The sequence below is a fragment of the Hordeum vulgare genome, chromosome 6H (assembly GCF_904849725.1).
Source record: "Hordeum vulgare subsp. vulgare chromosome 6H, MorexV3_pseudomolecules_assembly, whole genome shotgun sequence".
Classification (NCBI taxonomy): Eukaryota; Viridiplantae; Streptophyta; class Magnoliopsida; order Poales; family Poaceae; genus Hordeum; species Hordeum vulgare.
The window spans coordinates 443,862,521-443,934,609 of NC_058523.1; positions in this window are offsets into that span (position 1 = coordinate 443,862,521).

A 72,089-nucleotide genomic window follows, 5' to 3' on the forward strand; every position below is an offset into this window, starting at 1 on the left:
ACATCATCTTCGTGCGCCCTCGCCACCGGAGTCCTCGCCGTCGACCGCAATCAACCCTACTATCATCACCGTAGGGGGTATTCAACAAGTTAGGATAAAGATCTCACCCCTCTTGCGCTTCTTAATTCAAATCATGCGCATTAGGAATTTTTCCCCATTGTGCAACAAATTGAAATATATTCACACATAAAAGCAAATCAAGTAGAATAGTGAACGAAATGTTTTAGGGTTAGGTCTCCGCTATGTGTTTCTCGGAGTCACCGAGTTGGTTTGGATGGGTGTCGCCGATTCTTAGTTAGGGTTTTTAAGAACTATCTCGGTGAGACCAAGTCTCTCTTTTTGGTGAAATTGGAAAAGTGGCCAAGTCTCTGTTAATGAGATAGTCAGTCCCGGAAGCTCCGAACTTTTCAACTTAGTGGAATCGAAACACACTTAGCTGAAACTTAAAACTAAGATTTTGAGTTCAAATTTTGGCAAATGTTTGTTTTTGTGTTGCTCATCTATTCCTACTCTTCTATATCTATTCACAGAGTCAGCTTGTCAGTATGTGAGAGATCGAGGACACCCAAAATGCATAGAAAGAGCAGAGTGTGGATGTGGACTCACACACTAGTCCTGAGAGGAGTGATTCATATCGAGGCAGTCCTAGTTCTCATGATCTGCCTAAGGCAGCTACCAGGAATAGGAATAGTCTCAACTTAGATGAATAAGATGTCGATTTCATACCTAAGGAAGGCACTTCTCACAAGAAGAAGGAGAGAGTCGCTGTCAAGAAGACTTTGAGGAAAAAATATGCCAATCCAGATGAAGGGAGAGCTCGTGAGAAAACTAGAGGAGCTAATACTCTAGTGGTTGCTACTACCTCCAAGCTAGCCAAGAAGCTAGGACAAAAGAGAGCTAGGAAGAGGATCGGGCATGTCACACCCTGTATTTTAACTCTCCTAGCTAAACTAACATAGCAAAAAGTTAGTTCCAATTAAATTTTTTCTGAATAATTGTGATGCTTTATGTGATTGTTGCTTGCTTGTTTGCTTGTGTTTGAATCACAATGTTCCTACTACCCTCGAGACTCACCTGCTTGACCCAAACCCTTGCCGAATGATCATGCAATGTGTATAGGACCAGAAACTATTTTTAGCAAATACTATTTTGACCAAAAATCTTTTATTTAAATTAAGCTTCCTAAAACCCATGAGTTGAGATTTGTATTACAAGTCCTCAAATTAGGGAAGTTATTTTTGCACCAAATATTTTACATGGACCCCCTATCAGAAACACTTCCCAAAACCACAAATTATTATTTTCAAAGAAAATTTCCTATTTTATTTAAAAACCCCTTTCTGATGCCAGAAATGGTCTTTTACAAAGAAAGATTATTTTTCGTTGTTGCAAATTAATTGAGAAAATGTAGGGAAAATCAATGGACATATGTATTCCATATATGAGAGTTTAAACACATGGCCATTTTCAAAATATAGGGCAAACCCTTCAAAACCCTTCTTGCCTATTTCAAGCTTTTGAAATATTTCTATAAGTAATATTCTCAGTAAATTCCAATAAAATTCTAGTATGTCACACATGTTATATGTGATGATCTTGCCAAGTTTCTTCTCAATACATGTTAATTTGATTCAGCTAAATATTCTAAAACTCTATGTGTCTAGATCCAAATTTGAGCAACTCTGCATTGCCAAGTGTCTCCAATTGTGCTCAAATTTGGTGGACGTGTTCTGATACTCCAATCATGCATCCACACCAAGTGGTGCATCAAGGAGAATAGATTAACTTGTTCCAAACCCCTCAAAACCTTCTCCACTGATTTCTAGACTTGGGAAACTTTACATTGTGAAGTTTCTCCAATTGGTCCCAAACTTTTTGGGCATTGTCTAACACTCAAATAATGCCACCACACTAAGTGGTGCATTTGTGGGAATTAAATTACATGGGTTTATCTTCAGAAAGTCACTTCTGCCTATTTCTTGGGGTTTTCAAGTCTACATTGGAAACTTTCTCCAAGAAATGCTCAATTTGGTACAAAAGCTCATTTTGACCTATCATGTGATCCTGTTAAGTTTCATAGCCATTGGAATGCATCTCGTAGCCCTAACATCCATCAAACAGCTTCTGTCCATTTAGCAAAGTTGTTTCTTTGGCCCCTTCTACTATTTCCCTTGAGCTCAAAGTTTTACCACAGCTCTCTCTAGACCCCTTTTACCTCGAGTAACCTTGCCATGGCCACTGGTCAATTATTGGAGGGTGACTCCGTCTCCTTACCTCTTCTTTTTACCATGGTGGTCCCTCTTTTATCACTTTTGCTATACTTCTGCTCATGCCAATGCCCCACATCTTTCCAGAGCATCGCTGGTATCCTATTGCACCATTCCAAACCAAAATATGGCATGCTCATGTGGAAACTAGGAGGAGCCCTTTTGAAACTAGTTTTTGAAAGAAAGTTAGCCTTGAACTACAACAACTAGCTAATCTCATTCACCTGAGCTGAAAATTGGCACTCTTGTAGTCCTTCCATGAATAAGACTGCTAGACAAGGTTTCATCTAAATTTGCTCTCAGTGCAAACACCTTATGCTATCCGACAGTTTGCTGTGGCAAACTTAAACAGAGAAGGAGACCCACCTCCATTACCCCATATGAGGCAAAACTCCTCAATCTCCTCCTGAATGCATGACTCACGCGCCAGACAAGGTTGGACGGCCAGAAGAGCAGCATGCACTACTGGAAAACAATTTTTTGCCACATGCCTAGTCTTTTCCGTCTGCTAGCTGATGGCAAAGAGTGACTTTGCCGTCAGCTTCAGAAAAACAGATGGCAAACCACAGGCTGATGGCATAAAGTCTTTTTGCCATCTGTCACATCTTTGTCATCTGCTAGCGGACGGCAAAGAGTCCAGAGGCAGACGGCAAAGATATAGATAGGCCCACCTGACCGCGGGGTGGCTAGGTCAAACTGGAGTCGGACCTTTGCTGTCTGCTAACGGACGGCAAAGAGTCTGGAGGCAGACGACAAAGAGTCTAGACTCTTTGCCGTCCGCCGGCAGACGACAATGCTCTAACACCGTTAAGGGTCCTCCCCCCCACCCCGCCCCTCTCTTTCTCTGTAACGGTCACCCCGCGCGCCCCTCTCTCTCTCCCCACCCTGCACGCCCCTCTCTCTGTAACGACCGCCGCCACCACCGTCGCGTCGCCGCCCCTATCGCCCCCGTTGCCCCCACTGCCGCCCCTGTCGCCCCCCCCCACTGCCCCTCTCTCTCTCTCCCCACCTCGCCCCCGCTTCCGCTGCCCCACCACCATCGCGCCGCCGCCCCTGGCGCCCCCGGCACCGCCCCGCCACCCCCAACACCCCGGCCCCTCCACAACCGCCCCTCCCGGTGAGCCCCCACACCCCCACCCCCGCCACCAGCATTATTTTTTAGTAGTTTTAGTAGTTGTAATTGTTAGTAGTTTTAGTGGTAGATTTAGTTAGGTTAGTAGTTTTAGTTAGGTTAGTTAGTTAGCTTGGTAAGTTGGGTGGAGGAGGAGAAGAGGAAAAGAGGAGGAGGAGGAGGACAAGAAGAGGAGAAGAAGAAGAGGAGTAGGAGGAGGAGGAGGAAGAGAAGAAAAAGAAGAAGAAGAAGAAGAAGAAGAGGAGAAGAAAAAAATAAGAAGGAGAAGAAGAAGAAGAAGAGAAGAAAAAAATAAGAAGGATAAGAAGTAAAGAAGAAGAGAAGAAGAGAATAATAAAAAAATAAAAAGGAGAAGAAGAGAAAAAAGAAGAAGAAGTTGATTTTTTATTGTTTGGTATTTAGTGGTAGCTAGATTCTTTTTTAGTTACTTAGTGATAGATTTTTTTTATAGTGGTAGATTCTGTTTTTGTTATTTTTTTACTGTTTAGTGCTATATAGGTTTAGCGATAGGTTTAGTTAGCTTGGTTAGTTAGGTTAGTTAGTTAGTTAGCTTAATAGAAAGAATAGGAAGAAGAAGAAGAGGAGGAGGAGGATAAGAGGAGACGAGGAGGAGGAGGAGGAGAAGAAGAAGAAGAAGAAGAATAGGAGGAGGAGAAGACAAAAATAAGAAGGAGAAGCAGAAAAGAAGAAGAAAAGAAGAGAAGAAGAAGAGAAGAAGAGAATAAGAATACCTTCTCCTCCTCCTTCTTCTGCTCCTTCTTCTCCTCCTCCTCCTTCTCCTTATTCTTGACTTCTTCTTCTTCTTCTCCTCCTCCTCTTTCTTCTCCTCTATCTTATTCTCCTGACCTTATTTTCCCCAACAGTGAGATAATTAGCCCATTTAGCTACAAAATGGCATAAAAACCTTGGTTAGATCATGAATATTATATTCTTAACTTGTTTTCCTCTAAAATGACATAATTAGAATATTTGTGTTGATTGGGTGGATTTACATGTGATAGTTGTCTCGTCGCTGTGAGGTCTGGTGTGCGAAGACCTGCCCGTGCGTTGTACGAGTTCCGCCCCTGCATTCGTGGGTCAGTACAAATTTCATCTGCTCCTCGCCCCTTCATTTACTGTGGCTCGGTTTCCGGATGAAACTTTCTAGATTTAGGTAATTCAATTAATTTATTAGTATGCGTGACAAGTATGTGTCTCCCATTCGAAAGGGCGACATCTATAAATATGCATGTCTTTGCATATTTATAACCTCCATCCTTTCGAATTGTACAACATTATCTATGGACAGCCCGAGTATGTGTAGATTGGGTTCATTTTCCCATATGCTGTGCTCTGGATCCGATGCGGAATTTCGTCAGTGCCTCCCTATTGTTCTCGGGATGCACATCCTCTCTGTTTATTGCGGAGACGTGTATCACGAGAACAGCGGGGAGGTGTTGCCGAAATTTTGCGTTGGATCCGGAGCAGAGCATTGGAAAACGAACCCAATCTACACATACTCGGGTGGGATTAGGACCTATCTTTACCTATTAGCGTGTAGGTTGCCTGGACGTAATAAAAATGGCGAACCTGATTAACCGATGAATATAAATGCTAAATTATATATAAATATATTTCTTCTGTCTTTAGTAGCTACGCAAGATGAGTGATCGTGCATGGATGTATACCGATCACCCTAGTCAGAAAGAGATGACGAAAGAATGGTTTGTAAAAACAAAGGAATTTGTGAAATCCGCATTCGCAAATGGCCAGGAAAGAAAATATTGCCCCTGTCCTGGATGCGACAACTATAAAAAGACGGCAGAGACTGTAATGATTAAACACCTGCAGAGGAGGGGTTTTAAGCCTAATTATACGGTGTGGACATTTCATGGTGAGTCTATACAACGCACAAGAGCTGAGGTGGTCCGTCGTCGCATGGACGAGCATGGTACCGGGATCGAAGACATGGTACAAGACTTTGATGATGCTCGGGATTCGGAAGATGAGATGGAGGAATCTGCAAAGGCCTTTGATGAAATGTTGGAGTCTTCAAAACATCCTCTCCATGAGCACACTGAGCTCTATCAGCTGGATGCAATTGCACAAGTAATGGCTCTGAAGGCTCAGTTCAACTTGGGAAGAGAATGCTACGACGCGATGATGACACTATTTGGACGTTTCCTACCCAAAGGCCATGTCATGCCTGCAAACCTGTACGAGTCGGACAAAATACTTCGTGTACTTAAGATGCCCTATGAGAAGATAGATGCATATGAGAAAGGATGTGTCTTATTTAGGAAGGAGTATGCACACTTGGACAATTGTCCCAATTGCGAGTCTTGCAGGTATCTTGTGGTAAACAACGGTATGGGTGAGAAGAGGCAGACCAAAATCGCAGTTAGTGTTCTTCAGTATACGCCAATCGTACCAAGACTTTAACGTCTTTTCATGGTCAAAGAGACAGCCAGACAGATGACATGGCACAAATTGGGCAAAAGAACCGAATTAGATGCGGATGGGAATAAGATGATGGTACACACATTGTATGGGGAAGCGTGGAAACATTTCGATGGATTGCATCAGGATAAAGCGGCAGCCCAAGGAATCCTCGAGTCTGCGCCGCCACGGATGGTTTTAATCCCTTCGGCATGACGACAACTATCGTGGGTATAAATCTGACAGTAGATGTGTAGGGTACGAGGTTGTATGAGTTCAGGCCCCTCTACGGTGGAGGTAAAAGCCCTACGTCTCAGTGCTCTTGGGAGCTTGATGCCGAGTGGAATATGGATTACAGTGAATTGCCAACCGTTGCACCAGTGGGGAAGGGCGACTTATATAGAGTGCACTGCCCTTCACAACGGTTCGGTGCACAGGGGTGGAGTAGTGGTGATTAAATGTCTACGTTACAGGTAACGTATGCCTTAAATGCTAATAAAGGTACATGAAAGTGTCTAACCGTTGCCCTCCAGGGGGGGTTACGATGTACAAAGTGGAATCCAGTCGGTAAGTTTGATACGCTTCGAATGCTCATTACCGACTGGATGATGGAGGAATCGTCACCGACTGGATGAAGGGAAGCCTTAATTCAGTCGGAACTGACTAAGGGCCTCGTCTTCTATGAAGGGTAGTCCTTGGGTAGGACCTATAGTGCAGGCCTATGACCCTACCCTGGGACTATAACCCCATCATTAGTCCCCGAATGGATCGGGGTTGGAACGATGAAGCGACGCTTGGAGTATGGATCCGACTGGTATGGATGCGACTTTGGCGATGTTTGCCTCGATCCATTTTATCCACTTGACCAGTGATCCGAGTGGATATATCTGTGAAACGAACCGTCGGAAACTGAGTGCTTCCGTGGAATCTTTTGACGTGATCGGTCAACTGACAGCGGCGGATTTTCTCGGATCATCAAATTTTGGTTGCCGCGCTCTCAGCGGGGATGACGACATCGTCATCGAGTAGTATCTGCCGCCTCGATTTCCGCGCCTTCATCTCCTCCACTAATATCGCAGCAACCGGTCGGGGGATAATATTTCGGGGCCACCTGCTAGTGACCCAGTCGGAACCTTATTTAAACCTCCCCAGCGAGGGTTTCTCGTTGCACTCGCCTGATAACTCGCACTCGCTCGTGGCTTCCTGCGCACCCCAAGCTCCCTCCTTCTCCTCCTCCTCCGCGGATCTACAGCCTCCACCATGACGAAGGGGCAGACGAGCAAGCTCGAGGCGCGGAAGAAGAAGAAGATGGCGTCTCCCGCTCAAAGGCGACAGCGGGCACTGCTGGCGGGGTGGATCCAGGGGGATTTCCTCCCGTCCATGGTGGCGAAGAGCGACATGCTGGAGATGGTGGAGCAAGGCCTGATCGAGAACGAGTCGTGGAGGCTGCCGGCGGAGGGCGAGACGGAGCCGACGCCTCGGGGGGATGAGCGCGTCTTGCTGCTCAGTCACGTGTACCGAGGCTTCTCTCTGCCTCGTCATCCCTTCTTCAGAGGTATAATGAACCACTTCGGGGCGTAGCTCCACCATTTTCCTCCCAACGCAATAGCTCATCTCTCTGCCTTCATCGTGCTTTGCGAGTGTTTTATCGGTTTCCCTCCTCATTGGGGGCTCTTTAAGCACATCTTCTCCGCTAGATCTCAAACCATCAAAAGACTTAGCGAATCGGACGACAAAACTCATCTCCTCCAACTCTGTAGAGGCTTAGGCTTCCAGAAGAAAAGCAAAAGTAGCTATCCCGCTCTTCAGTTGTCTGAATCCGTTAGGAACTTGCAGTCGACTTGGTTCTACTGCCAGGACGTCGCTTGTCCGAATGCCACAACTGGACGGCCACCTTTTAGCCTAGACCGACCGGCTCCGCCTAGGCAGCTTGCGCTTACGAAGATGGAAAAAATCCAGATTCAGCCTCTGGTCGACGCGCTGGTAGATGTCGTCTGCAAGGGAGTCACCGGCATAGATTTGCTGGAGGTTTTTCTGGGTCGGTGTATCCAGCCTTTGCAAGCTCGACATCACGCCATGTGGCACTACACGGGGCCTGAGGACTCCACTTGGACTCACCCCGAGTGCGTGACCGGGGAGGTTGTGACGGTGTTGGTCCGCGGCATCCCAGGCGCCTGCGATAACCCCACAGGAGCCCGGCGAGTGAAGCCCTTCCGCGCGGACAACCCTCCTCCGAATGAGGTGAGAATACCTTGCCGAGTGCTTACAATTCCCTTATATTTGCCGCTTTTTCTTGCATCACTGTCTGACGTCTGATGTTGTCGACTATATCTTGTGCAGGCGTGGACCAACTGGTATTCCCCCGTCTCAAATGGGAATCCGGCTGAGGAAGAGGAAGGCAGCCAGGAAGTCAGCGTGGAGAGCGTCGAGTATGTCTCAGACAGCGGGGAGACGGAGGAGGAGTCCGAAGAAGAGGAGGGGGAGGATGAGGAGCAGAGCTTGCCACCCCCACCACCAGAGCCTCGAACTAAGCGTCGTCACGAACCCGTGACTTCGTTGGCTCCTCCAGCGGCCCCGAGTGCCCCGTCAGCTCCCGTGACTCCGTCGGCTCCTCCAGCGGCCCCGAGTGCCCCGTCAGCTCCTCTCGTTGTTCCGAGCACCTTGCCAGCTACTCCCGTGGCTCCGAGTTCTCGGAGCACAAAGAGGACCAGGGACGCTGCTGCTGAGCCTGCGGGCCAACCTTCCAAGGTGGCCAAACCGAGTGGATCCAAACCTTGGAAGGCTTTGCCGCGGATGAGGATCGTCGTTCCCGTTGCCTCAACGTGAGTGTATTGTTCTCCTATCTTCTTCTAGTATTTGATTGAACTCATGCTTATTGGTCGAGTGAATTTTACTCGGCAGAGCTGCCACCTCCGCCACTTCTCTGCCACGCCAGGAAGACGATCCCATGGATACGGACAACGTTGCCACATCCCAGCAAGGTACGTCGTGGCGACTCCGAGAGCTTACATTATTGTTTCACGAATTTTGTCTTTGATCTTTCCCTTGTTCCTGTGGTCTCACATCGTTCGGTCGGGCTTCCTTCAGAGGTGATTCATCTGGAGGACGATGACCAGAAGAGGTCCGAGCAAGCTGCGGTGCCGGTCCTTGAGGCTGTTCCATCTGCTACTACTCCCGCCATGGACGCGCCGCCAGCCGAGACGATGCCATCGACTGAAACGGCACTCATCGCTGCTGAACCGACTAGAGCAGGACTTGGGATGCCCAAGGAGTCTCTTGTGGTGCCAGGTCCGTCAACCGTCCAGTATGACACCCAACGCCTCCCAGAAGATCAGGTGGGAGCTGCCAAGGGGGCCATGGTGCAGGCGGAGTTGATGCGGGTGATGCGTAGAGAGCGTACGACTCCATCGCGTCTGTGTACAAGCGAAGCTTGGAACTCCGGGACGATATCCGAGTAAGTGGGCTAGTAAGTATTTACTTTCCTCTTGTAACCCAGTGGGTGTTTCAGCAATATACTCCGATGAAGTATGATTATTTTGCAGTGGGTTCACTCTTAGTGAACCCAGTGGGTGTAGTCCCCGAGACTTCTGTCGAGTGCTTGCACCGGCAGTTGTCTTTATATACATTTTCTTTAACTTGATCAGATCAAAACTAATCTGTTCGAATGTTACCGGTGGGGGCACTCCGAGTGCACGTACTGGAAGTAGTCCCCGAGAGTAATTTTACTCAGGTCTGGTAGTAGTAGCCTCATAGGCTTGTTATTGTTATTTAGCTCAATAGGGCGGACCTGTTTGAGCTTCATGGCAGTGGGCTCACTCTTAGTGAACCCACTGGGTGTAGTCCCCGAGGCCGCTGTCGACTGCTTGCGTCGGCAGGGGTCTGAAGAACTTCGAGCTTTTATTGTTTTCCTTGTTGAATTTGTCTGATCTTCTCTTCGCGCTGATTTGCAGAAGACTTGCGAGATGGGATCAGCGTACAACGCTCTGAAGGCTGAAAAGATTCCGCTTGCTTCGGAACTGGAGGCAGCTGCTCATGACTTGGCTGGTGTGAAGGGTGCTCTGGATGAACGAGAGAAGTCCTTGGAGGAGTCCCGTGAGGAAAACAAGGCATTGGTGGCCGAAATGGAGAAAATGGGGAAACAAAGAACCGAGCTGATGGGACAGATGAAGGTGATGAACAGGCGGTGCATATCACAGGAGAAGTACGTCAGTGACTGGGCAAGGAAGATGATTGCGCTTCTCGGTGGTAAGTTCTGTTTTTCCGAGTGCTACTTGACTGTGTATTTCATTCTGCGCTTACTTTCTGCTCGTCTTGTCTTTGCAGATTTTTGTATGGACGCTGAGGCTGAAGCAGCTGAAGTTGAGTGATCGGTTATTCCGAATGTTCCACTCGGCGACGACGCCAATCGAGACATGCTTCGAGCGCACATTCGGCTGGGCAAAGTGGGACCATTCATCGGTCAACTGAGAGAGGTCGTCGCCCGAATCGACAAGGAGCTGTGGCCCGAAGACGAGTCCTGACAAGAGATGGAAGGGTTAATGACTCGGCTGGAGGACGTCCCGAACCGAGTGCAGGCGTGGAAGAAGTCTGCTGCTCGCTGTGGTGCGGATGTGGCGCTGTCGCTGGTCCGAGTGCACTGCAAGGAGGCTCGCGAAGAGAAGCTGAAGGCGCTGCAGGTCGCCAACACCAAGAAGCTTCGATTCGAAGATTTCATGGAGACCTTCCTTGAGAGTGCTACTCGCATCGCAGACGGGATCGACCTCGACACGATCGTGGAGCCTGCCAGTCCCAGTGCCAGTCCTGACGATGCTTGAAAAAACTTTACCTCGGTATGCCGAGTGGATTTGTATCAAACCTTGGCCACTGCTGTTGGCCGTCACATTCGTGGTTCGGTGTGGATAAGCTTGATCTACACCGAACCGACTATCGTTGAACCAACTTTTAATTGGAATCGAATATTTTGCTGTTCCTTCGCCAAAGAATTCTTGACACAATTTTGGATCGTGATTTCTGTTTGGCGTTTTTTGTTGAAGCCAGTGACAAACATGCGAAGCATGTAGTTGTCAGTTGTCTTGACATCTGCATGAGCCTCAATGAGGGTCTACTAAGCCTTCGAGTGGATCTGGAGGATACACTCGAAGTAATCTTTTTACTTAGGCGATTCTGGATCGCAGTTAGGTCTCCGAGTGCGGCGTCTTGTGCGCACTCGTAGCGAGTTGATACTCATGTAGTTGTGAGTTGTCTTGACATCCACATGAGTCTCCAGGAGGGTGTGCCAAGCCTTCGAGTGGATCTGTAGGATACACTCGAAGGAAGCTTTTACTTAGGCGATTCTGGATTGCAGCTAAGTCCCCGAGTGCAGCATCTCGTGCGCACTCGAAGGGAGTTGGTACTCATGTAATTGTCAGTTGTCTTGACATCCACATGAGTCTCACTGAGGTTCCGCTAAGCCTCCGAGTGGATCTCTAGGATACACTCGAAGGAAGCTTTTTACTTAGGCGATTCTGGATCGCGGCTAAGTCTCCGAGTGCGACGTGTAGAGCACACTCGGAGAAAGTTGGTACTTAGGCGATTCTTGATTGCAGCTAAGTCCCCGAGTGCGGCATCTCGTGCGCACTCGAAGGGAGTTGGTACTCATGTAATTGTCAGTTGTCTTGACATCCACATGAGTCTCAATAGATTCTGCTAAGCCTCCGAGTGGATCTCTAGGATACACTCGAAGGAAGCTTTTTTACTTAGGCGATTCTGGATCGCGGCTAAGTCCACGAGTGCGACGTGTAGAGAACACTCGGAGAAAGTTGGTACTTAGGCGATTCTTGATCGCAGCTACGTCCCCGAGTGCGACGGTTAGTGCACACTCAGAGAAAGTTGGTACTTAGGTGATTCTTGATCGCAGCTAAGTCCCCAAGTGTGACGTTTAGTGCACACTCGGAAAAAATTAGTACTTAGGCAATTCTTGATCGCAGCTAAGTCCCCGAGTGTGATGTTTAGTGCACACTCGGAAAAAATTAGTACTTAGGCGATTCTTGATCGCATCTAAGTCCCCGAGTGCGACGTTTAGTGCACACTCGGAGAAAATTAGTACTTAGGTGATTCTAGATCGCAGCTAAGTCCCCGAGTGCGACGTTTAGTGCACATCGGAGAATGTTTGTACTTAGGAGATTCTTAATCGCAGCTAAGTCCTCTGGTGCGATGTTTAGTGCACACTCAGAGAAAGTTTGTACTTAGGAGATTCTTGATCGCAGCTAAGTCCACGAGTGCGACGTTTAGTGCACACTCGGAGAAAGTTAGTACTTAGGCGATTCTGGATCGCAGCAATGTCCCCGAGTGCGACGTTTAGTGCACACTTGGAGAAAGTTTGTACTTAGGCGATTCTGGATAGCAGCTAAGTCCCCGATGCGACGTTTAGTGCACACTCGGAGAAAGTTTGTACATAGGCGATTCTGGATCGCAGCTAAGTCCCCGAGTGCGACGTTTAGTGCACACTCGGAGAAAGTTAGTACTTAGGCGATTCTGGATCGCAGCTAAGTTTTTTTTTTGAGACCGGAGTCTGCGAACGCGGAAGAATTTTGAATCTGCAAAAACTCAATCTGCTTTGTATTACTTCAACGATACTTGTTCCTTGCATTGCTTCAGTCGATGGTCACGTGTAGAAGCGCTTCAGGAGATCTCAGTTCCATGCTCGCGGCTCGTCTGTTTCCCTGTCGAGGTTGTAGAGTCGATATGCTGTGTTGTTCAGCACCTTGGAGATGATGAAGGGTCCTTCCCAGGCAGGAGCTAACTTGTGAGGTTTCTGCTGATCCACTCGGAGCACCAGATCGCCTGCTTGGAATGTACGACTCCTGACGTGTCGCGCGTGAAAATGCCGCAGATCTTGTTGATAAATGGTTGAACGAGTCAGTGCCATCTCGCGTTCCTCCTCTAGAAGATCCACTCTGTCTTGCCTTGCTTGCTCTGTTTCAGCTTCGGAGAAGAGTTCAACTCGTGGAGCATTGTGAAGCAAATCACTCGGAAGGACTGCCTCTGCTCCGTAAACGAGGAAGAACGGGGATCGCCCTGTAGATCTATTTGGCGTTGTGCGGAGACCCCATAGCACCGAAGGCAGCTCGGTGACCCATGCGTCGGTAGCATGTCGCACTTCTCGCAGGAGTCGAGGCTTCAAACCTTGCAGAATAAGTCCATTCGCCCGCTCTGCTTGCCCGTTTGTTTGGGGATGCGCCACAGAAGCAAAATCCACTCGGATACCTTGGCCTGTACAGAAACCTTTGACTCTGTCCGAGTCGAAGTTTGTGCCATTGTCAGTGATTATGCTGTGCGGTACCCCGAATCTGGAGATGATGTCCCGGACAAACTTGATGGCTATAAGGGCGTCGAGCTTCTTGATAGGCTTGGCTTCAATCCACTTTGTGAACTTGTCGACTGCCACCAACAGATGTGTGAATCCCCCTTGGCATGTCCTGAATGGACCGACTGTATCTAATCCCCACACTGCAAATGGCCAAACAAGAGGGATTGTCTTCAACGCAGATGTTGGCTTGTGGGACTTGTTAGAGTAGAACTGACAGCCTTCGCATCGGTCGACCATATCCTTTGCCATTTCATTCGCCTGCAACCAGAAGAAACCGGCTCTGAATGCTTTGGCGACGATTGCCCTTGAGGAGGCGTGATGCCCGCAGGTTCCCGAGTGAATTTCTTCCAGGATTAACTGTCCCTCCTCAGGGGAGATGCATCGTTGAAGGACGCCTGAAACGCTTTCCTTGTACAACTGGCCATCAATGACAGTGAACGACTTTGACCTGCGGACGATCTGTCTGGCTTGTACTTCGTCTTCTGGTAATTCTTGCCTCGGGATGTATGCAATGAACGGCACAGTCCAATCGGGGATGATAGCAAGAATCTCCATGATCAAATCAACCACAGCAGGGACTTCGACTTCAGTCGGATCTGTCGAGCTCTTTGGTTGTACTGGTTCTTCTGTGAAAGGATCTTCTTTAACTGAGGGAAGGTGAAGATGCTTGAGGCAGAGGTCACTCGGGACTGGTCTCCGAGTGGATCCAAGCTTCGCCAATTCATCGGCTGCTTGGTTTTTCAGTCGCGAAACATGGTGGAGTTCCAGACCTTCAAACTTTTTCTCGAGCTTCCTCACTCATTGCGGTATGTGGTCATGGTGGGGTTCCTTACGTCCCACTCCTTCATCACTTGATTAACTACCAAATCTGAATCACCGTAGACCATCAGGCGACGGACGCCGAGTGCGATGGCCATGCGCAATCCATAAAGGAGAGCCTCATACTCTGCCTCATTGTTGGAGGAATCGAAGTGTATCTGCAACACATACTTGAGTTTGTCACCTTTTGGCGATATGATCACAACGCCAGCGCCGGAGCCATTCAACATCTTGGACCCATCGAAGAACATTGTCCAATGAGCCGAGTATATGTGGGTCGGTTGCTATTGTTCTACCCATTCTGCTATGAAGTCAGCCAGAGCTTGAGACTTTATAGCTTTCTTGGCCTCGAACTTGATGTCGCAGTATAACATCTCCATCGCCCACTTCGCCACTCGGCCTGATGCGTCCCGATTGTGGAGGATTTCCGACAACGGAGCATCAGAAACGACAGACACCGAATGGTCTTGGAAATAATGAGCAACCTTCTTCGCCGTCATGTAAATCCCGTAGATAAGTTTTTGATAGTGGGGATACCTCTACTTGGAAGGAGTCAGGAATTCGGAGACATAATACACTGGCCGCTGAACCTTGTATGCTTTGCCTTCTTCTTCGCGTTCGACTGTGAGAACAGTGCGGACGACTTGATTTATAGCCGCGATGTACAGAAGAAGGGGTTCTTTACTGAGCGGAGCGGTAAGAACCGGCTGGGTGGAAAGTAGGACTTTGAGGTCGTCGAATGCGATTTGGGCTTCGTCTGTCCACTCGAAAGTATCTGATTTCTTCATGAGTCGGTACAGAGGAGGTGCCTTCTCGCCGAGTCGACTAATAAACCTGCTCAAAGCCGCTAGGCAACCTGTGAGCCTTTGAACATCGTGTATTCTGACCGGCCGCTCCATTCGGACGATGGTCCCGATCTTTTCGGGGTTGACATCGATTCCTCGTTCGGAAACGAAGAAACCGAGTAACTTTCCGCTGGGAACACCGAATGAACACTTGGCTGGATTGAGCTTGATATCATACCTACGGAGGTTGGCGAATGTTTCTGCCAAGTCAGTCTGCAGGTCGGAACCTTTGCGTGACTTGACTACGATATCATCAATATACGCCTCCACATTTCGACCGATCTGGTCAAGGAGGCATTTTTGGATCATGCGCATAAAGGTCGCTCCTGCATTCTTCAAACCAAATGGCATAGTGATGTAGCAGAAGCACCCGAATGGGGTGATGAAGGCTGTTTTTAATTCATCGGGGCCATACAGACGGATCTGATGATAGCCCGAGTAGGCATCAAGGAATGACAAACGCTCGCAACCCGTAGTCGAATCGACAATTTGATCGATGCGAGGGAGCGGGAAATGGTCTTTCGGGCAGACCTTATTGAGATGCTTGAAGTCGATGCACATTCGGAGAGACTTGTCCTTCTTGGGCACCATGACAGCATTGGCGAGCCACTCGGAGTGGTGTACCTCGCGAATGAAGTTGGCTGCTAAAAGCTTAGCCACCTGTTCTCCAATTGCCTTCCTCTTGTGCGTGGCGGACCGACGCAGGCGTCCTCGGACGGGCCGAGCAGCAGGATCCACATGCAGTCGGTGCTCAGCCAACTCCCTGGGTACACCTGGAATGTCAGCGAGCTTCCATGCAAAAATGTCCCAGTTCTCACGGAGGAATTGGATGAGCTCGGCTTCCTATTTAGGATCGAGGGTGGTGGAGATGTTCGTAGGAGCAGTGGTGTCGTTCGTCGGGTGGATGCTGACCTTTTTCGTCTCTCCCGCCGACTGGAATGCGGACTCCGAAGCTGGCTTCTTCGAACGCATCAAGACAGCGGGGTCGACTGTCTTCTTGTACTCGTCGAGCTCGAGGACAACCATCTGTTGATCGGCGATCCTCGATCCCTACTGCAGACACTCCTCGGACCGCTGCCGATTGTCTGTGATAGTGATCACACCTTTTGGGCCTGGCATCTTCAGCTTCAGGTACACGTAACATGGACGGGCCATGAAACGCGCATACGCCGGGCGGCCCAGAATCGTGTGGTACGCACTCTGGAAGTCCACCACCTCGAACGTCAGTTTCTCCTTGAGGAAGTTCTTGTCGGAGCCGAAGACGACGTCCAACACGATCTGGTCGAGTGACTTGGCCTTTCGTCCAGGGACGACTCCATGGAACTGCATGCTACTCTCGCTAAGTTTGGACATCGGAATGCCCATCCCCTTGAGAGTGCCGGCATACATGATGTTCAAGCCGCTGCCGCCGTCCATGAGGACTTTGCGCAGTCGGACTCCTTCCACCACCGGGTCGACGACCAGGGCCTGCCTCCCTGGGGTGGGTACGTGTGCTGGATGATCCAAATGGTCAAAGGTGATCGCAGTCTGAGACCATTTGAGGAACGTGGGATTGGTCGGGGTGGCCATGTTCACCTCCCTGTTCACCAACTTCAGTCGACTCTTGCTTTCAACGTCAGCAAAAATCATCAGTGTGGCATGGACTTGGCGGAACGGATCCTCCTTGTCCTCCTCATCCTGTTCATTGTCCTTTTCACTCGGTTGCACTTCGCCGAACCCCTGGATCAGGAGGCGACATTGCCGAGTGGTATGCTTCGGAAATATGGCGTTGCCCTCTTCATCCATCTTCGTGTGGATTGGACATGGCTGGTCCAGGATGTGGTTTCCGAACTGCTTCTTCTTGGGAGTGAACTGAGCCTTCCCCTTGCCTTTGAACTTGCCATTGGTAACAGGTGCGGCCTCTGCCTGCGGAGTGGACAGAGCTTTCTGCTTCTGCTTCCGAGTGTTGTTCCCATCTCCATCGGCGACTGCTTTGTGCTTGCCGCTACGAATGCGGTCCTCTTCTTCGCCATTTGCAAAGTGTGCCTCTATCTCCATCATCTTGCTCATGGAGATGTCGCCTGTTCGACCGAACTTCAGGTACAGATCTCTGTACCGCACGCTTGTCTTGAAGGCACACACTGCTTGGTGCTCTGTGACGTTCTCCACCGTGTGGTAGAGGGTTGTCCAACGCTGGATGAAATCGCGCAGGGGCTCATTCTGCTTTTGGACACAGTGCTGGAGCTCCACGAGACCAGCAGGGCGTTTGCACGTCCCCTCGAAGGTCCTGATGAAGACTCGGGCCAGATCTGCCCAGCTGTAGATGCTTGAAGGTGCCAATTGGTTCAGCCACGCTCGTGCCGAGCCGTCGAGCATCAGGGGGAGATGTTTCATGGCGACCTGGTCGTCTCCACCGCCGATCTGGACTGCCACTCGGTAGTCGTCCAGCCATGTTTCAGGCTTGGATTCTCGTGTAAACTTGCTGTCCCCGCCGCCAATCGGAAGTTGGGAGGGATGTCAGCCAAACGGGTGGCTCGACTCAGACGGTCTATATCGTGACCATCGCGGTGGGCCCGGCCCCTGTCGACCCTCCTCTGGGCGATATATCCTCTTGCGTCAGGCCTTGGATCATAAGTGTCACCGACCGAACGCCGATCATCATGATGTCGGGGCCCGTAGGGCCCACCCCGCGGAGGGGTGCGTGAACGGCGACGATCTTCGGGATTCATGGAACGGCTGCCTCCCTATGTCGCTGATGAGAACCGGGGTTGTGAACTGACCGATGCGTGTTCGCGCGAACAAAACTATTATGGATCCTGTTGTGCGACTCGGAGACCGCCGAATTTTGCTGTTGCACCTTGTGCAGCAGGGCACGGATCTGCTCGATCCCTCTGCCGGCCTCTGAATCAGTCGGCTGGAGGGACTCGGCTATCTTGGCGGCGGCGGCCAGGTTGAGGACGGGTGTGCGGAACTCCTCCACGTTGCTCTGATGACTGCGCCGACTGGCAGAACGACGGGGCTGACGACGAGCGCCGGATGTTTCGCCGACCTTTTGCTCGTTCCGGCCGGTTTGGCGGGGACTTTCATGGGAGTTGCCCATGTGCACTTCGGCTGCAGGCCCGCGACCCAAGTACTCGGAAGGAAACTCAGTCGGAACTGAGTCCGAGCGCTGGGACGGCGGCGCAACTACAACCGACTCGAGGACCGCCACTTGTGAAGACGCGTTCTGGCGCGCCTGGGTGTGTTGCACCCAACGCTGGAGCCGCGTAAGGCGGGACCGCTTGTTGCGGCGCGCGATAGGAGCGTAGATCGACACCGGAGCTGACTGCTGGAGAAGAAGGATGCCGCGGGCGCCGGCACGGAAGTGCGTAGCCCCGCGACTGGGAGCGCCTCGACGTTGAGAGGGGCATCCCGAAGCCATGCCAAATCGTCGACGATGAAGGAGAGAGCGCCGAAGAGGATCTCATGACCCATGCACAAATCTCCACCGGATGACATGATGAAAAGATGTAGTCACAAACTCACCGGAAGTCGCTTAGACGCCTGCCCCACGGTGGGTGCCAACTGTCGTGGGTATAAGTCTGACACTAGATGTGTAGGGTACGAAAGGATGGGCAGAGCCTTAGCTACGGCGAGGTTGTATAAGTTCAGGACCCTCTACGGTGGAGGTAAAAGCCCTACGTCTCAGTGCTCTTGGGAGCTTGATGCCGAGTGGAATATGGATTACAGTGAATTGCCAACCCCTGCACCAGTGGGGAAGGGCGACTTATATAGAGTGCGCTGCCCTTCACAACGGTTCGGTGCACAGGGGTGGAGTAGTGGTGATTAAATGTCTACGTTACAGGTAACGTATGCCTTAAATGCTAATAAAGGTACATGAAAGCGTCTGACCGTTGCCCTCCAGGGGGGTTACGATGTACAGAGTGGGATCCAGTCATTAAGTTTGATACGCTCTGAATGCTCATTTCCGACTGGATGATGGAGGAATCGTCACCGACTGGATGAAGGGAAGTCCTTAATTTAGTCGGAACTGACTAAGGGCCTTGTCCCTTATGAAGGGTAGTCCTTGGGTAGGACCTATAGGGCAGGCCTATGACCCTAGCCTGGGACTATAACCCCATCAGCAACCCAATACAGTTGTTGGCTTGTATTTGTCATTCCACTCAATCTCCCCCCCGGACAGATTATGCAAAGAAAGAACATATTTCTCACGTTGATAATTCTAGGGCCCAATTATCCGGGGAAGAATATGAATGTGTACCTGCAACCGCTTAAGGATGAATTGGAAGAAGCTTGGGATAATGGGGTCAAGACATACGATGCCGCTAGAAAAGAAAATTTCAAAATGCATGTGTGGTACATGTACTCTATGCATGACTTGCCAGCGTATGCGCTATTATCTGGATGGTGTGTGCATGGAAGGTTCCCGTGCCCCCAATGCAAGGAAGCTCTTCAGTTTCATTGGTTGCAGGAGGGTCGAAAGTATTGTCTTTTTACATTAGCCAAATCATGTGTGTAATGTCTGTTTCATTACTAACTAATACGACCCACTCTTCAGGGTCTGTGCGAGAAGAGCGGTCAAGTCCCTCCGCCTATGCCCGTCTTCTCATCGATTGGAACGATGAGTTTCATTATAAACTAGTATTAATAATTGAGTGTCATCATGCTAACTGAGACATTGCAAAATATCTTTTCTGCAGAATAACTCCCGAGCGGCATCGCACGATCGTTGTCCAGGGCAACCGTCTCCAAACGAAGCCGCCGCGAGCAACCGTAGTGTTTCTCCTCCTTGATGACCACTACGGTAAGTTTCTCTTCTCCTCTTTCATATTATCCTTGCTTTAATTTCCCCAAAAAGACATAATTATCCCATTTTGCTCCAAAATTCCATAATAACCTCAAAATGGCATAAGAACCTTGGTTAGCTCATGAATATTATATACTTAGCTTGTTTTCCTCTAAAATGAGATAATTAGCCCATTTAGCTCCAAAAAGAGATAATTGGGTAATTTAGCTCCAAGAAGAGGAGAAGAGGAGAAGAAATAGGAAAAATGAAAAGAAAGAAGAAGAGAAGAAGGAGAAGGAGGAGGAGGAGGAGGAGGAGGAGGAGAAGGAGGAGAAGGCCAAGGACCTTCTAGTCCTTCTCCTCCTCCTCCTTCTCCTCCTTCTCCTCCTTCTTCTTGATTTCTTCTTCTTCTTCTCCTCCTCCTATTTCTTCTCCTCTTTCATATTATACTTGCTTTAATTTCCCCAAAAAGACATAATTAGCCCATTTAGTTCCAAAATGCCATAATAACCTCAAAATGGCATAAGAACCTTGGTTAGCTCATGAATATTATATACTTAGCTTGTTTTCCTCTAAAATGAGATAATTAGCCCATTTAGCTCCAAAAAGACATAATTTGGTAATTTAGCTCCAAGAAGAGGAGAATAAATAGGAAAAATGAAAAGAAAGAAAGAAGAATAAGAAGAGAAGAAGGAGAAGGAGGAGGAGGAGGAGGAGGAGGAGAAGGAGGAGAGGGCCAAGGACCTTCTAGTCCTTCTCCTCCTCCTCCTTCTCCTCCTTCACCTCCTTCTTCTTGATTTATTCTTCTTCTCCTCCTCCTCCTATTTCTTCTCCTCTTTCATATTATCCTTGCTTTAATTTCCCCAACAATGACATAATTAGCCCATTTAGCTCCAAAATGTCATAATAAGCTCAAAATGGCATAAGAACCTTGGTTAGCTCATGAATATTATATACTTAGCTTGTTTTCCTCTAAAATGGGATAATTAGCCCATTTAGCTCCAAAAAGACATAGTTAGGTAATTTAGCACCAACAAGAGGAGAAGAGGAGAAGAAATAGGAAAAATGAAAAGAAAGAAGAAGAAGAAGAAGAAGAAGAGAAGAAGGAGAAGGAGGAGGAGGAGGAGGAGAAAGCCAAGGACCTTCAAGTCCTTCTCCTCCATCTTGATTTCTTCTTCTTCTCCTCCTCCTCCTCTTTCTTCTCCTCTTTCATATTATCCTTGCTTTAATTTCCCCAACAGTGACATAATTAACCCATTTAGCTCCAAAATACCAAAATAAGCTCAAAATGGCATAAGAACCTTGGTTAGCTCATGAATATTATATACTTAGCTTGTTTTCCTCTAAAATGGGATAATTAGCCCATTTAGCTCCAAAAAGACATAATTAGGTAATTTAGCTCCAACAAGAGGAGAAGAGGAGAAGAAATAGGAAAATGAAAAGAAAGAAGAAGAAGCAGAAGAAGAAGAAGAGAAGAAGGAGAAGGAGAAGGAGGAGGAGGAGGAGGAGAAGGCCAAGGACCTTCTAGTCCTTCTCCTACTCCTCCTTCTCCTCCTTCTCCTCCTTCTTGATTTCTTCTTCTTCTCCTCCTCCTCCTCTTTATTCTCCTCTTTCATATTATCCTTGCTTTAATTTCCCCAACAATGACATAATTAGCCCATTTAGCTCCAAAATACCATAATAAGCTCAAAATGGCATAAGAACCTTGATTAGCTCATGAATATTATATACTTAGCTTGTTTTCCTCTAAAATGGGATAATTAGCCCATTTAGCTCCAAAAATACATAATTAGGTAATTTAGCTCCAACAAGAGGAGAAGAGGAGAAGAAATAGGAAAAATGAAAAGAAAGAAGAAGAAGAAGAAGAAGAAGAAGAAGAGAAGAAGGAGAAGGAGGAGGAGGAGAAGGAGAAGGCCAAGGACCTTCTAGTCCTTCTCTTCCTCCTCCTTCTCCTCCTCCTCCTTCTTCTTGATTTCTTCTTCTTCTCCTCCTCCTCCTCTTTCTTCTCCTCTTTCATATTATCCTTGCTTTAATTTCCCCAACAATGCCATAATTAGACCATTTAGCTCCAAAATACCATAATAAGCTCAAAATGGCATAAGAACCTTGGTTAGCTCATGAATATTATATACTTAGCTTGTTTTCCTCTAAAATGCGATAATTAGCCCATTTAGCTCCAAAAAGACATAATTAGGAATTTAGCTCCAACAAGAGGAGAAGAGGAGAAGAAATAGGAAAAATGAAAAGAAAGAAGAAGAAGAAGAAGAAGAAGAAGAAGAAGAGAAGAAGGAGAAGGAGGAGGAGGAGGAGGAGAAGGAGAAGGCCAAGGACCTTCTAGTCCTTCTCCTCCTCCTCCTCCTTCTCCTCCTTCTCCTCCTTCTTCTTGATTTCTTCTTCTTCTCCTCCTCCTCCTCTTTCTTCTCCTCTTTCATATTATCCTTGCTTTAATTTCCCCAACAATGACATAATTAGCCCATTTAGCTCCAAAATACCATAATAAGCTCAAAATGGCATAAGAACCTTGGTTAGCTCATGAATATTATATACTTAGCTTGTTTTCCTCTAAAATGGGATAATTAACCCATTTAGCTCCAAAAAGACATAATTAGGTAATTTAGCTCCAACAAGAGGAGAAGAGGAGAAGAAATAGGAAAAATGGAAAGAAAGAAGAAGAAGAAGAAGAAGAAGAAGAAGAGAAGAAGGAGAAGGAGGAGGAGGAGGAGGAGGAGAAGGAGAAGGCCAAGGACCTTCTAGTCCTTCTCCTCCTCCTCCTCTTTCTTCTCCTCTTTCATATTATCCTTGCTTTAATTAACCCATTTAGCTCCAAAATGCCATAATAAGCTAAAAATAGCATAAGAACCTTGGTTAGCTCATGAATATTATATTCTTAGCTTGTTTTCCGCTAAAAATGACATAATTACCTGAAAAACATCATATTTTGTTCTTCTTCTGACTTTCTTATTCACATTTTTGCAGATTGGATATACTACATGCATGGAAGCTGGCATTCATGGAGTTGAACAATGTCGATGGATGAACTTTATATGTATATCATCTAATTTTCATTTGAGTTGATGAACAATGTCGAACTATATGTATATGTATATATGGATAAACAGTGCAATACTTTGTATGTTGGTTCTTTAGATATATGGGGATGTACATTGATTTATATGTATATCATATATGTGTGGTGAATTATATGTATGTGTTGGCAAGTATATGTGTGGTGAACTATATATCATATATGTGTGGTGAATTATATAAATGTGATGTCAAATATATATATGTGTGTGTGTGTGTGTGTTGGGAAATAATATAAAACAAAAAATAGGTACTATATGGGCTCTTTGCCGTCTGCCAGCTGATGGCAAAGACCTGTGCCATCAGCTGGCAAATGTCAAAGGTGCCACATGGCACCCAGCTGTGCATCCTGGGGTGTATATATAGGCTCTTTGCCGTCTGCCTCCAGGGTGGGCAGACGGCAAAGAAGAGGGCACAGAGGAGGGGGGAGGAGGAGGCACACGACAAAGAGTGGAGGGGGGAGGAGGAGGCAGACGGCAAAGAATAAGGGGGAGGCAGACGGCAAAGAATAAGGGGGAGGCAGACGGCAAAGCCTCCGTTAACCCCTAACGGAGGCAACGCCTGTCGGCTGCCTTCTCGAGCACTTTGCCGACTGCTCCTAAGGAAAGCTGAAGGCAAAGAGCTTTGCCGTCCGCTTTGGGGGGACGGACGGCAAAGAAGGTCCTATGCCGTCGTAGGCTGACGCAGAAATTTTGCCGGCCATGAGATTCTTTGCCATCTGTTGTTTTGTCTTTGTCGTCTGGGATTTAGTCTTTGCCGTCTGTGATGGCAGACGGCAAAGAAGCTGATTCCTGTCATGATGGACGAGTGTTGGCGTGGTAAACATGCTAACAACATGCAATAATGGCGCTCTGCGCCTTTTGTGCTTCATGCAGCTCGTGTCTGGCCTCGACAGGGACCAACGCGCGCCAGGGATTCCCCTTTGACCGTCCACGCGCCTCCCCGACACCAGGAAGAGGCCAAGATGGCTCTCGAACGTGTGGCCCTGTTCCCAAAGTGCACCCGAGGCGCTTTCGAGATCCTTCTCGTCGTCCCTATCCATTTGACGTCCCACAGTCCCCACTCGTCTCCTATCTCTCTATATCTCCCTCTAAGGACCCCGAGGGCCACCCGATTTGAGATCCCACGCCCTTCTGCTCTCCCTGTAGTTGCCACGGCACCCCTTCAGCCGCAATTAAATTCGCAGCACCCCGCATCTCCCTTCCCCTCTAATCTGCACCAAAGCCCCCTCTTCGCCTCGCAAAGCTTCCCCGTGCTCCACTTCCCCCCTCCCGTTGGCTGCTGCGCCGCAACCACCATCGCCATCGGCTGTGTCCACTGCAGCCAAGGACCCTTCGACCAAGCGCCCCCCGGTGAGAGCACATGCCCTAGTTAGGGGCGGGGCTCCTCCCCGAGAAGTCCGGCGGCCGGGGCATCGCTGGATGAGGCCAGAGCTGCCGGAATGGCACCGTCGAACGTGCGTTGCACCCCTGGTCATCCTCTACCCAGAGGACGGGGCCTCCCCGGATAAGTGGCCGTGCCCCTCGGTGTTTGTCGTGTCCCTCGCGTGGGAGACGTACTCCGGGTAGTACACCTCATGTGTGGCCTCCTTGCATGCGAGGCCGAGCCAACGGGCCGGCCCACCTTCTCCTATCGTCCTGGGCGCATCTTAGCCCCACGTAAACTCCTCTCCTTTTTATTTTTATGGTAAATTCAAAAATACATAAACAATTATTTTGAACTCCAAATGAGGTGATTCAAATTTTGTAGACTTCCTAAAATCAACACATGTTCAAACATGTGCATTAGACATTTTTCCAAAGACATTTTGTGTAGAGATTGAATTCGAATATGAATTTGATTTATTTAAACTCACTTTGCAAAAATCCTAGAGGACTAAAATCAACTCCAAATGGAGTGATTCCAATTTCGAGAGACTTATAAAATCATGCCCTAATTTTCTTACCTTAGTCAACATTTTTCCTTCCCCTACTTATGTTGCATCAGATAAATAGCCCCTTTATGCTATTTATTCATTGTTAGAAAATCCATAGGAAATTCATATCAACTCCAAATCCAGTGAAACAACTTCCTATATATTTCTAAATTCATGCCCTATTAAATGAGTGCCTCCACTCATTTTTAATAAAATATTTTCCATATACTTCTTGTGGGGCTAGTGATGCCTCCATTTCCTCCATACAAAAATCCCTGTTAATCCAAATTCCTTAGAAAAACTTTAGGCATTTTTCTTATGACCACAGATGTCAAAGAAAAATAAAACTCCTATTTATAGAGCACTTTTGTTTCTCCTTCTTGTGTGGCTTATCGTGGTTATTTCCGGCGATAGTTGACTAAGTAGACGGAGTGCCCGGAGTTGGACCGAAAGACCTCGAAGGCCCCGAAGACATATATGAGCAAGGCAAGAAGCCCTTTGACGATGTTTGAGAAAATATTTTATGCATGCCATGTTGATTACTTTTCTCCGATGCATATGATCATGATTAATCGGTAAACCTTCGATATGGTGTTACCGATGGCTCCTCTGGAGCACTTACATTTGAGCATGACCTTACCATCTATGAGGGTCACAATGATGAAAAGTTGACAAGTAGATAGTAGTGCTACGCATAGGATGAGCATATGCATGGTGATGGTAACATAGAGGTGATTACAAAGACTTTTCGAAAACCCCGTCGGGTGCCACTATTGCCCGAGGGTGATGGTGTTGAGATGGTGACCACTTGAGAAAGAAGTGGTGTACTGGAAAAGATTTTGTATGTGTGGTTTCAGAAATGGGATTAGATTTAAGATTTGTTGAGCATCCCAACCTTACATGTGTGACCACAATACCCCAATATGGGAATGGGGCTTTGTTGATTACTCTGGTTGTGCTAGCAAAGAGCTCGCATTACTAGTGGCGGGTGTGAAATGGTCATTCTCATGACGGGGTCATGCCAGGTAGGGCAACTATGTCATTTTTAAGTGTTCTGGGCACACCGTTGGTCCCTGCATGAATGATACGGTCTAGAGTTGGTGCTCGTAAGACGTACATCATGTGTGCTGGGTACTAATCGAGGGGACTCTTTGTCTAGTGTCGTCAGGGGATAGGCACTGATCGGCTACTTACCTCGGGTATGTTATATACCGCGAGTCGTGGATGACATGGAAGTTTCCTGGATCTTGTAGGTACAACGCGCAACCTCTGCAGAGTGTAAAACTATTCGAATAGTCGTGTCCATGGACAAGGAAAGTTGGGTAATCCCGCTTAGACTATGTCCAGTTGGTTCCGCATAAACCAAGTGTGTGTGTGTGTGTGTGTGTGTGTGGATGGGAATGATGATGCTTGTCAAGTCAGATGACTTGGAATGATGGGTGAACATGGGATGTTCAGCCCTGAGTTGATATTGATATGTGTAACCTGTTCACAAGGTTACCGTTTGCCTTACGATGCATATCCGTACAAGAATTTGATCATGTTACTACATTCAGGGAAAAACTTGCTTTCCCCAAAGGTTGCATACTTGCGATATATCATGTTTCATTATTGCCTTGTTCCGCATCATGGGTTGCTTGTGGGTACATGCAAAGTACTCATTGGCTTGCAACAGATTATTTGGTTAACCAGGTAAGAGAGAGCAGGAGATGATGAAGAGTACCTTGATGACGTTCCTGCGAGCTAGGACGCTTCCTAGTCAGAATGCCTGTAGGTTAAGGCGGATGGCATGGGTTCACACTTTCGACCAATATTTCTGCTATTGGTCAAGTTTGGTCTGTTGGCCTTCAAGGCCCTATCTATGTAAGACTCGACTGTAATGGTCGTTATTTGAAACAGACGGTATGAATGGATCTAAGAATCTTGTTATTCAGTTTCTGTGTGTTCGGTGAGCATTGATATCTAGGATCACTCAGCACGCACATTTGGTGATCTCGACTCATAAGTCGGGGTCCCCACAGTGCATGTTATTGGAAGGCCAACTTTCATGTACGAAGATCCAGGAGAAGCTGAGAAAGAAGAGGAAGATGAACCTGCTAATCCACCTCCTTCCAAGAAGAAAAAGTTAATGGGAGATGCAATGACCATCAAGCCTACAACTAAGGCCAAGACATTTTCTCCCAAGGCTAAGAAGCATGTAGATCCTAAACCTAATAGGACTACAAGAGATATACCTGCAGCTGAAAAGAATAAGGGTTCCGTATCAAGGGATGTTGCTGCATAGAAGGAAGAACTTGTTGTTTTGAGGAAGCTGAGACCTCACCTACCTGAGCAAAATGATGAACACCCCATGGTAGAGAACATGAAGGAAAGGAAGGATCAAGGGCTTAGAAAGTGGAGAGAAGCTGATCCATATGCTATAAGGAGGAGGACTGATGTTGATGCTCGCTTTCATACAAAGGAGCAACATGATTTCTATGAGTCTGTGCTTTTGGACAAGATGCCAACTGTTAGCGATATGAGGTATGTAGATTTGGACTATGTCAAGAAGAACGAAGACTAATTCCCTCGAGTTTGATAAAACTTCAGAGCCATCGACAATGAAGATGTCGTTTGGAGAAAGATGACAACCTGAAATGACGAAATGATCATGCAATTCTACTCCACAGCTCATTTTATCCCGATTGTAGAATTGTATGGATGAGTGAAGGCAACATGTACCAACCCATACTGGAATTGTGGGTTACCATCTTAGGATCCTCAGAGGTACAAGAGAGAGACCTGTATGTTTATACGGAGCCCAATATGAATCGGAATTCAATGGAAATATGTATAATCCAGTGCCCAAGCAATACCAGAAAACACACAAGCTTGGCTGTGTCTACTTCCTGCAAGAAGGACTACCCACCACCGACAACATAATGAGGTACACCTTGATGTCTAAATCACGTGATGATAAGATGATCAGGGGGTACTCCATAAACATGTTGCACCATGTAGACACCACACCAAGATCAGGGTGATGGACCTGATTATAGAGACAATCAGAAGGACTAATGTGGACCAGAAGAGGCATTGCGAATACGCACCATACATTCAGATGCCGATCAGCCCCAAGATACGGAAGAATGTGTATCTGCTTGATCGTCAACACCTGCCACTCATGCCAGATTTTGAAGATAATGAAGTGGGGATGGATCCCACTCATCCTACTTCAGCTGCAACATACGCAGAGTTACATGTCGAGGCAGAGGTAGAGGCAGCCAGTGCTCCCCAGATGAGAACCAAAGAGGGTCAAATGATGTTTCTTATCAACACCATCCAAGGAGAAGAACATCACATATATCGTGGTGAATCAGAAGAGTCTCGATAGGATCATGGAAACCAAAGTCCGTGACCTGGATATTAAGGTGACTGAGTTGACAACCACCGACAATCAGTTGAAGCATCAAGTTGATGTAGTGCACTCCCAACTTGAGCAGTGATGGTGATACGACTCTTCACACTTCCATGAAGTTCAGGACCCAGGCTAGATCTGCATCTATGATAGTTTCGGGGTCCAGACCATCTTCATCGGCGCAAGCATCAGCTCCATCACCTCAAGCATCAGCTCCATCAGCTCCACCACCTCCTGCACCTCTAGTGTCTACACCACAACCTTAGAGGACATCTACTGAAGTCTTCGCCCACGCTCTCATGTCGACTCCATCAACTGTTGCCGGAGGAGACAGAGCCCAGAGCAACGCATAGTTCTAGAACTTTGAACCTTTTTGTAACTTGTTGCCAAAGGGGGATAAGTGCATAGATCAACAGGGCTTCGAGAGAGAGAGAATTTTGTTTTTGTGGCTCTGTTTGGTTTTAAAACATTTGGTTCTTTTGGATGTCTCAAACATGAAAAAGTTGAGTGCTTTATCATACGCTTTGATTACTGATGCTACAAGTTCATACCCTTGGGCTATCCGTATGAAGATGATTCACTCATTTGATTGGTGTTATGTGCATTACTACTCATTGATACTGCAACAAAAGACCTTCCAACGGCGCCAAAAACACGTGCTGACGGGAGACTGTTCTTGTCTTGATACTCCTTAGCAACGGCACCAGGAATCCTTCTGCTACGGCTACGCCTTTAGGGACTTCCTAGGCAAATATGCAAAGGATTTTCCCCGTGGACTTGGAGCCTTGCGTTTGTGTTCCCTCGAAGCGGAAAGGGTGATGTAGCACAGTGGCGGTAAGTATTTCCCTCAGTTTTGAGAACCAAGGTATCGATCCAGTGAAGGAATATCACAAGTACGTGCACAAACACAAAGAGCTTGCTCCCAACGCTATGAAGGGGTTGTCAATCCCTTATAGATTGTTTTCCAAGTGAGAACTGAAAGCAACAAAGTAACAAAGCGCAGTAAAAGCGGAAGTGGAAACGATAGGTGTGAATAGACCCGGGGGCCGTAGTGTTCACTAGTGGCTTCTCTCATGAAAGCAAGTAGATGGTGGGTGAACAAATTACTGTCGAGCAATTGATAGAACCGCACAAAGTCGTGACGTCATCTATGGCAATGATTATATCTATGGGCATCACATCCAAAACAAGTAGACCGATACTTTCTGCATCTACTACTATTACTCCACGCGTCGACCGCTATCCAGCATGCATCTAGTGTATTAAGTCCAAAAGAACAGAGTAACGCCTTAAGCAATATGACATGATGTAGATGGACAATCTCATATCTACGATAAAAGCCCATCTTGTTACCCTTGATGGCAACAACATGATGTGTGCCTTGCTGCCCCTTCTGTCACTGGGAAAGGTCACCACACGGTATGAACCCAAAACCAAGCACTTCTCCCATTGCAAGAATCATAGATCTAGTTGGCCAAACAAAACCCAAGACTTAGAGAGACTTACAAGGATATCAAATCATGCATATAAGAAATCAGCAAAGACTCAAATATATATCATAGATAATCTGATCACAAATCCACAATTCATCAGATCTCGACAAACACACCGCCAAAGAAGATTACATCGGATAGATCTCCATGAAGATCATGGAGAACTTTGTATTGAAGATCCAAGAGAGAGAAGAAGCCATCTAGCTACTAACTACGGACCCGTAGGTCTGAAGTGAACTACCCACGAGTCATTGGAGGGGCGATGATGTTGATGTAGAAGCCCTCCAACTCCAAACTCCCCTCCGGCAGGGCACCAGGAAGGGTCTCCAGATGAGATCTCGCGGAAACGGAAGCTTGCGGCGACGGAAAAGTGTTTTCGTGGATTCCCCCATTTTTTCTGTATTTTAGGGAATATATAGGCGAAGGAGCTAGGTCAGGGGGCGCCAGGGAGGCCACAAGCCTGCTAGCCGCCGCCCCCCTGGTGGCGGCTACTGGGCTTGTGGGCCCCGTGTAGCTCTCCTGCCTTGGCCCTCAAGCCCCCTCATCTTCTTCTGTTCGGGAAAATTTTATTTTAGGGAGTTTATTCCGTTTGGACTCCGTTCAAAAATCAGATCTGAAAAGAGCCAAAAACACAGAAAAAACAGGAACTGGCACTTGGCACTGAATTAATAAGTTAGTCCCAAAAAAGATATAAAAGTTACATAAAACATCCAAAGATGACAAGATAACAACCTGAAACCATCAAAAATTATAGATACATTTGAAACGTATCAAGCATCCCCAAGCTTAACTCCTGCTCGTCCTCGAGTAGGGAAGTGATAAAGAATGAATTTTTGATGCTTTCATGCTACCTACCATAGATGTCCTTTGTAACTCCTCTTATGTGACGTGAATATTCAGATCCATTAGATTCAAAACAATAGTTTGCTATTGACGTGGAAACAATAATACTTCAAGCAAACTAGCAAGGTAATCATGAACTTTCAAAATAACAAGGCCAAAATAAAGTTATCCCTACAAAAGCTTATAGTTTGGCTATGCTCTATCATCATTGCACAACGAATTTAAATCATGCACAACCCCGGTATTGGCCAAGTAATTGTTTTCACACCTTTACTTTCTCAAACCTTTTCAACTCTCACGCAATACATGAGCGTGTGCCATGGTTTTAGCACTATAAGTGTTGTGGAGTGTCGTGGAGGTTGCAAGACAAACAAGGAGAAGATGATCACATTAACTAGGCATATCAATGAGCTGTGGAGATGCTCATCAATAGATATCAATGTGAATGAGTAGGGATTGCCATACAAATGATGCACTAGAGCTAAGAGTATGTGAAAGCTCTTAAAGAAAACTAGTGGGTGTGCATCCAACTTGCTTGCTCACGAAGACCTAAGGCAAATTTGAGGAAGCCTATCATTGGAATATACAAGCCAAGTTATGTAACGAAAATTTCCCACTAGCTATATGGTGGTGAAAAAACGAGAGACTCTCAATCATGAAGATCATGGTGCTTAGTAAGCACGAGTGTGGAAGGATAGTAGCATTGTCCCTTCTCTCTTTTTCTCTCATCATTTTTTTGGTGGGCTCTTTGGCCTCTTTTTTTGGTGGGCATCTTTGGCCTCTTTTATTTCCTCACATGGGACAATGCTCCATCAATGATGATCATCACACTTTCAACTCAAAACTTAGAGCAACGATGACTCTATATGGAATGCCTTCGGTAGTGTACCATGACAATGATCTAGCATGGCATAGACAATAATGGAAACATCATGCTAGCTATCTTACGATCATCCAATGGCAATGTAGAAGTGGTGGCACATGTCATGGTGGTAGTTGCATGGCAATATATCTCGGAATGACTTTGAAAAGCCATAGTAGGTAGGTATGGTGGCTGTTTTGAGGGAGGCTAATGGTGGGTTTTGTGCACCGGCGAAAGTTGCACGGCACTAAGAAGATAGTGATTGTGGAAGGTGAAAGTGCATGTAAACCATGGACTCGACATTAGTCATGAAGAACTCATATACTTGTTGCAAAAGTTTTAGTAGTAATCGAAACAAAGCATTCAACGCATACTCCTAGGGGAAGGGTTGGTAGGTATAAACCATCACGCGATCCCGATCGCCACACAATTGATGACAATCAATAGACTAATCATGCTCAGACTTCATCACATAGCGGTTCACCATACGTGCATGCTATGGGAATCACTAACTTCAACACAAGTATTTCTAAATCCACAACACCTTACTAGCATAACTTCAATATTACCACAACCACAACTCAAAACTAATTGAGATGAATCAAACATCTCTAACTATTCAATGCACATGAAGGTGGAAGTTTTCATATCCCTTTGGATAACTACCACTACAACAAAACAGACTTTAAGTAACACAATCATGTAACACATTGAAAAATGTGTGACAAGGGAAATTGTTATAACAGATTATTTTGTGTCCAACGACAGGCAGTAACACATACTATATAAGCCTCAAAATGTGTTACAGGAATATTTCAATAGTAACATATAAAATATGTGTTGGTCGAATGTGTTACGTATATTTTGACATGGTAACATATAAATATGTGTTAGTAAAATGTGTTACGTAGGCTGAGACTTAGTGGAGGTATAGTTTTGATGAACGAATGCAGGGGCGGAGACAGGAAGGGGCGAGCAGGTCAGACCCTGCCAATCGCTCGCCCCCTCAACGATATATATAGCATAGTGTGTACTGTAGATGCCTAATTGCCGTAGCTAATTGCGTGATTAGCCCATACATAGACAAATAATTAGGTCGATTCTGGATGTACTCTCCTCGTCGATTCTGTAGTGTGTACTCTGCTCGTCGATTGTGGATGCAACCGATCTATTGCAACAATTTTGCTTGTGTAAATTAAACCATTAGATCAAATGACTGAAATTAGGAACAGAAAAAATGCTTAATACTTGCACCATCGCAAAAGTTCTAGTAGCAGCTTCCTCACAAAAGTATCAATGACAAATTTCAGCCACATGCTTTACTTCAGTACATTAAATTTACTTGTACATATATATTCTACGAAATCAATAAAATGGTTACTGTAACCATCTCATTTTTTAAGTTGTGAAGACTGAAGATGATTATTTTTGTAGCATGTTCAGCCACAAGGCAAACTAAGGAAAAACAATATCGTGTTAAGCGAATGCTGCTACTAAAGAGTGAAATGTACATTGAAGATAGCATAAACAATAGTTATCTGAATTAAAACTAAACACATGTCCCATTAAGAATTGTTATTTTTCCTGTACTAATTATTTCTAGCTGTACTGATGCAAGCTTTTTTGAGTTCCTTTTTTTGACATGTTAATATATATCTAGGATGGTGGGGGACATGTTGGCCATATACCTGCACTATGAAGATGCAAATCAGGAAACCAAAATTTTACAAAGATCCATGATGAGGCGTGATGTCTCGTATTATGACTTAATCTTGATGATCGAGGAAGTAGGCTTTCAGGAAATTGATTTTCTGTATTATGTGAATAGAACCCGTCTAGGCAGCCCCTACTTTGTTCACATGTATGATCAAGGTCATGTAATGAAGATGTTGCCTGACCCAGAGATTGTGAAAGATGTCCATCTGTATGTGTCTAAGGAGAAGGCTGGTGATGATGTTGCTCCACCTAGCAAGCAATTTGATATTGCTCCATCTAACCATCCGAATGAGAGTGTTCTCTTACAGGAAGGTGGTGTCTATGCTGAAGGGGAAGGGGCAGGGCAACTTACTTTGAAAAGGACGCAAAGTATCCCTCTTGAACCATATTTATTACATATCTGTATTGACTGTTATAATTGTTGGAATAAAAGTTGAATGGTTGTTCTGCAGGACCGTTGCGTAGGTCAAAAAGGTTGAATGTGATTCAGGTTACTGACCAGTGTGATGATGACGATGGGGACTGCAACAATGGTGAGCAATTTGCACCAGGTCATGAATCAGAAGCATTGGATAATGAACAGGGTCAAGATGAAAATCAAGGTAACTACCTATTACATATTTTACTTCTATTAATTAACTTGTATATGCTGAGTATCGAAAGAATAAATGGCGAGCATCATTTAATTAGTACTTTTCTTCATTAATCTTGTAGTAGACAAGGAAGTACGCAAGCGCAAGAGAACAAGCTTGCCAATTGTCTGGAACATTCCAAAGGGGCAAAGAATAGTTGTAAAATGCAATGAAAATAGCCAGCCTATAGGAGATGAAGGTGCAATCTTGGGGAAGTTTCTGGGCACGATACCTAGAAACGGAGGATTTTGCCCACTAAACATAAATGATTGGCGTGATGTCAAGAAGAATAGTGGTGAGGAAACAATACTTCAGTGTGTACAGGTACTTCACAATTGACAAGGAAACAAATATGCTATTTGTTGTCCTTCTATTTAAATCTAATTTGTCCACTTTAGTTGTAATGTGGTCTACATGTCTATTTACATTCATTATTTATTTTGTACTTTCAGACAAAGTTTGTATATCCTAGGTCATGTGAAAAATGGATACTCAAATCGATTGGAAGAGACTAGAGGAAATATAAGTCTAGTTTGAAAGATGCTTTCTTCAAACCCGCCATTGAAAAAAATCCAAACATCAAGCGTAAGGCCTTGTATAACTTTGTCCAGAAGATGTGGACATCGATCAATGGCGTGGGCTTGTTAAATTTTGGAAGTCGAAAAAAGGAAGGGTAATGAATGCGATATTGTACTTTCCTGTTTTGAAATTTGAATGTGAGTTCTTGGGCTGATCATATAAGTTGCACTTATGATATGATTGCATCGTAACAGGCCCTTGCTGAGAAGAACATAATTAGTCGTTCCCTCGTGAAGAATTCACATAATGCTGGCACAAAGAGTTTTGCCTGTTGGAGTGAAGACATGGTGAGTAATCTTCATTATTGAAGTGTTTTTCTCTGTCTCTTTTATCATATGGGTGTTCTTTCTGTTTTGTAGAGGCAAGCTGATCCTGAAAAGAAACGACCACACAGATCACAGGTTTATTTAGCAACTCACAAGAAGAAGGATGATGCTAATGCTGAAAATATAGATAGAAATGAGCGTCTGGTACAGAATTAATATAGAAATTATCTAATTTCTCTTGGGATCAACTTACATTTCAATCTAACAAGCAGTATATGAATGATTCTTGTCTTATAGGATCGATTGAAGAATCTAATAACTGAGCAACCAGAGTTGGCACAAAATCTGAATGGAAGAGTTGCATGGGAAGGTGATGCCCTGCAGGAAGTATTAGGGAAAGAAAAGATTGGACAAGTGCATGGCATGGGTTTGCTTCCAACTCCTAAGCAAGTATATGGTTGGACACCACGGTATCTAAAGAACATCAATATGACTACAACTGATGGATCACCATATGAAGTTGAACATGATGTTTGGGAGGAAATAGCAAAGATGAAGGAACATATTAAAAGGCAAGACCAAATTATTGAACATATGAAAAACAAAGAAGGCCATGTGAATAATGAAGCAGAAGAGGTAAAGGACTTCTTTATCCCACCTTTTGTATGCATTTCTGTCAATAGTTTACTCAGATTTGTTAGTTCTGTAGGAAAACCTCCAATCAAATGCTAATGGTATTTCTCAGTTACCAATACTACATGCTCAAAGAAAGGTAATGTTAATACATGGCTATATCATTGCTTGTCAATTGAAACCTTTGTATTAATATTTCAATTTGTAGAGAATACAATGCAATGGACCTGTTGAGACGCGCTCATCTATGCAACACCACATTTATGAGGATAATAATTTATCTCATTCGCACGAAAAGGTTATACCTACACTTACTCCCACTAATATGAGAAAGATAGAATATAAGATAGTTACTTGCTTACCGTTGTTGTATCATGGAACTAGGCTCGCGACCATGATGTTAACCAATTACAAATTCAACAAAATTCATCATCGCCGCAGGACCTTGTTATTGATTCTGTGCCAGAGGTTATTTCTGTGTTCTTTTGAGTTTGAATTTGCAAGTTTCTGTAGCTTCAAGATATCAATACCTTTCCATCTAATATATTGTCTCTTGGTAGGTGAGGGAAATGGGGGATCCTACGGGTGAATCTTTTTCAAGACAGAACCAGCAGGGTACTAGAAGTGAACATCCGCACTTAGCTCGCTCAAGAAAAAGGCGTACTTCTACCATCAAGGTAAAGATCTGACTTTTAAATGCACACGATCTGTTGGCTTAGCAACTTGTCCTATATCTCCCCAGGAGCGCCCACATGATCTGCCTTGCAATTGCTCACGTAGTGGCTGGGATGCTTAAAAAACGTGGTGGCTTGGGATGTGGGAGTCGCGACCGATATGCAGGTGTACCCAAAACAGTAGATGGAAAAATCAATGTACCGATCATAACTGTGTTGGCTGGGCTCCTCAATTAGTTCTTTTTTTGTGCTCCTCAATTTGAAATCCAAATGCCGTTATATTAAATTAGAAGAAGAAAAATCAGAACCCCATTCCTTGCTTTCATTTACATCAACAAATGTTCACATGGTGATGCATCGTAGCAATATTTCTTCTAGTTCAAATATAACACATGTACTGTAACAAGTGTACTGTAGATGCCTAATTGTCGTAGCTAATTGCGTGATTAGCCCATACATAGACAAATAATTAGGCCAGCCTACCTTCCCCTGCACGACACATGCGTCACTGGTGACCGGTCATGTCCAACCATCGCGGTTGACAAGGACCATGCATGCGCACGGCACGGTCTCCTGCCTCCATGCATCTCTCCCCGGATCTCTCGTGCCCATAGTGGCTCAAACCATTTAACCATGCACATTGTACCTATGCTCTGCTATCTGAACTTTGAAAGCCAGGACCTTGCAAATACCCATCAAGATCCAAGAACGTAGTCTTGTTACCCTATAAAAAACCAAAATTACGTACTATTGTAGTTGTAGTAGTCGTGTTAAGTCCTGACAGGCGAGTTCAGATGCACTGGCCCGATCGTAAGCTCTACCGAGAGAAGACAACTGGCAGTCGCATAGGAAGTATGTACGTACGGCTATCGGCTGATCCAGTTAGTGTGTCGTGAACCAGCCGGCCGGAGATCCACCCCATTCCTTGCTTTTTTTTTACCGTGCTTCCACAAAAAAATAGTGACTATCATTTTCAAATAATGCATTCAGCCCCTTGCGTTTGCGACGTGCCCAGACTTTACAAAAGTGCTAGCTCCGCCACTGGTTCACATTGTTCATGTAAATTGTATTATCATTGTCATTGAATGTTAATATTGATCATAATATAGGCTGGTTCCAAAGTAGTTTTGAAGACTTCAACATATCCCAACAAGAGGAATGTTGCGTATGGTACTATTCGTAGTACTGATCCAAGAACTACGGCGTGTGGTATTGAGTTAGGTGCTGAATTTGCCCTTGTGCGCATAGATCAACCTTTGCTTGATAATGAGGAGTTGGTAAGGGAAGTTTCTGATTGCAAGACAATTGGTGAAGCGTACTCTTCAGGATACTTAGTTGCATGGCCTTCAGCTTTTGTAAGTTAAAGCTTCTCTTAAACATTTTGAAATCATATTTGTGTGCATTTAATCACATATATCTAACGTGCAATTTTCTTTTACAGATTCGAGAGAAGGATAATTGAGTTACGGTTGAATTCTCGGATGCGGAAGCAAATAAAATCTAAATATTTTATCTATCAATAGTCGTAGTTTAGATTGATATATTGAAAAATGTAATATCATCCACAAGTTCTTTTTCTTTCGTCCAGTTGATGCAAATTCAGTGGTGTAATATTCTTCATAGTTGTGTTTTCTATGCTCAAAATGATATGAATGATATATTTATTGTAATGCATATGTATCATACACTTGTATATTCTTAATCAGTATCTTCATATTGAGGATTTCTATATGTGTTGTGCTTCTATTTCTATACCATTTTGATGCTGCTGGCATAATGATAAAATGATCAACCACTTGTGCAATTGCATCAATTTTATTAAATAAATTTATATTCCATAAAAGAGGTACTGAATTTTGTGATTAATAATAAAAAATACACCAATTATGTTACCATATTGATATAGTAGTATTACTATAGTTACAAAATTTTGTTACTACAGTACGTAACAACTATAAATTATAGTGTTACGATAGTCCGATATTATGTTACTAGTTGATGTGTACCGCTTGTGTTACTAGAGTTAGAAAAACATGTTACCACCAATGGTGTACGTTTGTGAAAATGTGTTACTCTGGGTGTTACTATAACTACAAAAATGTGTTACCAATGTGTTTGGTAACACATAATATGCATGTTACTATACTATAATTGTAACACTATTTTTAACATATGGTAACAATTACTATGTGTAACAGTTGACATCACTTAGTAACACGGGCTAATGGAACACATTTCAAATTGTGTTACTCTCTGACCTAGTAACACACTTTTGGGCCTGTAGTAACACAAGACTGTGTTACCAAAGGTCTGTCCTGTTGTAGTGTACCCCTTTTGAGACTACTTTCAAAGCATAGATCAACTACCAAGCCATGCACCGCTGTGATCTAAAAGATATAAGTGAAGCACATAGAGCAAAATCAACTAGCTCAAAAGATATAAGTGAAGCACATGTGAGCTGAATTGTCTACCAAAGGATATAAGTGAAGCTCGACAAAATCGTGGTGAGTGCATGTCTCTCTCTCTAGGTGTGAAGCAAGGATTATTGTGACACAACAAAAATAAAAGACTCCTACGATACAAGACGCTCCAAGCAAAACACATAACATGTGGTGAATAAAAATATAGCCCCAAGTAACGTTACCGATGGATTGAAGACGAAAGAGGGGATGCCTTCCCGGGGCATCCCCAAGCTTAGGCTTTTACGGCATCCTTGAATCATCTTGGGGTGCCTTGGGCATCCCAAAGGTTGAGATCTTGCCACTCTTTATCTTTTCGTCCATAAGAACTTCACCCAAAACTTGAAAACTTCACAACACGAAACTTAAACAGAAACTCATGATAACATTAGTATAAGAAAGCAAACCACCACTTCCTTAGGTATTGTAGCAAACTTAAATTCTACTTATGTTGATGTTGGGTTACTGTATTTTCAATCTTCCATGGCTAATACCCCCCGATACTATCCATAGTTTCATCAAAATAAGCAACCAACTCAACAAAAACAGAATCTGTTAACAGCAGACCAGTCTGTAGCAATCTGTATACTTCGTATACTTCTGTTACTTCAAAACTTCTGAAAACTTACGACAGTCTGAAGAATTTGCTTAGCAATCAGCAACAAAAAGAATCAACTCAAAATCTCTTACCGAAAAAAATGAAAATTCTTTTCGTGAGCAGAAAGTTTCTATCTTTTCCAGCATCACCAAACGATCATCCCCAACACTAATCATAACGGTTTTGCTTGGCACAAACGCAAAAAGAAACACAAAAAACACAATCATAACTGAATTATGAAGGTGTGGAAAACACAAAACAGAAAGAAAAAGGATAGATTCGTTGGGTTGCCTCCCAACAAGCGCTTTTGTTTAACGCCCTTAGCTAGGCAAAAGGTGATGGAATCACGTATAGTCATCTTTCGTGCTCAAACCATAAGTAGCCCTCATCATAGATTCATAAGGCAATCTTATTTTCTTTCTAGAAAAGTGCTCCATGACCTTCTTTAAAGTAAATTGAAATCTAATATTACCTTCCTTCATATCGATGATAGCACCAATAGTCCTTAGGAAAGGTCTACCAAGAATAATGGGACATGAAGGATTGTAATCTATGTCAAGTACAATGAAATCCATGGGTACATAGTTCTTATTTGCAACAATAAGAACATCATCGATCCTTCCCATGGGTTTCTTGACAGTAGAATCCGCAAGATGCAAATTAAGAGAACACTCTTCAATATCATGAAAACCAAGAATATCACATAAAGACTTTGGAATCGCGGAAACACTAGCACCCAAATCACACAAAGCATTGCACTCATAGTTTTTTATCTTGATTTTGATAGTAGGTTCCCACTCATCATGAAGTTTTCGAGGTATAGAGACTTCTAGTTCGAGCTTCTCTTCAATAGATTTCATCATAGCATCTATGATATGCGCGGTAAAGGCTTTGCTTTGGCTATAAGCATGTGGAGAGTTTGCAATGGATTGCATCAAAGAAATGCATTCAAACAAGGAACAATCTATACTTATACTAATTATAGACTCTCTAGAAATTCCCACGTTAATCAGATTTTATGGGCCGTTAATTACGTGGGACCGAATTATAACGGTGTAGATTAGTCCATATAATCCATGGCCATCTAACCATCAATCAGGCAATGAAAAAAAAGAGAGACTCATCCATGGCTCCACGTCTCTGCACCCATGTATTATAACGTTGTAGAGTAGTCCAGTTAATCCATGGCCATCTAACCATCAAACAGGCAATGAAAAAAAGATAGACTCATCCATGGCTCCACGTCTCTCCACCCATGTATTATAACGCTATAGATTAGTCCATGTAATCCACGGCCATCTAACCATCAATCAGCCAATGCAAAAACAAACATCAAAAAGAGAGACTCCTCCATGACTCCACGTCTCTCAAGCCATGTCTATCCGCACCTTGCCTACTACCTATCTTCCTCATCCTCCATCTTGCTTCATCTTTTTTTTTGGGACATCGATGACTTTGGTGATCCACCCAAGTTTGAGTAAAAGAATTGGGTACAATCAGATCCATCATCTAATGCAGCCTGTGATCCTGTTCCTCTCCAATCTAAAAATCTCGATTCAGATCCATCCTCTCTTGCAGCCTGTGATCCTGTTCCTCTCCAATTTAGAAATCTCCATTCTAATCAGTTTTCAAGTTCTTGCATAGAGTAATATAACATCTATTTCCAATTCAGTAGATGAATTTGTCACCGCATAATTTAGAAATCTCCATTCTAATTAGTTTTCAAGTTCTTGCATAGAGTAATATAACATCTATTTGAATTTGTCACCGCATAGTTGATGCAGCAGAGGAGCTGTACCAATGACTGATTGAGGCATGCACATGTCTACTGCAGGACTCTCTGCCTAAATTTCGTAGAAGAAAAACATATCCCTAAGAGGCCCGCCGTCATGACTGCATGCTATTGTTTCCTTCTGTTTGCCGCCTCTCCCGACCAGATCATCATCGAGCGTCCCCTACGGACGCTCTTGATTCCATCCATGCTGAAATCGATCAAAAAAACAGGGCTATGATCCGGTCCATTCTCGCCTACAGACTAGCTCAAACTTATATACATATAATCACATATCATTAATTTGTACCACTACCACCACAATTTGAAGCAATCAACACATCGTTTTTTGCGTGCGTATCAGTTCTGTTCTCGGACGAATGGATCCAGAAAGGTATCAACTGGATGATGTGTACATGAGTGTACTAGCTCCAGGATGTCAACTTGCTTCATCGCCGTCGTAAGCACTCGAGCTGGCGCTGTCTTGCACCAACAGTCCACATGATTATGTTCCTCTCCAATAATTGAAATCTGGAATCTTATTAGATTTCAAATTCTTGACATGCAGAAATTAATAAAGCGCCAACTTTTAGGTAGCTAATGATTTTATCTAACAAAGGTTGATATAGAGAAGTAACCATACCATCCAATTTTTGAGACAGATTGGACGCCCATCATAGTCTACAACTTTGCTCAACACTGTTTGATTTTCTCGCGGCATCCACTTGGCAAGTAACTCACAACCCTTGAATCTCCTGCTCATAATTTTACTGCATTTCAGTGGACTATGCATTAGTTTTTCTTTACCTTGAGAATGTTAACTTGGGTTTCAATTTAAATGGCAGTCTAATTTTTTTATCTCATTCATGTGTTTACCTTTTCTTAAAGTTGTGACGAGAAAATTCAGCAAATTTAACTCGTGGTGGATTGAATCAAGTGTGAGGCCGCTATCTAATATCTTCTTTGCAGGTCTCATATGAAAGGAGGCGTCTTTGTCTTCCAAGATCGAGAATGGAGTTCCATGAAGCAACAGTAAGATATCAATCAAGACTCACTTTTTTTGTTTTTCCATTTACTATTTTCATTACACCATATCGTATATTATATTTATTAATTGGAAGCATCATATAAGGCTCAATGTCAATCCTAGAAAACTACTTACAATTAACAATTAGATCTTAATTACATGACTGGAATTAAATGATATACGAAATTATATTTGCATGCTTAGCAGTCCATATACGTTAAGGACTCTTGATCTGATGGATCCAGAAGTGTCCATGCATGTTACGTGAGGAAAGTATAATCTAAGACATCCTAACAAGAAATTTACAAATAATAATTAGATGTTAATTTTATGACTAGAATTAGATGATATATGGAAGTATATTGTATCATGCTTAGTAGTCAATATACATTCCGAATTCTTGATCAAATCGGCCCTAAAGTGTCCACGCATGTTTATATGTGATGAGACGTGTTAAGTCAGAGTCTCATACCAACTAACAAGCTACATATCTTTTTCCAGGAATCGTTGTACTAATTCATTTACCCATGCATGCATGGTTGCCGCTGCTAGCAATATATCACAGGTAAATGCATGTTTGTTCTCTATGTTAAAAATCTGCGTACATTACCTAGGTGTACATTACCTAGGTGTGTGTACATCTAGGTATGACGGATAATTATTCTCTTACTCCCAAAAAAGAACTAATTGTTCTCTTCCAAAAAAAGGTACACAATGGTAATGCGTGCAACCTGCATACAATATCAATCCTGGCAATAAATCACATTTATAATATTTTGTATTTTCTCAAATTTGTATATCTTATGCGCTTACTGTTATCAAAAAATATAACGAAATTAGCGCAGCAAAATTCTAAATCTATTTGTAAAATATATGTATGACGAAACCTAGAGTTTAAGATAATTATAAACTTCTAAAGGAGTGCAAGTGCATCCGAAAATCATGGATTTGAATGTGTACATTTTCATTTGGGAAATAAATATGTGCATTTTAAGTACAGTAAACAAAATATGAAATGAATATGCACAAAACAATATGAGGCGGTGTAATCAACGTACATCTTTGTTCATATACTAATCAAAAGAAGGAATGTGCTCACGCCCAAAAAAATACAGCATAGGTGTCACTAGATAAAGCTGTAGGTCATAGCTGAACCGGTCAAAGAAAGGTCTGCCACTACTTTTGTTGATTGCTTAGTTGAGTTGTCGGAATGATATTCTAAACTCAACTAGATTTCAAAACTATGAGAAATGTAACACCTAAAATAGATTAAGGAGGTTTCAATATACAAAAATTTAAGACTAGCCATGAAAGTGTGACTTGATGGAGAGCATTCCAACTATTATTGTGGCACAAAGATTAACGCAAAACTACCATAAATATAAAGATCGTGCTAGACCCACTATGCTGTAAGTATATACATATCAAAATGGAATTGCATTCACATGTATTCTTCTACGCTATGACTAGCCCGTGTGGATGCACGGGTTGACGACTAGTTATCATAATTGAATTCTTTAAAATCCAAAGTGGGAGTTTCATTACTACCCAAAATTTTGATTTTTTCTACTCCACTCTCCACACCTTTATCATCAAGATGGGTGGACCTCCGAATCATTGGGGCGTTTTTCAACCAAAGTGGATTCATATCCAGCCCTTCATCAATAGGTTTGACACGCGAAAACAAAGATTCAAGAGGAGTCACACCAAGCATTTTAAGATCTTCCTGATTTGCATCACTAGAACGCATCCTTTTAAAACCATTCATGCCTAGCGCGAATTTGGGCGGTTCTTTCTTTGCTCTCATTCATGGAGACGTGCATAGCTTTTAAAGTTTCATCCAAGTTGACCTTGGGAGGAGCACATCTAACTTTCAAAGCATCAATATCACAAGACATCCTATCAACGCTCTTAGCCAAATCGTCTATTTTGAGTAGTTTTTCCTCTATGGACGCATTGAAAATCTTTTGAGAGTTGATAAACTCTTTGATATTACTCTCTAAATTAGAGGGTAATTTGTTGTGATTTCCATAAGTGTTGTTGTAGGAATTGCCATAATTGTTAGAGGAGTTACTAGGAAAAGGCCTAGGAACATAGTTTCCTCTAAAAACATTGTTGTTGCCAAAATTGTTCCTACCAACAAAATTAACTCGTCCATCAAGGAAGATAGTGGCATGTCATTAGGATCTAAAGGAGCATTTCTACTAGCAACCAAATTCATCAACTCGTCCATCTTAGCACTAAGCGAGTTAATTTCTTCTACAGTGTGTACCTTTTTGGTAGCAGGTGACCTTTCAGTGTGCCACTGAGAGTAGTTGGTCATGATATTGTCTAGGAGTTTTGTAGCATCTCCTAACATGATTGCCATGAACGTTCCACCTGAGGCGGAGTCCAAGATATTGCGAGAGGAAAAATTCAAGCGAGCGTAAAAGATTTGTATAATCATCCACAAACTCAAGCCATGAGCGGGACAATTTCTAATCATTAACTTCATCCTCTCCCAAGATTGTGCAACGTGTTCATGATCAAGTTGCTTGAAATTCATGATATCATTACGTAAGGAGATAATCTTAGCCGGCGGAAAATATTTGGATATGTAAGCATCTTTGCACTTATCCCAAGAATCGATACTACTTTTAGGGAAAGAAGAAAACCAAGTTTTTTGCGCGATCTCGCAACGAGAAAGGAAAAAAGCTTCAACTTAATCACGTCATTATCCATATCTCTTTTCTTTTGCATATCGCAAAGCTCAATGAAGGTATTGAGATGGGATGCGGCATCTTCACTAGGAAGGCCAGAGAATTGCTCTTTCATAACAAGATTCAGCAAAGCTGTGTTGATTTCATACGATTCCGCACTAGTGGCGGGAGCAATCGGAGTACTAATAAAATCATTATTATTGGTACTCGAGAAGTCGTAAAGTTTGGTGTTTTCAGCCATGATGACTTCAACAAACAAACAAGCACACAAGCAAGCAAGAAAACCGGCAAAGGAAAACGGCAAAAAGGCAAAAGGCAAAAGAAAACGGCAAAGGAGAAGGGCAAATGAAAACGGCAAATGTGAAGTGGGGGAGAGGAAAACGAGAGGCAACTGGCAAAAAGGTAAATGCAAGAGATGAGTTTGTGAGACCTACTTGGATAGATCTCTCCTTCCCTGACAACGGCACAATAAATACTTCTGCTACTGCAACAAAAGACCTTCCAATGGTGCCAGAAACACGTGCTGACGGGAGACTGTTCTTGTCTTGATACTCCTCAGCAACGGCACCAGGAATCCTTCTGCTACGGCTACGCCTTTAGGGACTTCCTAGGCAAATATGCAAAGGATTTTCCCCGTGGCCTTGGAGCCTTGCGTTGGTGTTCCCTCGAAGCGGAAAGGGTGATGTAGCACAGCGGCGGTAAGTATTTCCCTCAGTTTTGAGAACCAAGGTATCGATCCAGTGAAGGAATATCACAAGTACCTGCACAAACACAAAGAGCTTGCTCCCAACGCTATGAAGGGGTTGTCAATCCCTTATAGATTGTTTTCCAAGTGAGAACTGAAAGCAACAAAGTAACAAAGCGAAAGTGGAAACGATAGGTGTGAATAGACCCCGGGGCCGTAGTGTTCACTAGTGGCTTCTCTCATGAAAGCAAGTAGACAGTGGGTGAACAAATTATTGTCGAGCAATTGATACAACCGCGCAAAGTCATGACGTCATCTATGGCAATGATTATATCTATAGGCATCACGTCCAAAACAAGTATACCGATACTTTCTGCATCTACTAGTATTACTCCACACGTCGACCGCTATCCAGCATGCATCTAGTGTATTAAGTCCAAAAGAACAGAGTAACTCCTTAAGCAAGATGCCATGATGTAGATGCACAATCTCATATCTACGATAAAAGCCCATCTTGTTACCCCTGATGGCAACAACACGATGCGTGCCTTGCTGCCCCTTCTGTCACTGGGAAAGGTCATCACACGGTATGAACCGCAAACCAAGCACTTCTCCGATTGCAAGAATCATAGATCTAGTTGGCCAAACAAAACCCAAGACTCGGAGAGACTTACAAGGATATCAAATCATGCATATAAGAAATCAGCAAAGACTCGAATATATATCATAGATAATCTGATCACAAATCCACAATTCATCTGATCTCGACAAACACACCGCCAAAGAGGATTACATCGGATAGATCTCCATGAAGATCATGGAGAACTTTGTATTGAAGATCCAAGAGAGAGAACAAGCCATCTAGCTACTAACTACGGACCCGTATGTAACATCCCAATTTTCCTAATTGGGAATGTTTTACATTATAGCTAAGCATCTATGCATATTGATTGAAATAAATTTAGCACGTGAATTCCTTCGTCTTTTTGATTTGCATTTCCATTTTTCCTCGCACGAGAAATGCCCGAAGAAATACTCTCTTGCACGTAAGAGAGAGCAGAGGAAAATGACCCTCCAAAGTACGGGCATTTCTGAAATGTTGGAGCCAAGAAAATCCAAGGATCATTTGCAAAAATAATTGCAAAAAGAAAATAAAGCAAATTTGGGAATTTCTGGAAAAAAAACATTTTTTAAAAGTTTTTATTTTTGCTTTGGAAAAATGTTATTCGGGTAGAGGATATTTTTCTGATTTTTTTGGTATATAATAACCTATATTAATATTTTGATTTATTTCCTTTTTTCGCTTTTGATTTTCTGTTTCGGAAAAGGATTTGAAAATAGGAAAGTTTTTAGCCGCCGCCCGAGCGCTTAATAGGCCTGGGCCGAATCCCACAGCCCCAGGGAATGAATCCCTTAAAGGCCGGCCGACCGACCCCTTCCTTCCCCACTCTCTCTCACTGCCTGGCGGGCCCCGCCGACCGATCCTCCCCTTCCCGTCGGCCATCTCCCACCTCTTTCCAAACTCGTGCCCGAGACCGAGCCTGCTCCTGGAACTCGGGATTCCCTCCCCGATTCCCTCTCTTCCTTCCTTTCCTCTCCCCCCTGGCCTATATATACTCCCCCGCCCCGGCCGCCCCCATTCCCACCCTGACCTCGCCGAACCGCCGCCGCCCAAGCCCCTGTCGCAGCCCACCAGAGCCAAAGCTCCTGCAGCTCTCGGTCGCCCCCTGGGAGCAGCACCCGAGCCGCCCCCGCTCCGCCCGACGCCGCCCCTCGGAGGAGGACCACCGCCGCCGCCGCCCCATCCTCTCCACCGCCCCCGGAGCCCCCTCACCCTTGCCGGCGACGCCACCTCGCCGGAGTAGCCTCCCCAGCCACGGAAGACTCCTCTCCTCTCTGTTGTTCTTCTTTTTCTTTTTTTAACCCTTAGATCTTTATCCAATGGTTTAGATTAGATCCTAGAATAACCCTTCGGTTTAGAGTAGAAAACCGGCGGTTTTAATTCACTTATTCATTTAGCCAGCAAGTTTTACTAGCCCTCGGCCGTTTGCTCCAAACGTTGCAACAAAGACACCCCGCGGCCTATCGTAGCGCGCCACGTCTACCCCCTATTTGTTAGCTAGTCAACTTCAGTTTTTCTGTCTAAATTGCAAAAACAGAAAGTTTCTGTTTTGGTTTGGCCACAACTTTTGATTCCGAGGTCCAATCATATTGATTCTTGTTCCAGTAGACTCCAATTTTTCTGTTGTTTTTAAAAACATATAATTTGTCTATGTTTGAAATTTTCAAATATAAGTTAGATCAGATTTAGTTTAAACCTTGTTTTGCCTATTCCAGGAGTTTAAAAAATGATTTTGAGTTGATTATTTTTGCTACTGCTTCCTAGTGATTAATTCTTACTGTGGTAGAAGTTTCAAAATTTTAAAGTATTTTTACTGGTGTTTTCAACAGAAACAAGTTTCTGCCATACCGGCGCGTGATGAATTCTTTTGCTTAGGCTTTAGCAATTCCTTACTTGTGATGTTATTTTATTTGTGGCTTGATTGAAGTGCTTATGGTGTGCTTTGTGTTTGTATTGGTAGATCATCCGGAGTGCGAAGCGTGTTACTTAGAAGCGCTCGAGCAAGACAACTATCATCAAGGCAAGTCATTTTGATCATGTTATATTACCTATGTTTTCGATGCATGGTAGATCACCTTTCTTTGCCCAATTGCATGCTGCCTAGGTACTTGGAAACTTTAGTATAAGTTGTAGTATCATGTGGTAGGAACACAACAACCCCGATACTTGGCCCCGGGACGACAATTTCTTAATGCTATGCTTGAGTAGACGGGTTATCGGTTGAGTGTATATCACGAGTGATGCGAGGTTGATATAATAATCAAGACCGGCTAAGACAAGATTTTCAAGACCTCAGACGCAATGCAACTCTGGGTGAAGGACGGTTGATTGGCTCCCTGGAGAACCCAGTGGATGCCCGGGATGCTGGAGAGGCCATGTCATCCTGCGGAAAGCTTCACCCAGGCTCGAAGAGACGGACGGAGACTTCAAGACTCAAGGCTTACCTGCACAGCCACAAGTCATTATGGGCTCTGGCTTGGTTGGACAACGCGGCGACTCTGGACAGGTGGTGCTAGCAGATGTAGAAGAACGGTAGGAATGGATGGGCACCGACAGGGATTCAGAGGGACCCGTTGAAAGACCATGTTTTGATCATCCGGTCTTCAAACACCCTGAAGTGCGAGGACAAACCCGGAGGCGATCAAATCTTGTGGGGAACGTGTGCAAAACTCAGCAGAGTGCCCAACCTAATCGATTAGCCGTGTCCACGGTCATGGACAACTTGAGCCGAAGGCATTGAATTTCCCCTGAACTCTCGACACAACTTAATAATGATATGGGTGTTAACAACTATTCGGGCACGAGAATTGGTTGGCGGAACCATCTCGTTAACAAAAAACAATGTAGTAATATTTTTCTTCCAACCCCTCTTGTTGTAGGATAAAACTGGCTTTATGCAAAACTTAGCCCCACTGGCCAAATATGCATGTAGAGATAGTTGATTATTGTTTTACTCCTCTCTTTGATGACTTGCCGGCATATTCAATATGCTGACCTACACGGCTGCAACGTATCATGTTGCAGAGTAATTTTCCGACCAGGAGTGAGGCTACGATCTACGCTCAGCGACATGCCCTTGGAGTCGGATGGACTCGTCTACCTGATGCTTCCGCTAGTCTTCGTTAGATATCTCATGAGATGGCCTTCAGCCACTTTATTGTAATCCTTATTGTAATAAAGTACTCTTTATGAGATTTCGATTAATAAAGTTGTGTGATTGAACTCTTGAATATATACATTATGTAGTGAGTGTGTACCAACATGATCTTGGGATGGTACGGAAACACCAAAGGCTTGACTCATCTTGAGTCGGGTCGCTACACCGTAGATCTGAAGTGAACTACTCACGAGTCATTGGAGGGGTGATTATGTTGATGTAGAAGCCCTCCAACTCCAAAGTCCCCTCCGGCAGGGCACCGGGAAGGGTCTCCAGATGAGATCTCGCGGAAACGGAAGCTTGCGGCGGCGGAAAAGTGTTTTTGTGGATTCCCCCCATTTTTCTGTATTTTAGGCAATATATAGGCGAAGGAGCTAGGTCAGGGGGGCGCCAGGGAGGCCACAAGCCTGCTAGCCGCCGCCCCCTAGTGGCGGCTACAGGGATTGTGGGCCCCATGTAGCTCTCCTGACTTGGCCCTCAAGCCCCCTAATCTTCTTCCGTTCGGTAAAAATATATTTTGGGGATTTTGTTCCGTTTGGACTCCGTTCCGAAATCAGATCTGAAAAGAGCCAAAAACACAGAAAAAATAGGAACTGGCACTTGGCCCTAAATTAATAAGTTAGTCACAAAAAAGATATAAAAGGTACAGAAAACATCCAAAGATGACAAGATAACAACATGAAACCATCAAAAATTATAGATACATTTGAGACGTATCACTCATTCATATCATATGTGCACCACCAAGATGTGTGTGACATGGAAGACTGACCCATGCTCCTAATCGATTGTGCATTTCATTCAAACACAAATTTAAAATAACACAAAAATTTAGGAGGAGCTCTTGCTTATCACATACTTCTCAAAGTGATGATGCTAACCATTGATTATAACTTATGTTGAAGCTTTGATCTACATACTGTCATAATTACCAAAAAGGGCGAGACTGAAAGCACAACTTCTCCCTAAAGTGGTTTTGATAATTAATAACAACATATATGTCATTGATCTAATGATTCTATCTAGTATATTTCATGAAAGGTTCAATGATGCATTGGCTAAGGATTCAGAGGAGAACCCCTAGATGCAAGGAACATCTTTTGGCAACAAGCTTGAGGAGACTATCTTTTGAAGCACAAGAACAAGGAGTTCAGGATACTACCGCATATATTACCTTTTGTAGAGTGGTGTCTCCTAGATTGGTTAGGTGTCACTTGGGAGCCTCCTACTTCGTGTTGTGGAGTTGAACAAAGAAGTTTGTAAGGGAAAGGAGATCACGTACTTCGTGAAGAACTACCCCGGGTGAGGCTAGTCCTTCATGGCCTTAAGCCGTGATGGAATAGCCAAGATTGCTTCTCAGTGGACCCTTCGTGGGATGAGCCCCCTATGGACTTGAATGACCGTTACCCTATGTGAGTTGAGGTCTCCATCAATGTGGACGCGCGATAACATCACCTATCAGAACCATGCCAAAAATTGTCGTGTCAATCTTTGCGTTTGATCTTCCTATCCCTATCCTCTATTTACATGTGCATGTCTTTACTTTCCACTGCTATACTCTTAGATTTGCATGTGTAGGGTGTGCTTGACTTTCTATTATTGCTAAAACTTGCCCACACTAAAACTGGGAGGATTCTAAGTTTTAGTTTGGTCAAGTAGTCTAATCACCCCCTTTAGACATACTTTGGATCCGAGAGTTGGTCACTAGATTTCGGCTGTACCGAGATGCAACTTGGTAGCATCGAGTTGCTAGGGTTTGGGTGTCGGATCTTCCTAAGGAAAACTCGGTATGGACGATTTGGAAATGTTGCTGGTACCGAATTTGACTTTTAGGAATTTGACAAAATATATAATGGGAGAATTCTTGAGGGTTTTTGGTGGCTAACCTCTAAGCACTTGAGAAACTATATCATCATAGATACCTCATCCCCTATTAATAGTATTGGTTTTCCTATGGACTCAAATGTGATTTCTCACATAAATATAAAATGTAGAGGCTTGAAGGTTTTGCCAATTGATGTTTGATACATCTCCAACGTACCGACAATTTATGAAGTATTCATGCCATGTTTGCCTATGTTTACAATACTTTAATATGGTTTTGATGCACTTTATATGATATATTTAGAACTAACCCGTACTGACGTTGTTTTCAGCAGAATTACCATGGTTTTGTTTTTGTGCAGAAAATGGAGTTTCTCAGAATCGCCCGAAACTTTTTTATTAATTTTTCTGGAGGAAAAAAGAAATATTGGAGTGAAGAACCGCTGGAGGGGAGCCACCTGTGGGACACAAGCCAACAGGGTGCGGTCCCCTCTAGGTCGCATCCTAATGATTTGTGGGGCCCATGTAGCTTCGTTTGGCGTGATTCCAATGCTAAAAATCCTATATATAGCACAAACCCCGTAAATAAAGAGAGAAGTTCCGCTCCGCCGCTGTAACTCTTAGTATCAACGAAAAAAACCATATGGAGCCTTTCCAGTACTCCGCCAAAGAGGGGTAATAATCTCCGCTGGCCATCTTCATCATCCAAGTGGAGGCCATGACGAGGTGGGAATAGTTCACCCTCGGGGCTGAGGGTATGTACCAGTAGCTATTTATTCAATTTCTCTCTCTCGTGTTCTTGAGATGGCACGATCTTGATGTATCACAAGCCTTGTTAATCTAGTTGGATCATATGATATTATTCGCTTGCTACCTTGCTGTGATGAATTGAATCTTTCCCTTTAAAATCTCGATATGTTGGATCGAATATTTTGGTTTGAGAACACTTGATGCATGTCTTGCATCCGAATACCCGTAGTGACATTAGAGTATTCAAGTGATTCACTTAATATATGTTATTGTATCAACTTGCGGATTCTGGTGACCTTGGGGATCTATGCATAGGGGTTTATTGCATGTTTACATACCTGTTCTCAGATAGAAATTTTAGAGTGCTCCTTGAAGTTATTTGTGTTGGATTGAATATGATAGATCTGAAATTATTTTATGCATGTCGCATAATTTACCCACAGATACTTGAGGTGACATTGGAGTATGTAGGTGACATTAGGGTTGATTGATATGTATCATGGGTGTTATTCTAGTACAAACTCTAGGGATGTTTGTGACACTTATAGGAACATCTCAAAAGATTGGTCACGAAGAATAACTTTGAGGTGGTTCTACTACCTACACCAATTTCATCTTATTGTTCTCTGCTAGATAGGAATTTTGGAGTGATTCTTTGTTGCACGTTGAGGGATGATCATATGATTTTGTAAGTGCATCTAGTGCCCTTTAGTGATTCTCGTGGATTTAAGACTTATAGGTTAAGAGACAAATATGTTTGTGAGTGTACACGGGCCCTTTAAGTCACTGAGGAGTTTGAGTTATTCGAAGAATATCGACCCCAAAAAATGTATGTCTTCGGGTGAAGACTGTTGGGTAACGTAGCATAAATTCAAAAAAATTCCTACGCATATTCAGATGTTCCTATGGAGAGACCAGAAAAAAGAGAGGGGTGAGTGCATCTTCATACCTTTGAAGATCGCTAAGCGGAAGCGTTACTAGAACGCGGTTGATGGAGTCGTACTCGCGGCGATTCAGATCGTGGTGTGATTCCGATCTTGTGCCGAACTACGGCACCTCCGTGTTCAACACACGTGCAGCCCGGTGACGTCTCCTGCACCTTGATCCAGCAAGAGGAGGGAGGGGTTGGGGAAGAACTCCAGCAGCACGACGGCGTGGTGTCGATGGAGAGACGAGGTCTCCCGACAGGGCTTCGCCAAGCACCGACAAAGAGGAGGAGGAAGAAGGGCAGGGCTGCGCCGAGAGAGAGAGAAAACCGTTTGAAAACAGCCCCGAAACCTCAACTATATATAAGGGGAGAGGGAGGGGGCGCAGCCCTTAGGGTTCCCACCCCAAGGGCGGCGGCAGCCCCAGAAGGGAGACGGGGCGGCGGCCAGGGCAGGGAGGAGGGGTGGCGCACCCCTCTGGTGGGCCTTAGGCCCACCTTCGCTAGGGTCCCCCCCCCTATCACCTCTTCCTGCGCCATGGGCTGAGTGGGGGGCGCACCAGCCCACCTAGGGGCTGGTTCCCTTCCCCACTTGGCCCATCTAGCCTCCCGGGGTCGTCGCCCCCCTTCGGTGGACCCCGGGGGCCACCTCCGGTGGTCCTCGTGGTCCCGGTACGTTACCGGTGATGCCCGAAACACTTCCGGTGTCCGAAACAATCCGTCTTATATATCAATCTTTACCTCCGGACCATTCTGGACCTCCTCGTGACGTCCGGGATCTCATCCGGGACTCCGAACAACTTTCGATAACCTCGTATAACAATTCCCTATAACCCTAGCGTCATCGAACCTTAAGTGTGTAGACCCTACGGGTTCAGGAGACACGCACACATGACCGAGACACCTCTCCGGTCAATAACCATCAGCGGGGTCTGGATACCCATGGTTGCTCCCACTTGCTCCACGATGATCTCATCGGATGAACCACGATGTCAAGGATTCAATCAATCCCGTATACAATTCCCTTTGTTTGTCGGTATACAACTTTCCCGAGATTCGATCGTCGGTATACCTATACCTAGTTCAATCTCGTTACCGGTAAGTCTCTTTACTCGTTCCGTAGCATGTCATCGTGTGACTAACTCCTTAGTCACACTGAGCTCATAATGATGTTCTAACGAGTGGGCCCAGAGATACCTCTCCGTCACACGGAGTGACAAATCCCGATCTCGATTCGTACCAACCCAACAGACACTTTCAGAGATACCCGTAGTGCACCTTTATAGTCACCCAGTTATGTTGTGACGTTTGATACACCCAAAGCACTCCTACAGTATCCGGGAGTTGCACAATCTCACGGTCGAAGGAAAAGACACTTGACATTAGAAAAGCTTTAGCATACGAACAATACGATCTAGTGCTATGCTTAGGATTGGGTCTTGTCCATCACATCATTCTCCCAATGATGTGATCCCGTTATCAATGACATCTAATGCCCATGATCTGGAAACCATGATCATCTATTGACTAACGAGCTAGCCAACTAGAGGCTTGCTAGGGACACATTGTGATCTATTTATTCACACATGTATTATTGTTTCCTGTTAATAAAATTATAGCATGAACAATAGACGATTATCATGAACCAGGAAATATGATAATAACCATTTTATTATTGCGTCTAGGGCATTTTCCAACAGTCTCCCATTTGCACTAGAGTCAATAATCTAGTTACATTGTGATGTATCGAACACCCATAGCATTATGGTGTTGATCATGTTTTGCTCGTGGAAGAGGTTTAGTCAACGGGTCTGCAATATTCAGATCCGTGTGTACTTTACAAATATCTATTACTCCACTCTGGACATGGTCCTGGATGGAGTTGTAGTGGCGTTTGATGTGCTTCGTCTTCCGGTGAAACCTGGGCTCCTTGGCAATGGCAATGGCCCCAGTGTTATCACAGAAGAGTGTCATTGGACCCGACGCGCTTGGAACCACTCCAAGGTCGGTGATGAGCTCCTTCATCCAAATTCCTTCATGAGCCGCTTCTGAAGCAGCTATGTACTCCGCTTCACATGTAGACGCTGCCACGACTTCTTGCTTGCTGCTGCACCACCTCACGGCCCCACCATTCAAAACATATACGTATCCGGTCTGTGACTTAGAGTCATTCGGATATGTGTCGAAGCTAGCGTCGACGTAACCCTTTACGACAAGCTCTTCGTCACCTCCATAAACGAGAAACATTTCCTTAGTCCTTTTCAGGTACTTAAGGATATTCTTGACCGCTGTCCAGTGTTCCATACCGGGATCACTTTGGTACCTCCCTACCAAACTTATGGCAAGGTTTGTATCAGGTCCGGTACACAACATGGCATACATAAGAGAGCCTACGGCTGAAGCGTAGGGGACAGAACTCATCTTCTCTCTATCTGCTGTCATGGTCGGCGACTGAGTCTTACTCAATCTCATACCTTGCAAAACTGGCAAGAACCCTTTCTTTGAGTTTTCCATATTAAACTTCTTCAATATCTTGTCAAGGTATGTACTTTGCGAAAGACCTATGAGGCGTCTCGATCTATCTCTATAGATCTTGATGCCTAATATGTATGCATCTTCTCCAAGGTCCTTCATTGAAAAACTCTTGTTCAAATAGGCCTTTATGCTCTCCAACATTTGTGTATTGTTTTCCATCACTAATATGTCATCCACATACAGTATGAGGAAAGCTATAGAGCTCCCACTCACTTTCTTGTACAGACAGGCTTCTCCGTAAACCTGTATGAACCCAAACGCTTTAATCACCACATTAAAGCGAATGTTCCAACTCCGAGATGCTTGCACCAGCCCATAGATGGAGCGCTGGAGCTTGCACACTTTGTTAGCACCCTTAGGGTCGACAAAACCTTCTGGTTGCATCATATACAACTCTTCCTTAAGGTTCCCGTTAAGGAACGCTGTTTTGACGTCCATTTGCCAAATTTCATAATCATAAAAGGCGGCAATTGCTAACATGATTCGGACTGATTTCAGCTTCGCTACGGGAGAGAAAGTCTCTTCGTAGTCAATCCCTTCAATTTGTCGAAAACCCTTTGCGACAAGTCGAGCTTTGTAAACGGTTACATTACTGTTTGCATCACTCTTCTTCTTGAAGATCCATTTATTTTCTATGGCTCGCCGATCATCGGGCAAGTCCACCAAAATCCATACTTTGTTCTCATACATGGATCCCATCTCAGATTTCATAGATTCAAGCCATTTGTTGGAGTCCGGGCCCGCCATCGCTTCTTCATAGTTCGAAGGTTCACCGTTGTCTAACAACATGATTTCCATTACAGGGTTTCCGTACCACTCTGGTGCGGAGCGTACCCTTGTGGACCTTCGAGGTTCAGTAGTAACTTGATCCGAAGCTTCATGATCATTATCATTAACTTCCTCATCAGTTGGTGTAGGTGCCACAGGAACAACTTCCCCCGCTGCGCTACTATCCTGTTCGAGAGGGGGTGTAATTACCTCATCAAGTTCTACCTTCCTCCCACTTACTTCTTTCGAGAGAAACTCTTTCTCTAGAAAGGATACGTTCTTGGAAACAAAGGTTTTACCTTCGATCTAAGATAGAAGGTGTACCCAATAGTTTCCTTGGGGTATCCTATGAATACGCATTTCTCCTCTTTGGGTTCGAGCTTTTCTGGTTGAAGTTTCTTCACATAAGCATCGCAGCCCCAAACTTTAAGAAACGACAACTTAGGTTTCTTGCCAAACCATAGTTCATACGGTGTTGTCTAAACGGATTTAGACGGTGCCCTATTTAAAGTGAATGCTGCAGTTTCTAATGTGTATCCCCAAAATGATAGCGGTAAGTCGGTAAGAGACATCATAGATCGTACCATATCTAATAAAGTGCGATTACGACGTTCAGACACTCCGTTGCGTTGCGGTGTGCCAGGTGGCGTCAGTTCTGAAACGATTCCACACTTTCTTAGGTGTGTGCCAAACTCTTGACTCAAATATTCTCCTCCACGATCAGATCGTAGACACCTAATTTTTCTAGCACGTTGATTCTCGACCTCACTCTGAAATTCCTTGAACTTTTCAAATGTCTCAGTTTTGTGCTTCATCAAGTAGATATACCCATACCTACTCAAATCATCGGTGAGAGTGGGAACATAACGATAGCCACCGCGAGCTTCAACGTTCATTGGACCACACACATCAGTATGTATTATTTCCAATAAGTCGGTTGCTCTCTCCATTATTCCTCAGAATGGAGTCTTAGTCATCTTTCCCATGAGGCACGGTTCGCATGTGTCAAATGCTTCAAAGTCAAGAGACTCTAATAGTCCGTCAGTATGGAGCTTCTTCATGCGCTTAACGCCGATATGACCAAGGCGGCAGTGCCACAAGTATGTGGGACTATCATTATCAACTTTACATCTTTTGGTACTCACACTATGAATATGCGTAACATCACGATCGAGATTCATCAAGAATAAACCATTCACCAGCGGAGCATGACCATAAAACATATGACTCATATAAATAGAACAACCATTATTCTCTGACTTAAATGAGTAGTCGTCTCGCATTAAGCAAGACCCTGATACAATGTTCATGCTTAAAGCTGGTACTAAATAACAATTATTAAGGTTTAAAACTAATCCCGACGGTAGATGTAGAGGTAGCGTGCCAACGGCAGTCACATCGACCTTGGAGCCATTCCCGACACGCATCGTCACCTCGTCCTTGGCTAGTCTCCGCTTATTCCGCAGTTCCTGCTTCGAGTTGCAAATGTGAGCAACAACACCGGTATCAAATACCCAGGAGCTACTACGAGCACTGGTAAGGTACACATCAATAACATGTATATCACATATACCTTTAACGTTGTCGGCCTTCTTGTCCGCTAAGTATTTGGGGCAGTTCCGTTTCTAGTGACCCTTTCCCTTGCAATAGAAGCACTCAGTCTCAGGCTTGGGTCCATTCTTTTTCTTCTTCCCGACATCTGGCTTACCGGGCGCGGCAACGGCTTTGCCGTCTTTCTTGAAGTTTTTCTTACCCTTGCCCTTCTTGAAACTAGTGGTCTTGTTGACCATCAACACTTGATGCTCTTTCTTGATTTCTACTTCTGCAGACTTGAGCATCGAGTACCACTCGGGAATGGTCTTCTCCATCCCTTGCATGTTGTATTTAAGCACAAAGCCTTTGTAGCTTGGTGGGAGAGACTGGAGGATTCTGTCAATTATAGCATCATCCGGAAGTTCGACTCCAAGTGAAGTCAGACGACCGTGTAACCCAGACATTTTGAGTGTGTGCTCACTCACAGAACTGTTCTCCTCCATCTTACAGCTAAAGAACTTGTCGGAGACTTCATATCTCTCGACACGGGCATGAGCTTGAAAAACTAGCTTCAGCTCTTGGAACATCCCATATGCATCGTGTTGCTCAAAACGCCTTTGGAGCCCCGTTTCTAAATTGTATAACATGCCACACCTAACCAGAGACAAGTCATCACTTCGCGTTTGCCAGACGTTCAGAATGTCCTGGGCTGCTGCGGGAGCGGGAGGCTCACCTAGCGGCGCATCAAGGACATAAACCCTTTTAGCTGCTTCAAGGATGAGCTTCAAGTTGCGAACCCAGTCCCAATAGTTGCTACCATAATCTTTGAGCTTGTTTTTCTCCAGGAATGCGTTGAAATTGAGGTTGACGTTGGCCATCTACAATATTTATAAAGACAACTTTTATACTAAGTTCATGACAATTAAGTTTATTTAATCAAATTAAGTATGAACTCCCACTTAAATCGACATCCCTCTAGTCATCTAAGTGATACATGATCCATGTTGACTAACCCGTGTCCGATCATCACGTGAGACGGACTAGTCACCATGGTGAGCAACTTCATGTTGATCGTATTCAACCATACGACTCATGTTCGACCTTTCGGTCTCTTGTATTCGAGGTCATGTCTGTACATGCTAAGCTCGTCGAGTCAACCTAGGTGTTTTGCGTGTGTGAATCTGGCTTACACCCGTTGTATGCGAACGTTAGAATCTATCACACCCGATCATCACGTGGTGCTTCGAGACAACGATCCTTCGCAACGGTGCACACTTAGGGGAATACGTTCTCGAAATTTTAAGAGGGATCATCTTATTATGCTACCGTCGTTCTAAGCAATAAGATGAAAAACATGATAAACATCACAATGCAATCATATAGTGACATGATATGGCCATTATCATCGTTGCTCTTTCGATCTCCATCTTCAGGCATTGCATGATCATCATCGTCACCGGCGTGACACCATGATCTCCATCATCATGATCTCCATCATCGTGTCTCCGTGAAGTCATCACGCCAACTACTACTATCACTACTACTATAGCTAACCATTAGCAATGAAGTACAAGTAGTAAGCACATGGCGTTGCATCTCATACAATAAATTAAGACAACTCCTATGGCTCCTGCCGGTTGTCATACTCATCGAGATGCAAGTCGTGAAACCTATTAAAATAACATGATCATCTCATACATCATACATGCAACATCACAACTTTGGCCATATCACATCACATGTCAAACCCTGCAAAAACAAGTTAGACGTCCTCTAATTGTTGTTCCAAGTTTTACGTGGCTGATTTGGGTTTCTAGCAAGAACGCCTTCTTACCTACGTGACAGCCACAACGATGATATGCCAAACCTATTTACCCTTCATAAGGACCCTTTTCATCAAATCCAATCCGACTAGAGTACGAGAGACAGACACCCGCTAGCCACCTTTATGCACGATGTGCATGTCTGTCGGTGGAACCAGTCTCACGTAAGCGTACGAGTAAAGTAGGTCCGGGCCGCTTCATCCCACAATACCGCCGGAAAATAATAAGACTAGTAGCGGCAAGAAATTGACAAATCATCGCCCACAACCTTTTTTGTTCTACTCGTGCATAGAATCTACGCATAGAAAACCTCGCTCTGATGCCACTTTTGGGTAACGTAGCATAAATTCAAAAAAAAATCCTACGCATATTCAGATCTTCCTATGGAGAGACCAGCAACGAGAGAGGGGTGAGTGCATCTTCATACCTTTGAAGATCTCTAAGCGGAAGCGTTACTAGAAAGCGGTTGATGGAGTCGTACTCGCGGTGATTCAGATCGCGGTGTGATTCCGATCTAGTACCGAACTACGGCACCTCCGCATTCAACACACGTGCAGCCCGGTGACGTCTCCCGCACCTTGATCCAGCATGGAGGAGGGAGAGGTTGGGGAAGAACTCCAACAGCACGACGGCGTGGTGTTGATGGAGAGACGAGGTCTCCCGGCAGGGCTTCGCCAAGCACCGGCAGAGAGGAGGAGGAAGAAGGGCAGGGCTGCGCCGAGAGAGAGAGAGAAAACTGTGTGCAAAACAGCCCCGAAACCTCAACTATATATAGTGGGAGAGGGAGGGGCGCAGCCCTTAGGGTTCCCACCCGCAAGGGGTGCGGCAGCCCCAGATGGGAGAGGGGGCGGCGGCCAGGGCCTGGAGGAGGGGTGGCGCACCCCTGTGGTGGGCCTTAGGCCCACCTGCGCTAGGGTTCCCCCCTCTCCCCTCTTCCTGTGCCATGGGCTGAGTGGGGGCGCACCAGCCCACCTAGGGGCTGGTTCCCTTCCCCACTTGGCCCATCTAGCCTCCCGGGGTCGTTGCCCCCCTTCGGTGGACCCCCGGGGCCACCTCCGGTGCTCCCGGTGGTCCTGATACGTTACCCGTGATGCCCGAAACACTTCCGGTGTCCGAAACCATCTGTCCTATATATCAATCTTTACCTCTGGACCATTCCGGATCTCCTCATGACGTCCGAGCTCTCATCCGGGACTCCGAACAACTTTCGATAACCTCGTATAACAATTCCCTATAACCCTAGGGTCATCGAACCTTAAGTGTGTAGACCCTACGGGTTCGGGAGACAGTCACACATGACCGAGACACCTCTCCGGTCAATAACCATCAGCAGGGTTTGGATACCCATGGTGGCTCCCACTTGCTCCACGATGATCTCATCGGATGAACCACGATGTCAAGGATTCAATCAATCCCGTATACAATTCCCTTTGTCTGTCGGTATAGAACTTTCCCGAGATTCGATCGTCGGTATACCTATACCTTGTTCAATCTCGTTACCGGTAAGTCTCTTTACTCGTTCCGTAGCACGTCATCGTGTGACTAACTCCTTAGTCACATTGAGCTCATGATGATGTTCTAGCGAGTGGGCCCAGAGATACCCGTAGTGCACCTCTATAGTCACCCAGTTACGTTGTGACGTTTGATACACCCAAAGCACTCCTACGGTATCCGGGAGTTGCACAATCTCAGAGTCGAAGGAAAAGGCACTTGACATTATAAAAGCTTTAGCATACGAACAATACGATCTAGTGCAATTCTTAGGATTGGGTCTTGTCCATCACATCATTCTCCCAATGATGTGATCCCGTTATCAATGACATCTAATGCCCATGATCAGGAAACCATGATCATCTATTGACTAACGAGCTAGCCAACTAGAGGCTTGCTAGGGACACATTGTGATCTATTTATTCACACATGTATTACTATTTCCTATTAATACAATTATAGCATGAACAATAGACGATTATCATGAACAAGGAAATATGATAATAACCATTTTATTATTGCCTCTAGGGCATATTTCCAACAAAAGACTTTAGCCATTCCTTGAAGACACTGAAAGTGAAGAAATTGCTATTCCTCATGAAGACTTTGAAAATGAGGAATTTGGTGTGTCCCGAAAAAATACTCTGAAGACTTTGAAGGTTGAATATTTACTCCTTGTGTTTCATTTTCTTCCTTCTTGAGTCATAGGAACACTGTACTGTTAAAGGGGGTCGAGGTAATACTAAGGAAAGATTTCCTCATGATGCTCAAATCAAAGCCTACAATACCAAATCCTTAGAGTGAAGCCTTTGAAAATCTCTCACGGGTTAGTCAAAGTCTTCGCCGACAGAGACGGAGTTCTTCTGGTCGCTGAAGAAATTGCACTAACCGAGGACTTAGATTTCGCCAATGCGAATTGCCTATCACTGAGGAACATGAGAGACATGAGGACTTTCACAGTTGAAAGATCCGACCGTTGCCGCGCCGTGCGCCACCTATCCCCAATCCTATCCACTCAACTGACATATCAATGGGGGCATTATTGTAAAATCATGTCGGGATGCTCCCGGGCTATAAATAGCCCCCCCTACAACCACTAGTTGGTTGGGTGCTCCGAGAAAAACTGACACTTGTTATTTAGAGCAACCCAATCTGCGAGGACTTTGAGCGAAAATCATCAAGTGAGGAAAAACCCCAAATACCCAAACCAAAACCAAAACCCAAAGTGATTGAGCATCACTGAAGAGATTGTTCTTGTGTGGAACCGACGCTTGTTACCTATGAGGACTGTGCATCCTCCAGATGGTTAGGCGTCAATGGTCTAGAGCATCCAGCACTCAATTGTGGATCGTCGGGTAACCGACTTTGTGAGGGTTTGGACGTCTGGCTTGAGGACTTAAAACGAGTGTTGGGCGAGGACTATGTGTCCTTAGCTCAAGGATAATAAGGTAGGGACTGTGTGTCCCGGGACTTTGTGTCCTTTGGTTTGAATACCAAGCCGCTCCAAACCAGATGTACAACTGTCACAGCTGTTGGAACTGGGTTATCAAACAATTGTCTTCATGAAGCTATGGGTTCTATTTCTTCAACTCTTTCATTTCCTCAAGTGCTTGTTGACGACTTTGATCTGTACTCTTTGAAGAATTTGACTGAAGACTTTCTCTGAAATCCTCACCTCAAATTCTTCACTTAAGTTATTCATCACCTGCTTATTCCGATCATGCAACATGTGCAACCTGAATGTCTTGCCTCACTCTGAGGACTAAGCTATAGTCGTGTTTGCACATCTGTTTGAGTACTTATTCCGCTGCACTCGGTTCATGACTGAGGACATTCTTCACTAGGAATTTCCTCAAGGATGAAATTGTAAAAATTGCCTATTCACCCCCCTCTAGTCGATATAATGCACTTTCAATTGGTATGAGAGTAAGGTATTGCTACCTCTTGAGCTTGCGTTGGTTTTCCCTTGAAGAGGAAAGGGTGATGCAGCGAAGTAGATAAGTATTTCCCTTAGTTTGTTGAGAACCAAGGTATCAATCCAGTAGGAGGAACAAGCAAGGCCCCAGTAGTAGTACCTACACAAATAATCAAACACTTGCACCCAATGCTATAAAGGGGTTATCAATCCCTTCAGAGTTATTTGCAAGGATGAGATATGATAGAGATAGATATAAAAGATTGCGGAAACAAAATTAAATAAATTGCAGCAAAGTATTATTGGTATTTTTGGTTTATAGATCTGAAAATATAATATGGAAACTAGACCCGGGGGCCATAGGTTTCACTAGAGGCTTTTGTCATAAAAGAAATTAATACGGTGGGTGAACAAATTATTGTCGAGCAATTGATAAAAAAGCGAATAATTATGAAGATATCTAAGGTAATGATTTTGCATATAGGCATCACGTCTGCATCAAGTAGATCGAAACGATTCTGCATCTACTACTAGTACTCCGCACATCGACCGACTTCTACCTACATCTAGAGTATTAAGTTCATCAAGAACAGAGTAACGCATTAAGTAAGATGACATGATGTAGAGGGATAAACTCGAGCAATATGATGAAAACCCCATCTTTTTATCCTTGATGGAAAGAATACAATACGTGCCTCGCTACCCCTACTATGTCACTGGGTGAGGACACCGCAAGATTGAACCCAAAACTAAGCACTTCTCTCATTGCAAGAATTACCAATCTAGTTGGCCAAACCAAACCAATAACTCAAAGAGACTTGCAAAGATATGAAATCATGCATATAAGAATTCAGGAGAGAATCAAATAATATTCATAGATAATCTGAACATAAACTCACAATTCATCGGATCTCGACAAACACACCATAAAAGAGTATTACATCGGATAGATCTCCATGAAGATCATGAAGAACATGGTATTGAAGATCAAAGACAGAGAAGAAGCCATCTAGCTACTATCTATGGACCCATAGGTCTATGGTGAACTACTCACGCTTCATCAAAGGGGCAATGGAGTTGATGTAGATGCCCTCCGTGATCAATTCCCTCTCTGGAAAATTACCGGAAAAGGCTCCCAGAATGGATCTCTCGGAAACAGAGGCTCCCGGCGGCGGAAAAGTATTTGCGCTCCTATTTTTGGAGATACGGGAATATTTGAGAAATTATAGGACAAAGAATAGGGTTAGGAAGCATGGAGGTGGCCCACAAGCCACGGGCGTGGCCACCCCCTAGGGCACGCCTTGCAGGTTCCCGGCCCCCTACTCCAAGTCTCCTAGGTGTCTTCTGGTCCAAGAAAAATCTTTCCGAACATTTTGTTCCGTTTGGACTCCGTTTAATATTCCTTATCTGCAATAATAAAAAAATGTGGAAAAAACAAAAACTGGAACTAGGCTCTAGATTAATAGGTTAGTCCCAAAAAATAATACAAAACAACATATTAATGCATATAAAACATCCAAAACAGATAATATAATAGCATGGAACAATCAAAAATTATAGATACGTTGGAGACGTATCAGGTGCTCCCTTGTTCTATGTGATTTTGGTTTAACCACCTAGAGTTTTAGTTATGTCAACCGCAGGTATGATCAAGGTTACTGCGGGGTTTCCTACCTTTGAAGGAAAGGATTTCCCCTTCTGGAAGAACAAGAGGCGCATGCACCTTGAAGAAATTGACAACGATCTCTCGTACATTGTGGAAAATGGTGTTCCCTCCATCACTTCAACTATCACTGCTGCTGATGTGAGGAGATTCAAGAAAGTCGACTCTCAAGCGAAAAATATCATCTGTGGGCATCTAAGCAAAGGTCGGTATGGTAGAGTGAGTGCTTTGGGTTCTCCAAAGCTTATCTGGGAAAGGCTATCCAAAGTCAACGAAGGAGTGTCCACATAACGTGACTCTCGTATTGATGTTCTTTGCAATCGCTTCAAGAGACTTGATAATGAAAACTGTCAAGACACCTTTGATCGCCTCACTGCCATCTCCAATGAGCTTCAGCCTCTTGGGGCCAGAGACATCACTGACCATGAAGTTGTGAACAAACTGCTACGATCTCTTGATCCTTCATTCGTTACACTAGTACTGATGATTCAAGAACGAAGAGACTACAAGCTACTTGATCCTCCCGATATCCTTGAGAGACTCAATACTCATGAATTCCACCAAGAAGAGAAGAGAGATCTTTATGGACCAAGATATACAAGACCTCATGCGCTGAAGGCAAAGGCTATTTCCTCATCTGTAGAAGAAGACTCTGATTGCAGTCTTGGTGATCCCAAAAACTTGGTCAGGAACTTGCTATGCTCGTGAGAAAATTCCAAAAGTTCTCAAGGCATGGCCAGTTTGGAAAGTCCTCCAGAAGAGATATGAGTAAATCATAATCTTCATCTAAGGACTACAAGAAGAGAACCTGTCGTAAATGCAAGAACTTTGGTCACTACATTGTTGATTGTCCTCGTTGGGTGAAGGAATAAAAGAAGAAGAAGTACAAGGATGATAGTTCTGATGACTCAAAGAAAAGGAAGAAGTCTTCAAAGTCCTCATCACACAATAAGACCAATTCCATAAAGGCTCGGGAACTTATTGGCAAGGAAATAGATTCTAAAGAAGAATCTGAGGAATGTGATGAAGAGGAAGGTTCTGAATCAGAGTCTAGGGTGGCAAGCTTAGCCCTTGCTACCACATTCGTTAACAAGTCCATTTTCGACCTCGAAGAAAATGACAACATCAACAACATTGATGACCATGATGACGAATTTGCTCGCGCCTATTGCTTCATGGCAAAAAGTTCAAAGGTACCAAGTCACACTTACTCTTCTGACTCTAGTGACTGTGAACCTGATGATTATCAAAAACGTAGTAACTATAATCTTGCTAATATTGCCACTAAGCAACAGACTACTATTGAAAAGCTTTAGAAACTGCTAGGCAAAAGTGATGACATGCTGAGTGATGAAATGAATCGGACTCAAATCCTCACTAAAGATGTTCAAAGTCTCTAGACTAGGTTTGATAGTCTTCAAGAATATTATAACGCACTCTTGGCTGATCATGAGAAGTTTCCTATGAATTTCTACAAAGAAAGCAAGATATTGAGAAGCTAAGAATGTATGATGATGATATTCAAGTCAAAAACGATTCTTTGCTTTCTCAACACATCAGTACCACTCGGAAAGAATTCATTCCACCTTGTCTAAAATGCATCGAACGTGAAACTGCAAATTCCTCACCTAAAACTTCAAATGCTTCTATCGTTACAAATTCTTCAACTGTTTCTATGGTAACAAATTCCTCACCTGAGGAAACCACAATGGTCACTAACAAAAATGTAGGGTAAAGAAATTGTATGTGATAGGCATATACAAAAGCCTCAAAGGGCATCAAACCCTTTGCGATGCGCTCAAAAAGAAGATCCAGAACAGGAACCTGAGGAAAGAGGGTATTGCCTTTGAGAGGAAACTAAATGTTGATGGTTCATACTGGAAACCTGAGCAATATCCCAAAACCTCATGGGTAGCTACAAAAAGACCTCCTTGATTCAACCACTCTAACATGCTTTACATGTAAAATCTCATATTCCTCTGATGAGTCACTTGACTCAAACTATAAATTGTTCAAAAATTAGGCTGGTGAAGTATTTGCTTGATATGTTGGAACTAACTGCGGGAATGGACCACCCCTGAGGAAAATCCGGGTTGCCAAAAGCATCTTGTAAAGTCTTCATGTGAATGTCCTCATGACACCACCAGCGAAACAATAGGAACACCAAATCAAATTCCTCAGGTGGACCAAAGTCTTCACAAGGATCAAAATCCTTATATAGTCAAAACTATGCTCGGACTCGCACTAATGCCTCTGATACGCAGGGAAGCTATAAGGGACATGAATATGTCATTATTCCTCAAATCACCATGTTCATAAGTCCTCAAAACATTTCTCTTCCTATTCATTTGAGTACTCTAACCCCCTCCCGTGAAATGAAGTGTATTAGCCTCAATGCCTCAATTCTCATATGGTGCTCGTAGGATGATAAACTCTTTACCACCCCTTCAGATGCGGGTGGTGAGGGAATCGAACTAATCACTTCTGCACGTCAGGTCTCCACATAAAAGTCATTATCTCAAGAATTTGCTGGAGACCTAAGGAAATTGCTTGATAGGGTGCAAGCTAATCCTCATGAAATGATTTGTCATTCACTCGCCGTCATTATGTCTAAACTATACTTTATGTGATGAAATTCAAGTATGATGAATTTGATATCATATTCTTCACACTGAAGCATCTGAGATGGTAAGCAACGCTAATTCATCTACAGGTTGACAAACCCAAAACCACAGAGTGGGTTCTTGACAGTGGGTGTACAAAACACATGACTCGTGACAACAACCTACTGATGAATATCCCACTGACTTCAGCACCACTGAAGCATATCACCTACGTTGACTCAGGTAAAAGCAAGGTATTAGGACTTGGTAAAGTGGCTATCTCTAACGATCGACACATGGACAAATTCATGCTTGTCGAATCCCTTGGGTTTAACGTCATGCCAGTCTCAATGATTTGTGATCTTGATATGATTTTCATTTTTGGAAAATATAGATGCATAGTCATCATGGAACCTGACAAATCCAAAGTCTTCGAATGCTTTAGGAGAGGAGACTTGTATATTGCTGATTTCTCAGCACGTCCTCAACCAGCCACATGTCTCCTTGCAAAAGCCTCGGAGGGCTGGTTATGGCATCAATGACACGCAGGCATGAGGAATTTACACACACTAGCTAATAAGAAGCATGTCATTGGCATCGAAACCGTCAAATTCCACAAGGACCATCTCTGTGGGGCTTGTGAGTCTGGGAAGATGACCAGATCCAAGCACCCATCAAAGACTATCATGACTACTACTCGTCCTTTTGAACTGCTTCACATGGATCTCTTTGGACCTACTCATTATGCTACTCTAAGCAATGCAACATCTCTATATGGCTTTGCCATCATTGATGACTATTCTCGTTATAGTTGGGTGCATATCATTCTTTACAAAACTGAAGTGCATGAAGTCTTCAAATGATTTTCCTCAAGGGCCTCAACGAACTTCGGTGTCAAGATCAAACACATCAGGAGTGACAATGGGACAAAATTCAAGAATACACGCCTTGATGACTATCTTGATGAAATTGGTATTGCTCACGAATTGTGTGTTCCTTATACTCCTCAACAGAATGGCGTCGTCGAGCGCAAGAACAGAACTCTAGTTGAAATAGCACGGACTATGCTTGAAGAATATCAGACTCCTCGTCGCTTCTGGCCTAAGGCAATCAACACTGCCTACCATATCATCAAGAGGAACCCTCAAAAGTTGTTGAAGCCTTCATGGAGCCTGAGTGGATTCAAGCCATGCAAGATGAACTTCATCAATTCAAACGGAACGATGTCTGGGAACTCGTCAAATGGCCAGATCCTCGGAAGCACAACATCATTGGTACAAAGTGGATTCACAAAAACAAGCAAGATGACGATGGTCAAGTAGTGAGGAATGCTACTGCAACAAAAGACCTTCCAACGGCGCCAGAAATAGGCACGTCGATGGGAGAATACTTGGCTTGATCTTTCTGCTGCGGCTATGCCTTAAGGGACTTCCTAGGAAAGTATGCAAAGGATTTCCCCCGTGGCCTTCGAGCCTTGCGTTGGTGTTCCCTCGAAGCGGAAAGGGTGATGTAGCGTAGTGGTGGTAAGTACTTCCCTCACTTTGAGAACCAAGGTATCAATCCGGCGGAAGAGTATCTCAAGATCCTGCACAAACACAAAAGCTTGCACCCAACGCTATGAAGGGGTTGTAAATCCCTTATAGATTGTTTGCCAAGTGAGAACTGAAAGCAACAAAGTAACAAAGCAAAGTAAAAGCAGAGGTGTAAACGATGGATGTGAACAGACCCGGGGGCCGTAGTGTTAACTAGTGGCTTCTCTCATGGAAGCAAGTAGACGGTGGGTGAACAAATTACTGTCGAGCAATTGATAGAACCGCGCAAAGTCGTGACGATATCTATGCAATGATTGTTTCTATAGGCATCATGTCTGAAACAAGTAGACCGATACTTTCTGCATCTACTACTATTACTCCACACGTCGACCGCTATCCAACATGCATCTAGTGTATTAAGTTCATAAGAACAGAGTAACGCCTTAAGCAAGATGACATGATGTAGAGGGATAATCTCAAACCAATGATAAAAACCCCATCTTTTTACCCTTGATGGCAACTACTTGATGTGTGCCTTGCTGCCCCTACTGTCACTGGGAAAGGTCACCACATGGTAGAACCCAAAACCAAGCACTTCTCCCATTGCAAGAACCATAGATCTAGTTGGCCAAACAAAACCCAAGACTCGGAGAGACTTACGAGGATATCAAATCATGCATATAAGAAATCAGCAAAGACTCAAATATATATCATAGGTAATCTGATCACAAATCCACAATTCATCGGATCTCGACAAACACACTGCCAAAGAAGATTACATCGGATAGATCTCCATGAAGATCATGGAGAACTTTGTATTGAAGATCCAAGAGAGAGAAGAAGCCATCTAGCTACTAACTACGGACCCGTAGGTCTGAAGTGAACTACTCACGAGTCATTGGAGGGGCGATGATGATGATGAAGCAGCCCTCCAACTCCAAAGCCCCCTCCGGCAGGGTGCCGGGAAGGGTCTCCAGATGAGATCTCGCGGAAACAGAAGCTTGCAGCGGCGGAAAAGTATTTTCGAGGCTCCCCTAATTTTTTGCGGAATATTTGGGAATTTATAGGCCAAAGACCTAGGTCAGGGGGCGGCCAGGGTGGCCACAAGCTTGTCCACTGCCGCCTCCCCCCTAGTGGTGTGGTGGGAGCTTGTGGGCTCCCTGGAGCCCACCTGACTTAGCCCAAAGCCCCCCTGGTCTTCTTCCGTTCGGGAAAAAATCATTTCGGGGTTTTTATTCCGTTTGGACTCCGTTCCAAAATCAGATCTGAAAAGGGTCGAAAACACGGAAAAAACAGGAACTGGCACTTGGCACTGAATTAATAAGTTAGTCCCAAAAAAGATATAATAGGTACATAAAACAACCAAAGAAGACAAGATAACAGCGTGAAACCATCAAAAATTATAGATACGTTTGAGACGTATCAAGCATCCCCAAGCTTAACTCCTGCTCGTCCTCGAGTAGGGAAGTGATAAGAATGAATTTTTGATGCTTTCATGCTAACTAGCATAGGTGTCCTTTGTAATTCCTCTTATGTGACGTGAATGTTCAGATCCATTAGATTCAAAACAATAGTTTTCTATTGATGTGGAAACAATAATAATTCAAGCAAACTAGAAAGGTAATCATGAACTTTCAAAATAACAAGGCCAAAAGAAAGTTATCCCTACAAAAGCATATAGTCTGGCTATGCTCTATCATCATTGCACAACGAATTTAAATCATGCACAACCCCAGTATTGGCCAAGTAATTGTTTCACACCTTTACTTTCTCAAACATTTTCAACTCTCACGCAATACATGAGCGTGAGCCATGGTTATAGCACTATAGATGGTGTGGAATGTAGTGGAGGTTGCAAGATAAAAAAGGAGAAGATAGTCACATTAACTAGGCATATCAATGAGCTGTGGAGATGTTCATCAATAGATATCAATGCGAATGAGTAGGGATTGCCATACAAATGATGCACTAGAGCTACGAGTATGTGAAAGCTCTTAAAGAAAACTAGTGGGTGTGCATCCAACTTGCTTCCTCACGAAGACCGAAGGCAATTTTGAGGAAGCCTATGATTGGAATATACAAGCCAAGTTATATAATGAAAATTTCCCACTAGCTATATGGTGGTGCCAAAATGAGAGACTCTCAATCATGAAGATCATGGTGCTTTAGTATGCACAAGTGTGGAAAAAGTAGTAGCATTGTCCCTTCTCTCTTTTTCTCTCATTTTTTTATTTTTGTGGGTCTTTGGCCTCTTTTTTGTGGGCTTCTTTGGCCTCTTTTATTTCCTCACATGGGACAATGCTCCATTAATAATGATCATCACACTTTCAACTCAAAACTTAGAGCAACTATGACTCTATATGGAATGCCTTCGGTAGTGTACCGTGGCAATGATCTAGCATGGCATAGACATCAATGGAAACATCATGCTAGCTATCTTATGATCGTGCAAAGGCAAAGTAGACGTGGTGGCACATATCATGGTGGTAGTTGCATGGTAATATATCTCGGAATGACTTTGAAAAATTCATAGTAGGTAGGTATGGTGGCCGTTTTGAGGGAGGCTAATGGTGGGTCTTGTGCACCGGCGAAAGTTGCACCGCACTAAGAAGATAGTGATGGTGGAAGGTGAAAGTGCATCTAAACCATGGACTCAACATTAGTCATGAAGAACTCATATACTTGTTGCAAAAGTTTTATTAGTAATCGAAACAAAGCATTCAATGCATACTCCTAGGGGAAGGGTTGGTAGGTATAAACCAGCGCGCGATCCCGACCGCAACGCAAAGGATGACAATCAATATACTAAGCATGCTCAGATTTCATCACATAGCAGTTCACCATACGTTCATGCTACGGGAATCACTAACTTCAACACAAGTACTTCTAGATTCACAACACCTTACTAGCATGACTTCAATATTACCATAACCACAACTCAAAACTAATTGAGATGAATCAAACTTCTCTAACTATTCAATGCACATGAAGGTGGAAGTTTTCGTATCCCTTTGGATAACTACCCCTTTTGAGACTACTTTCAAAGCATAGATCAACTACCAAGCCACGCACCGCTGCGCTCTAAAAGATATAGGTGAAGCACATAGAGAAAAAGTATCTAGCTCAAAAGATATAAGTGAAGCACATGTGAACTGAATTGTCTACCAAAAGATATAAGTGAAGCTCGACAAAATCACGGTGTGTGCATGTCTCTCTCTCTCTAGGTGTGCAGAAAGGATGATTGTGACACAACAAAATAAAAGACTCCTACGATACAAGAAGCTCCAAGCAAAAACACATAACATGTGGTGAATAAAAATATAGCCCCAAGTAACGTTACCGATGGATTGAAGACGAGAGAGGGGATGCCTTCCCGGGGCATCCCCAAGCTTAGGCTTCTATGGCATCCTTGAATCTCTTGGGGTGCCTTGGGCATCCCCAATCTTGAGCTCTTGCCACTCTTTGTCTCTTTGTCCATAAGAACTTCACCCAAGACTTGAAAACTTCACAACAAGAAACTTAAACAGAAACTCGTGATAACATTAGTACAAGAAAGCAAACCACCACTTGCTTAGGTACTGTAGCAAACTTAAATTCTACTTGTGCTGATGTTGGGTTACTGTACTTTCAATCTTCCATGGCTAACACCCCCGATACTATCCATAGTTTCATCAAAATAAGCAACCAACACAACAAAAACAGCATTTGTTAACAGCAGACTAGTCTGTAGCAATCTACATATTTCGTATACCTCTGGTACTTCAAAAAGTCTGAAAAATTACGATAGTCTGAAGAATTTGCATAGCAATCAGCATAAAAAAGAATCAACTCAAAAGCTCTTACAGAAAAAAATTAAAATTCTTTTCGTGAGCAGAAAGTTTCTGGCTTTTCCAGCATGACCAAACGATCATCCCCAAGACTAATCATAACGGTTTTGCTTGGCACAAACGCAAAAAGAAACACAAAAAACACAATCATAACAGAATGATGAAAGTGAGGAAAACACAAAACAGAAAGAAAA